The sequence below is a fragment of the Triturus cristatus genome, chromosome 7, assembly GCF_964204655.1.
Source record: "Triturus cristatus chromosome 7, aTriCri1.1, whole genome shotgun sequence".
Taxonomy (NCBI): Eukaryota; Metazoa; Chordata; class Amphibia; order Caudata; family Salamandridae; genus Triturus; species Triturus cristatus.
The window spans coordinates 1,705,166,100-1,705,238,188 of record NC_140590.1 but is presented as its reverse complement, the minus strand read 5'-3'; the positions used below and the strand labels follow the sequence as shown (position 1 = coordinate 1,705,238,188).

The 72,089-nt window shown below is 45.0% G+C and overlaps 1 pseudogene across 2 annotated transcripts; it reads left to right on the top strand.

Annotated features, from left to right (window-relative positions):
- Window positions 1–23,422: 23,422 nt before the first annotated feature.
- Window positions 23,423–49,457, top strand: LOC146812818 (epidermal differentiation-specific protein pseudogene; annotated as a pseudogene). Of its 2 annotated transcripts, none has more exons than XR_014966898.1 (4): window positions 23,423–23,477; window positions 30,882–30,982; window positions 42,333–42,406; window positions 46,939–49,457. The product of XR_014966898.1 is annotated as an epidermal differentiation-specific protein pseudogene, transcript variant X1 (transcript). The 2 variants fall into 2 exon arrangements; XR_014966899.1 differs by lacking the exon at window positions 23,423–23,477 and adding an exon at window positions 25,678–25,700.
- The last annotated feature ends 22,632 nt before the right edge of the window (window positions 49,458–72,089 follow it).

The following is a 72,089-nucleotide window of genomic DNA, read 5'->3' as shown; positions in this document are numbered from 1 at the left end:
AAATAGGCTCTATTAGCATAACGTACAATTAAACACAACACATGTTTTTAGATGTTAAAGTAGTGTTGAAGGGTTAATAGATTTTTTCTTGCGCTGCCTTGAAGTAATGCTCCTGGCTTAATTGATTCTTAATTAATTATTCATTGGTTATCAATTTGTATTAATTATTTTTATTACGCTATCCAACGCTTTCCCTATTGTTGCACTCTTTGGAGTGGGAATAGTAATTTTAACCTTTACGCTATCCAAGGCTTTCCCTACTGTTGCACTCTCTGGAGTGGGAATAGTAACTTTTTACCCCTACGTTATCCAACACTTTCCCTACTGTTGCACTCTTTGGATTGGGAATAGTAATTATTACCTCTACGCTATCCAACGCTTTCCCTACTGTTGCACTCTCTGGAGTGGGAATAGTAATTTTTACCCATTACGCTATCCAACACTTTCCTTAGTGTTGGTTTTTATGGACTAACTATATATATTATATTTTAAATATATATGTTTAATTCATTTTAACTTTAAATGTGTTAGTTATTATTTTTAAATACTTTTTAATAGTTTTAAATATGTTTGCTTTAATTATATTTATTGTTTACTATATTTTACATTCATTTTTTAACATTTAAAAATAATGATATTTTTTACAACAATATTTTTTACATCGATATTTTTTCCCCGATATTTTTGTACTTACAATGTTGTGGATAGGAAGTCGATACTTTTGATGTCGATATTCTGGCGTCGATATTTTGCTACCTCGATATTTTGACGGTTGATATTCTGTCAGTGACCCTTTTGCAATATTGTCAGAATAAAAAGTGTGTAACTTTAAAAGTGCCTTTTAAACTGCAGTTGCAGACTTTAAAGGTGGTTGCATATATTTTGCAGTTCGACCACTATGAGTTTTTATTTCCCAATTGTGAAAGTGGTATGGGGATCATTAAGACGTTCCTATCTCCTGGGAACAATTATAATACACTGTTTTGGTTCTTCTTTCACTTTCGGAGTTAATTGATGTTTTGAGGTTTTGCAACATTATTATTTTTGGGTTCTTCCCTACGTCCCTAAGAAGTGTACTAGGTTTCCTGTTTTCGGGTTGTTTGCATACATATGCTCATTATTCATGTTTCCACCACCTCATGTCTGGTTGGAAATAAAAATAAAAATAAAAATAAAAAAGAGGGGAGTACAACTAGATCCCCTAGCTTTTATCTATAAGCAACCTGTAACAGGGAAAATGTCATACCACAGGCCCTACTACAAGTTTCCCACACATTTGGATCAAAGATGGACTACTATTCTCTACTTTAGTTCAACAGCACTAATACAAATAATGAAGTGTTGGTCTGTTTGGATTTCTGAAACAGCAACAGAAAGCAATGTTGTTTCTTCTAGGTTTAGTATCCCAAAGCATTTCTAATTTACCATAAGAGCAAAGAGAGTGTTAAACCACATTCCTGAGTCATGGCATGCTGGGATATCCTAAGACAGTGTAACTCACCCACCTAACCACATGTCCCTTTCAACAATTGGGTATTAAGCTTTATTTTTTTCTGCTTGGTTGCTCTACTGGCTTTAGAGCTTAATCTCTGAATGAAGGCGCGGGATAAATAAAAAGGCTTTAGAATGCATTAACTGGTAATATATGTATAATTGAGTGTTAGTGAAGTTGCAACCATCCTTAAGCCAACGCCGTAGCACAGTTTTTTTTCGAGTATCTTCACCATGCCTAGATTTGGTAAATAACCTTTGCAGAAGTACCACATAAAGAAATCAGCCAGCTACACCTGGCTCTGACCCTAACTCTTTTTAATTTTATTTCCAAATAAGCTATAAAGACAAACAATCATTTCTTTAGAATATCCTTTCCACCACACCATTACTACATTTTCATAAAGTTCCACTGCACTTCCCCTTTTTTTGAAGCCTTTATGGACATCATTCGAAGGTACTCCTCAAATCACAATTCTAGTGCTCCACTATTCTCACCACTCTGTAGTCTCGAAGTCGCAACCACACTCGTAGGCGCAGTGCCTGCTTAGTGGCAGCCCTGCTGTGTTCTGGGTAGATGCACCCACGATCAAAGCATACTGACCTTGTTTTTAAACTAACGGCCCGGTTAGAGATTAGCAGTGCAATGCACCACAATAATACACAATACAATGTCCATCAAACCCTTGATCCTTCCAATCATTTACAAGCCAGGTAGACCATTAGGTTTCCAATGGTGCTTCCCTTGGTGGCTCTGCTGTTGGAAATCAACAACGATGGGCTGATGGTGTAGGGGCCATTGGTGTACGAACATTAGATCACCTGCCCTATTTAAAATACAGGGTCTGGTGTTCTTTTTGTTTCTTCTGGACTGTCAGGGAAACCCTGGCAGTCCCACACAGGAATGAATTAATTACACCTACACACTGTAAGAAAACTTAAATGGCTGCAAGAGATCCAGCACTGAAATCACAGGTTGTGAAAATGGGGAGGAGAGGTAGTGACATGGATTGCGGACCCCTCATTTCCCTCTTTGGAGCGGGCGGTCATCTCAAACCTAATGGAGAGGTATGTGATCATTCTGGGCATGTTGGAAGAGTTTGATACTTGGCTGGTAAACATCTACCAACCTAATATAGATGACAAATGTTCTTTCCCGAAGTAAAGAAGCTAACATGAGTGAGAGGATTTCATGGGAAGGAGACTTTGACTGTATCTTAGACTGGAAGGTGAACAAACGCCCCCTCCAAGACTGGGCTAAATTCCAAATATTAAGGCGATGCTGAGAACGATGATGAAGGACTTCCATCGTTGGAGGTCTGGTGACACCACACCTGAGAGATAACATATATTCCTATTACTTGTATGCACAGTCTGGTAGGTTTTGTGTTGGCCATGGAGAAGAAACATTCTGCGTACCTTAATTGCCTCGCCTTGAAGCACTCACCATTGCTTACCATAGTGATGCCTAGATGGGGTTGGCCTAGACTCTCCTGTGGAAACTGCAGATGGTAATGCTGACAGATGGAAATGCTATAAAGCACTTGAGGAGTCCACAGTTGACATTTCCTCATAGGCAGCTGTGCTGCCATATTCTGGGAGGTGCCTAGCCCTCTGCATGGATTGTGGCAAGACCGATTGCATTGCAAATGCTTGTTATTCTTTTTATGTGTTATCCTTTCTAGCAGGTCTCTTAACTTGCTTTTATTTACCAGTAGATTGTAGTTTTGGAGGGGAGCCTGCAACTAATTTCAGGGGTATTCTGGATCCTGGTTCCCATTGCTATTTTGCCCACTTGATTATCTGCCAGACATGCTGCCAAGTGCGCAAATCACAGCCCTGCCACGCCTCCCTTGCATGGCGGACTATTTCAACATTGCCAAAGCGCGTCCGTGCAGCTTTGAAGCACTTGAGGAGACCACAGTTTTCATTTTCTTGCGACCTGGGAGGAGATGCTTACCAAAATAATGGACCCCCCCAAATAATATTCCCCTCAATGCTTATTAATAGAGGCCTATGGGCTGAGCTAGCAGTGAGGAATTCATGGATATGGATAACTGGCATCGCCAATGAGAACTGCTCAATAATTACTGTGATCCAACATTATTGTACTAACTGATAATGCAGTTTTGGTTGCACATATACTATTAATTGATGTTTCGTTTTCTGTTTTTAAAAACATGGCAATAATTTCAATTTAAAAAAGATGAATCCTGGTATTTGCAAAAATATAAGACCAATGTGAGTGCCATGGAAATGATGAGTTTATTTAGTGGCAGCCAGCGACCGGCTGATATTGTAAGATAAGATATGGGGGATAATTCGTGCTCATTGAGGATAGGTATAATTTGCTGCATTTTGTTCCTGGTCGCACAGGCAGTGTCAGCCTCTTGTGGCTATCATTGTATGCCTCAACAGAATAAAGGATGCATTTTCTATCTCAAATTTGGGACTGTAAGCTCTGTAATTTTCTGTTCACCATACCTCCCTTTCCATACAGATTTTCATCTAGGAAGGCATAAAATGGGAAAATAAAAGTAAGCAAGAAAGTGGAAGGCAGCAGTGAAGTGCGTTATACATTTGAACACTGACACAAGACTGTTTGAAAATGTACATCCAGATTATATGAACTTCCTGTGAAATCCATAGCTATTTATCCTTTAATTTTTAGAAATATTTTACCAAAATATTCTAGGTAGAGGAACTCACCCTAAATACTCCGGGGGAGGGGGGGGGCAGCAGACTCTGCTCAATATGTGTAGTATTTCAAGTGGTTATTCCGAAATCAATTATATTTCAGGAGATCTGTTTTAAGATCAATGCTTTTCTACTCATTTTTGTGGCAATTGTGAGCTACTCTTTGGCATAATTTTTATTTAAAAAATCCTCTGTAATTTTGAAAACAGTTGAATTCTCTAAACCCCCCCGCATTCCCTTGAGTTTTATTTTGAGTTATCCAAGGACATTAGAGCGTTTTACATGAGCACTGGATTAAATTATTCGGGGTTTTTTTTCCATTAATGCACATGGAGACATAGTGATTTGTCCAGAATCACAAGACTTTGAGCCAATGACCAGTGTCGAACCAGGTCCCTTTGTACCACGGTCGGCAGTTCTGGAAGTTAAACATCTTTTATTTGTAACAACATGTTTGGTAACCGACCAGACGCCACTGTATTTCGCTATGACTACGTTCTGAAAAACACTGAGGTGACTTAAGAACAGTTTCAGTTAAATGTGTCTGCCAGTGGATATGCGGCTTCGCTAACACTATATTTTTGCTTACAATAGTAATGATTGTGAAACTGTGGCAAAAGTATTTTCCTGTTCTCAGAGTCTGAAAACAGCATGTGAATTACCTTTCAAGAAAAATAAGTAGCATTTACCCTGGAGGGGAATAAGCCACGACAGACACATCAGAACCTGACTACGTGCCTAACATTTAAATCTCGTTGATCAGAACACACAGCATCCTGCAGCTCGTGTTTGGCAAACACTCAGCAAATTCAGCTCCGAGAAAACCCAGGACACCGACACAGGTGAGCAGGAATGTGCCCCTGGCAGAAGGCGGCGCTCATCAAAATGGAATCACGGTTTGCTGCTATAACAAGCGGTTGCGTTTGTCCCGGAACCTTTAAAAGTGAAAGCGTGCCCAGCGCGCTGAAAGTAAACAAAAGCACGTCCTCGTGACTCAAGCAGGACAAACAATAAGGTGAGGAATCCACTGGCAGATGTATCCATCACAAAATAAAGAACATAGTGCTTACGGTGTAAAAACTGAAGTAAAGGGGCCAGTAGCCATGGGAGGATACAAATGACGACATGGCCATACTAAGGAGGGACTAACAAGGCTATTAAGGAATCAGACCCCAGCATTTACAAAGGACAAAGACAGGGAGACAGTGACAAATGTGGGCGGGGATTCTTCTCAATACATTACCTACAGCAGATCGCCAGAGCAGCGCTTGCGCACTGGCTCAGGCTTGACCTACAAATGTATGTGTCATAACTGGTGCTCAAGTAAAGCGCTCCAATACCTTTGGGTCGAGCTCGTGCTATACAAATCTGCCCCCAAAAATAGGACATTTTCCCAAAATGTACACACACTAGCTTTTGAAGGTGGTTGTCATGAAACAGCCAATGAGGGACCACAACTAGTAAACTCACATTTTCCACAATAACTACGAAATCCCTGGATTTTGTTAAAAAATATGTTTTTCTTAATTTTATAGGATGCCTAAAACTGAGATGGGGAATGCTAAGAAACGCTGTATTTTAAAGTTGCAAATACTTATGGAAAAAATAAATTTCTCTCTGATTCTGTTGACATTAAACTATTAACACAAATTAATGCAAGCGTTAAAAGATCAACGTTTATAGAGTTTTCTTTATTCCAATGCTGCTAATGTTTCATGCTTTTTTGCAATTTTCTCGGTTTGTGGAATGCAGAGAAGGGAGCAAAGGTAGAGTACAAAAAATAGGGCCTTGTGGGCGTGGCCGAGCAAGATGGCCGAGCGGACATAGCTTGTCTCTGCTCCCGGTCCGTGCCCGATTCCCGAGATCGTAGCTGCTGCCTAAAACCGCCGCTAAGGCCGCTAAACTGACCCAGAGATGGCCTGTCGCTCAGAGCATATGAAGGCACAGTGATTTGAGCTCCAGTTACGTGATTTCAGGCACATCCAAGCCATGTTGCCTTGGGGACCCGTCAGGCTGACTGCAGAGCTCTCCCAAAATGGCGCCCACCAGCATCGCGACTTGCGGAGGCTGCCGTCTGTGAGCGAAACGCTGGGAGGACTCACTGCTCGGTGGGGATCCCGTCGCTACTGATGAGCAGCGCTCCTGGTACTGCCTGCAGACATTAGACTCCGGAGGCCCTCAGCGTGAACCACGGAGCCACGACGCGGCTTCTCCGGACAGTGCACACCACAGCGACTGCGGAAATAGACGTCCTATACAACCCACGATTGCCACAGCATAGAGGGACAGCACCCCAGGTACGATGCACTTCGGGACTGCAGTTGTGTCGGTAATCCCGCAGGTTTGAGCGCCTGGGCCTCCGGGGAGCCCCGTGCCTGACTTCAAGATGGCGACCGCTGCAGGGACGATCCTGGCCACGGAGGGCCTGTCCTCCATGTTCTAAGCACTTCCCACAGCACCGGTTGCAGCACCCTGCCTGGGAATGAACCTGAAAGCTCTCTGCAAGCTACTGTTGGCTCATTAGCTGAGGGAACACCCGTGATGGGGACGTGCTCTGCTGCGCCTTGCCTGCCATGTGCAACCTGAAGGGACTCGCCTCTATGCCGCCGAAGATGGCGATATCGAAGGTCTCGAATAAGGTTTCCAACTTTTTTCCTCCCGCAGATAAACGGCAACCATCGGCACGTGAAGATCCTACAGACACCATGGCCCTCACGAAAGACAATTTCATGGCATCCCTAAGAGACTTCAGAACAGAACTTCGGGCAGAGCTTTGCCAGGACATTAAGGCTTCCATTGAACAGTTGAAATCGGACTTCTATATCCGTTTGGTCACACTTCAGCAGGACGTGGATTCAGTGGGCATGAGAGTGGTAGACTTGGAGACACAGACCCAAGAAGTAGCGAAGAAAGCTTCAGATGCGCGCAATCAAATACGCAACTTCCAAGACCAACTCTACCTAACCCAATTGAAAACCGAAGATTTTGAAAATAGGGCGAGAAGAGACAACATCAGACTCCGGGACTTAGAGGAGGGAGCGGAAGGACCAGACCTTGTAGCCTTCCTCGAGGGACTATTTGCGGAGATCTTAAGCCCAAAAATACTCAAGATTAAACTGGAGCAGGCACACTGTGTTGGAGGTCCACCCACTGGGGAACAGAAAAGGACACGGGATGTGCTTGCTAATTTCCACTCCTACAAGATGAAAGAAGCAATCCTACAAGCCGCCCAGAAAAAGGGCTCCATTTAATTCCAAGGTCACACATGCAGTGTCTACCAAGACCTGGCTCCTGCCACCTTGGCGAGGCATCAACAGTTCAGACCCATCACGTCGAAGCTCCGTGAGGATCATGTTCGATATTGCTGGACCTAACCATTTGGCCTAAGTTTTGAACATAATAATAAGCAACGCCATGTCACCGAGTTGGAAGAGGGCCTGAAACTGCTGGGCCTCCCTCCTGTCGAATCCGAGCCACCACGAGGCCCGCCTAGAGGGAGAGATCGGACCAGCACAGATACATCGCGGTGGACCACCAGTCCAAGGGGAGGCCACAAATGAGTCCTGGAAGCGGAAATGACGCATTATGGACCACACACCCATGGTGCCACACTCTCTACTGCAGCAAGACGGACAGCCTGGATAAAGAGCCACCAATGGACTGAGAGACACTACCCGATTCAGGGACTCGGTTAAATGGGGCCAGTTACGCTGGAAGGGATGGATTGCATCAGCGGTCAATGTTTTTCTGGACTCTCGGGATGGGCGTGGACGGGGACTTCGGTTGTGCCATTCCCCAGCACGTACAACTGGGTAACAAAACCCACTATCGGAGGACTGTCATCGATCCGACACATGTTGATGCTGGTAATGTTATGTTCCACTCTGTTTAATATTCTTTTATTGGGAGGGGGAGGATTTTGGGAATGGTGGCGGCACTGTTTAGGTATTTGCCAACAATGCGTTTTGTTCAGGATGCACTCCTCAGAGCAGGCATGACTAGGGAGGTCATTACTCATGGCTCCTGAAGCTGTTCACACGGGTTTGACACGCAGATGCGGGGGCTAGGGGGGGACAACACTTGAAAGATGGTACTCTCTATAAGCTCATGGAATGTCAAAGGACTCAACTTGCCTCATAACCATCAAAAAGTCTGGAAATACCTTACTGATCATCATTTTGACATAGTGGCCCTCCAGGAGACTCACCTCCCACAGGCAGAAGAATCATGACTTCGTCACAAACAATATCCCCTGATCTATAGGTCCTCCACCCACACTAAACACCGAGGGGTCGCACTTCTCTTTCACAGCTCCACAGAATTCCAGCCTGCCGATATTTGGGCAGACAAGGAGGGATGATTAATTATGGTCAAGGGCTCCCTGAAGGGTAAAACATGCACATTCATTCCAGTCTATGCACCAAATGTGGGACAAGCAGCCTTTTTAAATAAGCTCATAGATAAAATACAGGACTTTGCAGAGGGACCGACAATCCTACTGGGTGATTTCAACCTGACCTGGCAAGCCGACCTCGATAGTACCCACCCTCATAGGCCGCTCCTTCTCCACAGATGTTAAGCAACACATACAAGATCTGGGCCGTAGTGATGTCTGGCGTACCCTATATCCCCTGACATGGGACTACACTTTTTATTCTCACGTGCATCATACATATTCCAGACTCGATTACATCTTTATTAGCCAGAACCTAATGGGAACCCTCCGGGAGGCCAAGATTATTCCCCTCTCCATATCAGACCACTGCCCCGTCTTGATCTGTTTGACGTGGAGTGGGTTTGCAACAACAACACCCAAATGGTATTTCCCGACTTCACTCACAAGAGACAGGATGCTCCGTACTGCACTTAGAGAAGCGATTACTGACTTTTTTACTCTCAACGCTCCCAAAGATACATCGGTGTTTAATGATTGGGACGCTTTTAAAGCGGTTTTTCGGGTGAAATGTATTTCTCTTAATGACACCATGAATAAACAGAGAACTAAGGAGAGAGGGGGCCTAGTGGCAGAACTGGAATGGGCCGAAGCAAATCATAAAAACAACACCACTAGAGGTTCCTTACGCACCCTTACGGCACTACGGGGAAAGCTGAGGGCCATTTATAACAACCGGGCAGAACTCACACTTTTGAAACTACGGCAGCTCTCCTACTCTCAGAGAAACAAAATAGGCAAACAATTAGCCCGACAATTGAAAGAGAAGCGGGAACGGGAATACATAGGAGGCATACAAAACAGGGAGGGCGGGTTGGCTCACAAAGATACAGAAAAGGCCGATATTTTCGGCTCCTTCTAAAAGACACTGTACACTGGAGAACCATGAGATACAGCGATGCAACACAGCTATCTTCAGGCACTACAGTTTCCCCAGGTCTCACGGGACTAAAACGACAAACTCACATCTCCCATAACGCCAGACGAGGTGGGTACAGCCATTAATTCCCTAAAACTCCATAAAGCACCAGGCCCGGATGGACTGACGGCTCACTTCTATAAAACCTTTGCACCGGACCTTATACCCCATCTCACATGTCTCTTTAACAAAATGGCTGAGGAGGGGGAGGTGACTCACTCGATGGCTGAAGCAGTGGTCACGGTTATTCCCAAACCGGGAAAGAATACACAATTGTGCGCCTCATATCGCCCCATCGCCCTTTTAAATTTAGATGCAAAGCTCTATTCGGCCATCTTAGCTGCCAGGCTGAATACCCTTATGCCGGATCTAATCCACCCTGATCAATCGGGATTCATTAAAGGACGCCAGACTCATGACAACACCCGACGGACAGTGCACCTCATTGAGAAAGCTACCAAACGGAAGATCCCAGCGGTGCTTGTCGGGTTGGACGCCAAGAAGGACTTTGACAGGGTGGATTGGCCATTTCTCTTTACAACACTCACACATTTTGGCTTTGCAGATAGGTTTATCACTATGCTCAGGGCCAACTATGTACAACCGCGCTCTAGAGTGCAAGTGAACGGGATGCTGTCTGAGCCATTCTCCCTTACCAGAGGGACTCGACAAGGATGCCCGTTGTCACCCCTCCTGTTCGCCCTTAGCATTGAGCCATTAGCAATGTCCATTCGGGCGTCACCAGAGATCAAGGGAATTCCATTTGGTGGCGATACCCACAAAATATCACTTTTTGTCGATGATGTGCTCTTGTCTCTCACTGACCCGGCTCACTCCCTCCCGGCACTGCAATCTGAGTTGGCAAAATTCAAAGTTGTAGCGGGCTTCAAGGTCAATTTAGATAAATCATATATGCTTAATCTCACAGTCCCAGCGGAGGAAGTCAGTGTACTGCAGACACACACCTTACTCCAGTGGACTACACGTTCTCTTCAATACTTGGGGGTCCAGTTGATGCCACACATGGACGGACTTTTTAAGGCCAACTTTCCATCCTCTCTTAACCAGCTCCAAACTGATATGAAATGCTGGAAGCCTCTTTTTATATCTTGGCTCCGCCGAATACATGCGGTCAAAATGACAGTACTCCCCAAACTCCTGTATCTATTTCAGGCATTACCGATTGAACTAGACAAGGAATTCCTCCCTAAAGTTCGGTCCATGATAACACGGTTTATTTGGCAGGGTGGCAGGGCACGCTTCTCCTTTTCCATACTATGGTGACCAAGAATGGAGGGAGGAGTGGGACTTTCAGACTTTGGCTTATATTACAAAGCTGCCCAACTGAGGGTAGTGATAAAATGGGTAAAAGAGAGTCGGAGAAACACTGGCTACACATGGACCGAGCTATTGCGGGGAGGACAATCTGGGACCTCATATGGAGACCCAAGAGAGAGAGGCCCGAGAACGCATACATTAGTACTCCCACTCGCACCACCTTGAAAGTATGGGACTCCTTTTCTGGGAACGACCAATGGACTACATTTCCGACACCCTATTCACCCATCCATTTCAATCCAGCCTTTCCTCCGGCCCTACAGGAGGGCCCTTCAATTCCTGGAGGGAGGGGGGCTGTCGAGCACTGACACACTTATTTCACAATTATGATATTCTTACCTTTGATAATTGCAGAAGGGATTACGGCCTGGAGGCTGCTGAATACTTTCATTACCTTCAATTGAAGCACTGGGTCCTCACCTCCCACATCCATGAAGCAGCAACACGTGCACTAACGAAGTTTGAAACCTTTGTACAAAATGTTGGCTCTCTGAAAGGGGTGATTTTGTTCCTTTACACCTACTTGCTTAATTCTACACACTCTCCACGACCCCGGTACATGGCCATGTGGGAGGGAATAATACAACGTGATATACCTGATAAGGAGTGGACTGGGTTATGGTCAGATATCACAAAATGTAACCACTCCGTAGAACTCCGAGAAGCCCATCCCAAAAAAAAATGGACTGGTATTTCTATCCCACTAAACTTAAAAGAATTTTTCTGAACACATCCGACAAGTGCTGGAGAGGTTGTGGGGTACTGGGGGACTTCCAGCACATTTGTTGGGATTGCCCCACAATAAGACCATTCTGGGAGGAAATCCTTGCACAAATTAAACACATGCTGGGTTACCCTATTCCAACTACTATGGCAGAGACTTTACTAGACCTCCGTGACCCAGCTCTGGAGCATCAAACCAAAGCAGACAAGGCCATAATGTGGACATGCTTAGGGGCTGCGAAAGTAGCGATAGCAGCAGCCTGGAAGAGGAAGGCGGCTCCTACTGTCTCGCTGTGACACTCTAGGATTTGAGGTCCCTTGGTCACCTTCCTTACTCAGGGATTGCTTCTGACAGTATGTCCACCCTCAATCCGAGATATGCACCCCTTCCAATTTTAAACACCCGGTGCTAAACTAGACCAAGAGAAAATCTAACACTGAGTCACCGCCACCATTGTTTTTGTTGGTTGGGGGGGGGGGGGGTGGGAGTTTCTTTATTTACTTTCCCTGGGTTTTTGTTTCTTTCATTTTCGGTCCTATTCTTCTAGGGGACACCTTCCCATGTTGGAAGGTTTAGAGTTAAAACCTATCACGAAAGAAAGATGGGTTGAATGTATACTGTTTCAGATATATGTATTTTGTGCCTTCAAACTACCGGAAACTGTACTCTTACCACTGCTATACTCTGTAAGTTTGTCTTGATATTTCTCTGTCTTGCTGTATCGCAGTATATGCCAACATGTTAATAAATATATGTTTGACAAAAAAATAGGGCCTTATTCACAAAAGTAAACCTAGCCTTTTGGTCTACGTATACTATTTGCTATTCACCAACTCTGAGTGCCGTTTTACGTGTAGTACCTTCACAACTACAGAGAACTCAGCGCATAAAAAGATAGGACAGTCCCTGCAGTCATAAAGAAACTACACGTAAAAACCACACTCGAAGTAAGTAAATAGCAAAAAAGAAATAGTAAACTTGCACGAAAGAGTACATTACAACGACAAGACCCAGCCCTGCGGATGCAGCAGCCGGACCCCTGAAGACTGGGCAGACACAATTTACACCTCGGTTAGAGTTTCCGGAAGTCTCCACTGGAGCCACTAAGCGTCCGCTCCTGCTGTTGTTTTATAACATGCACATATCCTCTGGTTGGTGTACACCTCAAGGATCTTCACCCATCGCAGTGCAATATTTAGGCAAAGGTTGCCCTTCCCTGACCTGCCACCTCCATTCTCTAAAGACCCAGAGGTAGTTATTGATTGTTCTTAGAAGCCATCAATCTTTTTTGCCAATAGTTATTCAAATGTTTCCAATGACCCGGAACTTTTCTTTACTTATAATATTAAACTCTCTCTTTCTTAACAACAAAGTAATTCTTCCACAAGTTATCTTTCTCTGTACTTTCTCACTAGGGGCAGGCAGGCATTATCAACCCTGTTACTATTGTATTATGGGGCATTGTTTGCCTCCAGCTGCACTGAAGTAACCTCTCCTTCTAAGGTTCCTTGGAATGATTCCATAAAAGGGAACGTTTTGGTGCTCTACTGAGGGTCACATTGACTGTTAGGCAATATACGGAAGTCAAGCCTTACTTGTATAAACATGCTGCTGGTTTGGTTTTAAGAGTCGAGATCCCACGTCCAGACAGGCCGGTCTGTGAAGATAAGCATCTCCATGGTACCCACCCCTTGCCTGAGGCCTGTTGTTGCTCGAACACGGTGTGGTTGTGGAATGTTGGAATTTGCAGCTTCTTTCAGCCATCAACATCTCCCCAGGCCTGAAATGAGATGGTGTTTGCGCCCCGCCCACTCAGACCACTATTACTGACTGCTTTAGGCACACTTTAGCTTAGGTCTCAAGCTCAGGCGACGACCAAGGCTCGCATGATTTTTGTTCGAGTATATGCACAAAGGGAAGTAGTGATAAGACAATATTGAGCTCATTACAAAGTAAATAGTAAAAGTCTGGTAGTAAATATGATCTTCAAATTACTATTACTGTGCAGTAAAACTGCACAAGTATCTTGAAATTATGGGGCATATTTACAAGGGGATTGTGCCACCGGAATGTCACTTTTAAAGACATCTGATGGTGCAATGCCCTGCATCATATTTAGAAAGTGGCGTTAAGACACTTTTTGTGGCTTAACGCTTTGTAAATATGGTGCCCTTTCACGTAGGTGTCTGCATGAAAGGGGCATGCAGTGGGTGTTGCTGTTGCTGTTCCACCGCAACACTCATTTCTTTTTGATGCTGCCCTAGATTTACAAGTATCTGTATATCTGAAGCAGCGCCAACAACTAACTGCATGCAATAGCAGATGTTAGAATGGTGCAACAAGGAGAAATACTTCTATTTATCCTCATTTTTGCTTTTTACATGTGTGCTGCTTTCTGCACCACACATAGAAAGAGCAAAACGCCATTATTTCATGTTTATGTTGAGGAAAATGTCCTTTCCTGCACATAAACAATCATTAAATAATGTCAATTTGCTACTTTTATGTGTGTGCTCCAAAATGCAGCACACATAGAAGTAACGGATCACCTTTATTGATTGCTTATGTGCAGGAAGGGACTCCTTTCAGCACACAATAATTCCTTGCAACACAGGCACTCTTGCGCTATGGCACAAGAGTGTCTGTGCTGGTGCTAGGCAGCTATTTTTAGAGCCAGCACTAGAGAAACACTTTGGTGCACCATACTGTTGAAAATATGGCACATCCCTGCATCTTGGAAATCGCAGAACGAGGCACTGCGCTGCTCTCCGCCATTTCCTTGTCAATATGCCCCTATGAGTTAAACTCCATCAAATGGGATATTTCTATGTGTGGGATCAGATTTATCTCCCGTGTAACCACAGAATTCACAGTTTGTTGGGGTTTAATACATTGATTTACCACCTGCTGTATTCAGCTGATAGGTTATTAGTATGTCCTCTGTGCATATGTAGACAACAGAACCAAACTCCATCTTATGGCAATGGTGAGTTTGGGGTGGGGAGGTGTAACAGGCCTTAAGAAGGTAGTTGTGTCTCCTGCACTGCCAGTAGATTGGATACTGGGAAATTATCTTGAAGCATCTAACTGATATGGGATGGAGAGAATGGCCCATGCAAGGATGCTGGATCTCCCTGAGTAAGTATCTGCTGTGTCCAGTTCACAGACGGCACAAAAGGGAAATGTTGGACACTTGAACCCTTGAACAATGGGCCAGGCATCTAATGACAAGGAAAAGGGCACCAGATGTGGTGAACCAGACCAACGAACTCTTGAGATACAGGAGGAATCTGACTCTGAGGGAGAGGATCTGACCTCTGAGGTAGGAATTTCACCCCTGCAAGATCTGTCCAATTTGGCAAAATTGACTTCAGCCAGTGGCCTCTCCAGGGAGGAGTTGTGTAAGGACAAAGAGAGTGTCCCTCTCTTGAGAGCCTAAGGCAGAGCATCCCCAGGCAAGACAATGATGATGTCAGTGGATTCCACAAAGTCTATTGGATGAGAGAGTCCTATATACTGAAGCCAGAGATGTCAAGGAAGGAGCGTCCCCCAAAAGTTTAGAGAATTCCTCCCCACATTGAGCCACGACATCTCCTTGGCAGGTCATTTGGGCCAGAGTGAGAGATGGAGTAGGTTGGTTAACCACTTCCATTGGCCCAACATATCCTGAAAAATGAAGGAGTTGTGGAGCTTTTGTGCAACTTGTCAGGCTAGTGGGAAGACAGTGGGCAAGTCAAAGGCTCCCTTGATACCACTGCCTGAGGTTGGGACTTCCTTTGAGAGGGTGGGGTGGACATTGTTGTTCCCCTAGACCCACTGACTGCATCAGGGAACAGATATATTTTGGTGGTAGTGGACCATGAAACAAGATGTTCTAAAGCAATACCCCCAGGACAGTCAATGCTCCTTCGGTGGCAAGGGCTCTACTTGATGTGTTCACAGAATGGGTTTCCCAAAGGAGGTGGGTTCACATACAGGGACAAATTTCATATCTGGCTATCTGAAGGTGATGTGAAAGGAATGTGGTGTTACCTACAAGTTCACCACAAACTGACAAACTTAGGAGGAGATAGGATCTTCTCTTCCTATGGCTATGGTTTGCATACAGGGAAGTGTCTCAAAACCGGTTGGATTCAGCCCCTTTGAATTGTTGTTTGGTCACCCTGTAAAAGGGCCATTGTGTCTGCTGAGAGTCTCTTGGGAAACGCTTCTCAAGGAAACCGAGGACAATTTGCTGAACTATGTACTAAGCCTGAGATCTTGCATGACAGAGTACATATACAATGCAAGAAGGAACCTAGATGCCAGCCAAGGGATCACGAAGCTCTGGTAATAAAAGGCTACTATGCCTGAGTACACTTGGTGTGGGTGTTGGAGCCTGTGGCTCAAGGCCCTATACAATCTTAACAAAGTAGGGTGAGGTTGCGTACCAGGTAGACCTCAACACCACCAGGAATCCCCACAGGGTCCTGCGTGTTAACAGATGTAAACCCCACAAAGACAGGGCAGACATGACCATACTGATGGTCACAGATGAAAGAGAAAAAGAAACTGAGTCATTGCCAGATGTCCTCTCTACCAATGTGCAAGATGAGTCATTGGAGGGAGTAGTACTCTCTCCCTGATTGACAGGCCAGTGGCACAGAAACTGCAACCAGGTGTGGAGCAGTTTGCTGATCTAGTCTCTTTGACCGCAGGTATCACTGATTGGTGCATACATGATGTTGACACTGGTGACAGCCTACCTGTCAAAAATAAGTTGTACAGGTTGTCTGAATATGTCAGAGCCAGCATCAAGGCTGAGGTAAATAAGATGCTGAAATTGGGGGTACGTGAGCCCTCTAATACTCCATGGACCAGCCCAGTGGTGCTAGTTCCCAAACATAATCCCTAAGGGGGAAGGAAGGACTCAAGGTTCAGTGTGGACTATAGAGGATTGAATGCAGTCACTAAAGCTGATGCTCACCCTCTATCTAGAGCTGATCAGCTCATTGATAGGTTAGGGTCTGCAAAGTACCAAAGTATATTTGATTTGACCTCAGGCAACTGACAGCTTGCCATAATGAAGTATCAAAGGAGAGGTCAGCTTTTTCCACACCAAAGGTTTGCCTTAAAGAATGCACCTGCCACCTTCTAAAGGTTACTGAACATGATCCTGTCTGGGTTAGAGAAGTACACTGCATCTTATCTGAATGATATAGCTGTGTACAGTTCCACCTGGTATGATCATCTGGATCACCTGAATCGTTTTTTTTGCATTTGTCACCCTGAGTGGGACGGGTATGCCCAGAAGTGGGTCCCATGCTCTCCATGCCACTGGAGTCAAGCTATCCTGGTTGATGAGGGGTGAGACCCTGAAACCAGTCCTAAAATGCTTGTTTCCAGTCCAGGGAGTACCTGGCCTGGCATTTCGGGCTGGACTATTCCCATTGGGCACAGGGTCAAGACTGATTTGCCTATGGCTGGGTTCAAACTGAAATAGCTTGGGGAGCAAATAAACGATGGATTTAGGCCCAGATCTCTGTACTGGGGTGAATGTATGACATTCTTCTGCATTCTATCCATCAATTGTTCTTTTTGCATTTTTCACCCCGAGTGGGACGGGTATGCCCAGACTTGGGTCCCATGATCTCCATGCAACTGGAGTCAAGCTATCCTGGGTGATGAGGGGTGAAACCCCGAAACCGGTCCAAGGATGCTTGTTTCCAGTCCAGAGAGGACCAGGCCTGGCAGTTCGGTTTGAACTGGTATCATTGGGCACAGGGTCAAGACTGATTTGCATATGGCTGGGTTCACACTGGAATGGCATGAGGAGCAAAAAACTATGGATTTAGGGCCAGATGTCTGCACTGGGGTGAATGTATGACATTGTTCTGCATTCTGTCTATCAATTGTTATTTTTACATTTTTCACCACGAGTGGGACAGGTATGCCCAGATGTGGGTCCGTGCTCTCCATGCCACTGAAGTCAAGCTATATTGGCTGATGAGTGGTGAAACCCCAAAACCGGTCCTAGGATGCCTGTTTCCAGTCCAGGGAGGATATGGCCTGGCAGTTCGGGCTGGACTGTTCCTATTGGGCACAGGATCAAGACTGATTTGCATATGGCCGGGTTCAAACTGGAAGGGCATGGGAAGTAAAGAAAATTATAGATTTAGGCCCAGATCGCTGTACTGGGGTGAATGTATGACATTGTTCTGCATTCTGTCCATCAGTTGTGCTTTTTGCATTTGTCACCCTGAATGGGACAGGTATGCCCAGATATTGGTCCCGAGCTCTCCATGCCACTGGAGTCAAGCTATCCTGGCTGATGAGGGGTGAACTGGCATCTCTTCTGGACTGGGAGTCCGTAGAGGTCCTTTAGGTGTTGAGTGATGTGGACTTTGTGGAATTAAAGGTACTTTCAAAGTCTTAAGCTACCTTATTTTTGCATATAGGTCACCCCTTCGGTCTCCCCTAGGTGCCCCAGGGGTAGAGAGCCTTGTAACTATAAGCAGGGAGATAATAAAAGATGTCATGGTGAGGTAAAAACTGCCGAGGATCTCCCATAGTTATTAGATGTACACACTGGCCCAGGGCTTTAAGTGGGAAAAAACACAGGGGGTGCTCTAAATGGGGTGCGGCAAATTTCTTAAAGGGGTGTGGCCTATCCGAGTAGGGGCATGTCTAAATCAAGATAATTAGCATTGTGTCCTTAAGAAAATCATGAAGTTGCATCCAGCAAAGGATAATAAAATAGGCAAAAAGGTATATTTATTAAGTACCAACTACAAAAAAATGATTGTATCCTCATGTAACGCAACTGGTGCTATTATGTACAGCGCTCTGATACCTGATTTGGGTCAAGTTTGCGCTATATAAAACTCCGTTCCCCAAAAAAAATATCATTGTACTTAGGAGAGGATATTTCCCAACAGTTGGTTGGAGAAAATGCTAATTCAAGACTGGAGCAAACTTAACCATCACCAGAGAGAAATTCCACAGTAATCATTGCAAATTTGCCCAACGTTTGTTGAGCTGGCTTTAAGTGAGAACTTGCGGTCCATTCCTTCCCATTTTTCTTTAATTATTCTCTTATTACACACTTAAGGGAAACTGTCTAATTTCAAGTAAGTGTTATTTGGTATCCCAGTAGTAACTAAGCAATTTTGCTGAGACTGCATAGTTAACACCAACAAAAATCAGGACGTCTGGTCACCCTACCTTTGACCTTTGAGGCCCGAAAATAGAGCCCCCTAGAGACCCCTTTTGAGGCCCCCCCAAAAAACTGGGGGTGCTCAGACCCCCACAGACCCCCCCCCCACTTAAAGCCCTGTACTGGCCACAGCTTAGAGTGTTTACCTAGGGCCATGTGCCCTCACTTCCATTTCACAACACTCCTGGAGGGGGAAGGGGGCGTTCTCCCGTTCCTGCCCGGGTTGCTGATCATTTCCCACTGTACCAGCTGTGGCCGTGGGGAACAAGCAGAAGCCGCACTCGGTACAACCTGGTCCCAGCTCTTTTCCCATAGTACCCGGGCAGAGCACCGAGGCTGGTGGGGTAAGAACTCTGCCCCAAGACCCCGCTGGGCTCACTGCTAGGAGCATTGCGAGTCTGACTCAGTCGGGGACTTAGAGAGACATGCAGCTGTCACCCAACACACTAGCCATCATAAACCCTCTCCTCCACTAAGCAACACGCCCTTCGCGACCTGCCCCATCTCAGGCAACGCAACCCACAACCGTACATATTGCTGCTGCAAAACCGGAATTCCACAGGCATTGCAGTGGGTTTCCCCATGCAACACCCATGGATTTTGACTACCCCAAATTTACGAGAGCATGTAACCCTAGGGAAGTGCCCCAGCCGTACGCCTCTAGAGGTAAAGCGTGACGAGAGGAAATACCTTTATTTCTCCTTGTTTTTATCTCTTCCCATGTGTGCCCCTTCCTGCACCAAAACAATGCTGCTTACAACACAAGCAACCTTGTACCATGTTACAAGGGGGCCTTCGTTGGCACTAGGCTACAGAAATGGTAGCAGTGCAAGGGCAAAGGACAGAAATTCGGTGCATTCCTGCCCCTTCACTCTGGCAGAGGGCAGCACCGCAAGCTGACTTGCTGCACTGCCCTACATCAAATGCCCATAAATGAGGGCCTTATTTTGGTCAAAATGACCTCAAGGATCTTATCATTTTTTCCCCAGAGTTTTGTGGATGTAGGACATCAACTTAAACCTGGAGAATGTCACGCCATCCCTATGAAGATTGTATACCTCTTCAAGAATTCCCACTAGGGTGGCAGGGACATCTGTGGCATTGTGGCAGATATCTCACTTCTACCAAAATTGTATTCTTCCTCTACGTGCTTTCCAAACTTTAACCTTCAAACTATCATCGATTTAAACCCGCCTATGAATCCCCACTGGTGCTGCCCCCCTTGTACACTGCTGATGGCCCTCTAGATTCTTGCTTAGAAATAACAAAACATGCATGCATACATACATACAGGCATACATACATACATACATGCATGCAAGTTTTAGAATAATAGGAGGGCATATTACTGTCCAAAGGCACACCAGTGTAGTGAGCAGGCTTCTCATATACATGAAACACCCCACGACAGTGGGCAACATCCAGAGGCCCATTGTCTGCACCTGGGCCATGGGGGAGTTTGGAAAACGTTTCATTGTAAGACTTCCTCAATGAACGCACATTTTGCTCGGGGTGTAGTAAACAACTGTCAATCTGAAAAAAGGTAATGTTTTCCTGCTCTACTGAGGGTAACATTGACCTTTTTAGGAATATATAACAGCAGGCACACGGAAGTCAAGCCTTATTTGTACAAAACATGCTGCTGGTTTTACGATTCTAGATCCCACGTCCGGACAGACCGGTCTGTGAAGATGAGCGCCTTCATGTAACCCATCCATTGCCTGAGGCCTGATGTTGCTCGCACAAGGTGTGGCTGTGGAATGTTGGAACTTTTAAGCTTCTTTCAGTCATCAACATCTCAGGCCGGAAATGTGATGGCGTCTGCGCCACGCCCACTCAGCCCACTATTGCTGACTGCTTTATGCGCAGTGCCTCATATTGTGATTGTGGCCTTATGACTTGTGATAGAAACCTACTTACCCCCACAAATGAACCACATACCAACAACAGTGCCCTCCGTCGCAGCGAAAAACAAGCCACCAGTAACAAAACCAGACCCCGGGAGCAAAAACAGCCCCCACCCTTTCAGCCTCCTGGAGAGCCTCTTGGTGCCCAGTACAGCCAGTCTGGACTTGGGAGCACTCTAGGCTCCCCTGCCAGAAGAAGATGAGGGAAAGAGCCTGCTGCTGCAGGCAAAGTCTCAAGCCATTTTTCCAGGTGGAATTACTGCCAGGTAGAATTCTGTTCATACCAGGAGGGTAACACAGGTCCCCGCTGCCACCGCGGGGCAGGGGGGCCCCAAGCTCCAGGGGGACCCCTCAGCACAGTTCTCGGACCAGAGAGCTCCTGATTGAGGCCGGAGGGGGCCCCTCCACGTACATTGCAGGGGGCCCCCCTCAAGTTTCGCTAAGCCACCGGTTCATACAGTACTTTTGCTCTCCCGGACTCCTAAAATCTGAGCAGTGACTGTGAGTGAGCCTTCGCTTTCATTGGATGTTGGGGGTCTGGGGAGTGGGGGTCATCTATAAGAGGAAGCAGAGGTCCAACTACAGCTCTTATCAGAAAACTGTCCACAATTGAGAAGCAGCTTAGGTGGCCTCAGCTGCGTCTAACAGAGATCACTTACACTATTTGGACTCTGAACTGAAAACTTGTGAGCTCCTTGCACCACTGGATCGTTACTTTTTGTGACGCTCTGGCGGCACAAATCACAAAATCAAGTTGATAAACCTGAAAAATTACATAAAAATCAATTAATGAAGCCGATAAGGTGGCTTAGATATTAACGTGAAAGCACATTGTAAAATGACAGGTAGTCAAAAAGTGCAAAATGTGTTCGGCAGTCATAGTCACTGGGAGGCCGCAGTTAAAGTTCTCTGTGACAAATAGAAGCTTTAGAAATTTCTGAATTCTGCACGAATGCATTTGATTGCTTGAGCTTAATGTGACTTGCTTAGAGTAGGGAGTAATTCCTTTATGGAACACATTTGTTATTTTACTTTGTTATTGACTAATCATATTTTCTCTGTAAATTTCTGTAAACTGATTTATTTGACTCACTAATTGAATAAAGAGAAAAAGAATATTACTAATCTCTTTATGAGAATAAAGGTTTTGGAAAGCAAAGCCCCTTCCTGCACACAAACAATCCTGCTGACAACACAGGCATACTTGCACCATGGTGCAAGTGTGCTTGTGTTGGCGCTAGGCTGCCGAGACGGCACCAGCGCAGGGGGAAAGGACAGAAATGCACGGTATTGCATAAATACGGTGGGGCAGATTTATGTTCCCTGGCGCATCCCTGCAAATCAGCAGGGATGCGCCAGGGAAGATGCGTCACGCAAGTTTACCCTTGCGCCACAATAGATGCACCGCATTTACAATGCAGCGCATCGTGGCGCAAGGATAAACAGATGCGTGACGCATCTGATGGCGGAAGGGCGGCGCATTGCTGGAGTTGCGTCACAAGCGCGACACAGCTCCAGCAGTGCTCGGGGATGCCCTATCGGTACAAAGCTGCGTCAATCCTTACGCCTGCTTCAAGCAGGCGCAGGGATTTGACGCAGCATGGCCGGAAAAGTGACTGAGTGAAATCTTGTAGATTTCACTCAGCCACTTTTCAGAGGCGTGCCTGCGCCGGAACGCCCCACCCCGTGAAGGTACGCCCACATGTGGCGCAAGCTTTACAACGTGACGCATCTCCCTAGATGCGTCACGTTGTAAATCTGCCGCAGCATGGCGCTGGCTTTGCGCCACCGCTGCGTCACAAAAGTGACGCAACGGCGGCGCAAAAGTGACGCACAGGGCTTATAAATCTGCCCCGGTGTATTCCTACCCCTTCACTTTGGCGTAGGGTGGGCAGTCAGGTGCGGCTCATGCAAGTAAGAGCGATGACACGGGGGACGGGGGCTCGACGACAGACGATGACGAGGTAAACTTAACTAAAAAATAAGGAAAGGAAGTGATTTTTTTATTTTTTTTATTTAAGTTTACCTCGCCCTCGCAAGCTGATTTGCTGGGCTGCCCCATGCCAAATCCAAAAATTAAGGGCTTTATTTTGTGCAAAATTACCTCAAGGATCTTATGAGATTTTTTTCAGAGTTTTGTGGATGTAGGACATCCACCTAAAACCGGAGAATGCCACGCCCCCCTCTTTAGACTGTACACCTCTTTAGGAATTCCCACTAGCGTGGCAGGGACATCTGTGGCATTGTGGCAGATATCTCGCTTCTACCAAAATTGGACTCTTCCTCTGCCTGTTTTCCAAACTTTGACCTTCAAACTATCATGGATTTCAAACTCCCCCAAGAATCCCCACTGGTGCTTTCACCCTGCAGACCGCTCTGTTCTTAGCCCTTGAGATACTTGCTTAGAAATAACAAACCATGCAACATTTGAGTGTGTGCAGTGACAGGTGAGACGGATGTCACCCAACACCACTTCCTGCCGACCACTCCTACCTGCACCCTTCTAGCCGCGGGCTCCGAACAGAGGTCGACTGTCTGCACCTGGGCCCTGGGGGAGGGGGGCACGGAGAAGCTTCTTTCTCACTGAAGGTACATTTTGTTCGAGATGTGCTGAACAAGTGTCAATCTTTCAAGGGGTGGGCTGAGAGGGGGAGTATTGCCCTGGGGCCTGGGAGAGGCTGAAGCTGGGAGTTATATAAACAGGGTCCCGGGCAGGTGAGTGTTAGATGCGACGGACGAGGGGCCATCTCCTGGTGAGTACTGCATGGGCGATGCCACTCTGGGCTACTAACCAAGGTAATCTGTGAGAGAGAGAGATTTTACACCTGGATTTGGACTGTAATTGGATTCTTAGGTGGCGCGCATGCTCTGTGTATGCATTGGCACTCTTATTCATACACACACACATCATATCCATACACATCACACACATACACCTGAAACAGGTTACCACCCACACACCGAAACACCCACAGACACCTAACACGCAGACACACAAACACGCAGACACACACCATAAAGCCATACTTGTACTCACACACAAACACTCACAGACATCAAACTATATGTATACATACACACTAACACGTATACACACACCCTGCACCTGCTAGCAGAGACCCTTGGAATGGCGTCATTTATGCAGTTAGGGTACAAGTCAATAAGAACGTTGGGGAAATCAGACAGTGTGAGCCATGAAAACAACAAGCATAAAGGACATGACATGCATGTAGCTCGGAGGGTGTGGAATATGAATGGTTTGTGGTTTGTGTGTGTACACCTCCAGAAAACAAGAGCCAGGGCTTAGGTGCAATCCATTAGCAGTTGTGCAGGGGTACCCCAGGAACTGAGCACCAAAGACTGCCAATAATGTGGAATAACCTCCAGATGCAGAGTATTAATCTAACCAGGTGACAGCCACCACCAGTGTCTTGTGCCAGTGAAAGCCCTTTGAGCTAAATGGGCGTTGCGCGCCTGCCTCCACCCCCCCCCCCTTCCCCGTTCCACCCATTTTATCCTCACTTGGGATTTTCCTAGACCGGGGCGCTCTTACTACTGGCCTGCTGTGTTCTCAGCACTATCAAGCATACACACACAATCATCTTTTCATCTTTCGGGCTCAACACTTGACAAACGCTGTTTGCGAGGTCTTGCGGGTGAACACCCCACCCTGTGGGTGAAGGCGCGCGACAGATCGGACGGGAAGCAGATTAAAGAACAGGGCGTTGCTGACCCGTGATTGGCACTATTTCCAATGACAACGCATATTGCCATCAACATCTGGGAGTGTCCTCGTGTTCAGTGGGCTCTCTCGTGTATGGCCTCAGGCCCTGGGGAGTGTAGCTGCTGTCCTTCCTCTATTTCTTCCTGTTGCACATGAGACCAATACGGAGCATCTTGCAGCCTCAGCAGGATATATTCTGCTGGTGGATTCATGGGGGATTGGGTGTCCAAAACCATTGCCTTCTTGTTTAATAGTTTTCCAAAAGGACCTATCACCTGCTTTTCGGAGCTTTTTTAGGTCTGGCCTAGGGAGAGTTTTAGCTGTCTCACCAGCATCCTGTTTTCCAAACAAATAACAATAGAATCATCTAAATACATCCATCCTACAGGGGTTGCCTGGCAGCCAGCAGGGCCGGACTGGGAACCAAAACCGGCCCTGGTAAAGTGCTTTGATGCATTCCACGATCTACCACTCATGGTAAATCTAGGAATGCACCAAAATCCATGGGTGGATAAGTGGGAACATTGCACTCCACCCATGGACCACCTCCCTGCGGCAGAGTAATGGAATCAGCGACTTTTGCCTCTTGCGTTACTCCAGATTTACCAAGCACCACAGGGCTATGCGAGGAGGCTTTGCATGGCTTGGCAAATCTCATCTAGGTTTTACATTGCCCTTGCGTTACCTTCCGTGGCGCAAGGACCAGGGGCATAGCACAGGCCCCTGCAGCCCCCGCAGTGTGGGGGGGCCCCCAAGCTCCAGGGGGCCCCTTCAGCACAGCCCTCCTTTATATGGGACAAAAGTGCGGCAACCCCGAACCATCATGCCTTACTCCACACCTAACTGTTATGATATTACAGCTTTAACATGAAAGAAACGACCTTACTGATCGTTAGTTTGCATAGAAAGGTTGTAATATCAACCTTCACCAGAAGAGGGCTCCCCGGGCCTGTATTGCACAAGTGTCAGGCATGGGAAGTTCCAGCCCATCCTTTCACAGATGCAATACATATCCGGCGACATGCTGTACTAGCCTCAGGCAGTGCAGCATGTCAGAAAATGGTGAATTGGGGCCTGTCCCTCACGCGGCCTTATGATCCATCAGAAGCCACGATAATGGAAAAGGACAGCCTTCCGTCCTATCTGGGCTTCTGATTGGGCATAAGGGTGTAAGCCTCGCTCTGGCGCACTTTACTGAATCGGGGCTGTTGGGAATGGTGATTTGTGAAGTGCATGTCAAGGACTGCCTCGGGTAAGTTTCACCTTAAAAGTATGTCTGAGAGCATGTTCATATTGTTAGTGTGTGTCTACATCCTGCACCAGTGTATGTGTATTTTAATGTGTGTATGCGTGAGATTGTACAAAATTGTATCAGCATACCATTAAAAAATGTCTTTCGCGGCAATGCTATCTGCGTCGCTTCCCCTCGTCCCTTCACCCTGGCAGTGTAGTCTAGGTCCAAATAATAACTTCTCAGAAAGCTACAAAAAACATTACAAATATCCCTCCCCCAAAAATAATATTCTGCCAATGCATGCACCACAGAGGACAGTCAGTACCAATGATAAGGGTCCTACATATCCCGTTTGTATGGAATGCTGCTATAGACAGATATGAGACTCTGATACCATTAAATGTCTTATGTGTAAAATTGCAGTTTCACAATGTTTGTTATTTTCTGATCTACGGCTCAGCTCCACATTAACAAGCAGCATTTGGAACAATTAAATCTGGCTGTAGTCCCGAGCGGAATCGGGGGGCTCATCGAAATGTAATGCCAGGTGACGTAGCAATCCGGCTCAACATAAAAACTCCATTTGCAGCCCCAACTTTATTTCGAGGTGTCCGATGGGAATGGCCTTTGAGTTTAACAATCATTGACTGAGGTGCTGCACATGGTTATAAAATAGAATGTTATCGCAGAGTTGTTTGTGTCTATAGGTTAGGATAATAAAGGGCATTACAAGCCAGGGAAGCGTGGACTAGACATTGGCCCGGACAGAAGGGCTGACAAAAACAGCAGATCCACGATGTGAAAATAGATACTGCGAAGGAGTGTAGTTACTTATTCTGGGTCATACATGTACATTAAAATGTATTGATGTGTGTGGGGGGGGTAAGGGGGGGGTGGGCATCCGGAGGGAATTATGTTCATGGAGCACAAAATATATATTAAAAAAAGCTGAAAAGCAGTTGGAGAGGCTAGTCTTGCAATCAGCTTCTTCCTTCCCTTTGTTTCTCCCTCTCCTCTTACTCCTTTTCTCCGCTTTATGTTGTTTTGCCCTTTTTCCGTTCTCTCCTCTTTCATGTTTCTTGTTGTGCCATTGTCCTCCCTTTTTTCTTGCTCTTTTCTTTCCCTTCACTTTCTTGCTTTCAATCTCCTCCACTTTTTTCTTTCTTCTTCTCTTCATTTCTTGTCCTCTTACCTCTCACATTCCCATAACTCATCACATCTCTAGTTCCCTCTTTTACTTTTTCTCTCCTCTCCTCATCTTTTCCTCTGTCTTTCTCTCCCCTCATGTTTTCACACCCTCTCCTTTTTTTTGCGTGTTCTCTTCCCCATCTGCTTTGCTCATTACTTTCTTCCCTTCTGTATTCCCCTTATATTATTTTATTCTCACATTATTTATTCTTATCTCCTTCTTGCTGTCTTACCAATTTCCATTACCACTCTTCACAAATTGATAACCTCCACTATTAACTCTCTTCCTTTTTCTCGCCTTTCCTTTTGTTTGCTCTCCTCTTTCTTCACTTTCTTTACATGATCCTCATCTTTTCATTCCATCAATTTTTCTCCCACCTCTTTCATTCTGCTGTTCACCTTTCTATACGTCTTTCTCCTCTCCCCTTCCCTTTTCATATTTTCTGTCTATTTTTCCTCTCCTAATTTCTCCCTCATTTTCTTTTATTTGTTTTCTCGAATTTTGCTAATCTTTCCTCTTTTCCCTAAATTTACTCCTAATGCACTTCCCATCTCTTTAACACAGAGCCTCACAGCACATCGAGTTCCACACACCTAAATCCCTCGCACACCTGAAAATAATTGGTCCGCCAGTCTAATATTCTTGAAAATGTGGATATGTCGCAGCATCACAGACAGCTCCCGCCCATCATCTGAAACACTCTCTATTACACCACACTCATGTCACCCTATCCATTACTTTACTTCCTCATGCTGGCTCCTCTCATCCCCTCTCACATTTAACTACAACGTCCCCTTCCTCTCTTCTCTTCACTCTTTTCAACTTTCCCTCCAGTTCTAAACCTCTTGTTCCCCTGTCTCCCTCCCCCACACTCCCCAATTCCCCCACCACCAACTACTATACATGGCTCCTGGCCTTCTCCCACATCAGAAGTCGACATCACAACTTCCCACACAACAATACACCCAACACTATACCATTTCCTATAATCTCACCTCACATAACCATACAATACTTCTGCATTTGGCTAATATACTCTCTACTGTGGATTCCTCTCTTTCTCATGCTCTCTCTCCTGCTTCTCCCTCTCCTGCTTCCCCCTCTCCTGCTCACTGTCCACACCTGTTCTAGACCATCACTTAGTCAACAACACGCCACCACTAAAACTCAGTCTCCAAATAAAATTCACACTGGTCCCTACTTTGCCTTCTCTTCTTACAGTACCACCATATTCCATGGCATACAACCCAGGTTACAGCATATCATACAAAGCCCACATCTAGAACACCACCTACCTGCACACTAAGGCACATGACCCAACACTGCAGAGACATGGTCAACAGCATCACTTAACACATCTCACCATACACCACCAGGTCACTCTTGCCTTAACTCACTTCAGCATACCACTAGCTCACAAAACATAGATCATCTTGTCATTTGTGGCTAACACATTTCAGTACACCAATCTGTCACACCCCTCTCAGTGGCCATTTTACTGATTACAGACCAATCCATAAAAGTTCAATGCGAAAGCAGTTTTACAGAGAGCGAACCTTGCTGAAGGACATAAGTGCGCTTCACCAAAGACACAGGCCATGCTCAATTTTTTGGCACACAGAGATTTTCTGAGATTCAAAATTGCTTCCTAGTGTTGCACGAATAGCAGCTATAGCCACTAGGCGACATCGCCATCAACATTCACCCTCCCCATCAGACGTCGATGCGACTAGTGAACTTAAAGGGAAGTCTGTTGTAATGCCCGCCCAATATGTGGCCTAGCAATTTATCTCATTCTCTTTACTGTCTTGCTTAGTCAAAATCAAAAAGTTCTTTACGCCGCACCACTTTCTAAATCCACCAGCCGCCACTGCCTACTTGAGTCCGGAGGGGACCCCCCCCCCCATGTTCCTTGCAGGGGGGGCCCATCAAGTTTCGTTACGGCACTGGCAAGGACAGCACAACACTTAGATAAATATGACCCTATATTTCTCTTTTGACTGGCCCGGCCCCTCACCTGTTTCCAAACATAAGTATGGTCTATAGCTGCCTTGACAGACTATTTTTTCTTAAAAATTAATTTTATGATTTTCTGTAAAGACACCATTGGTCAAATGGTATCTCATTTACTTTTGGTTCAGCCCAAAAGACAGCTGACAAAATAGTTCGAGTCTGCGCCAGCTTTCTTCAGCCACATTTTTTGTTTCAGCCCAAAGGCAACCATTCAGTGTTTGGCTTCTCAGGCAGTGTGAGTGAGGTTGTTTTGCTTACATGTGACCATACGCTCTGCCTCTGCAGCAGGAAGTGACAGCCGGTGACCGGCAAAGAATTGTGCATCAGTCATCATAACTTTCTGCTGTGTTCCCCCTTGTTGTAAGAGCTTCACTGCAGTTCACACCAGTAAAGACCACCAGAGGGCAGCATCATTCAACTTAGGACTCTCTGCAAGGCAAGTTTCCACATTTATGATCCCACTCTAGTCTAATCACATTTTTAGTAATAAACATTTTTCAAAAACAAAATTGAGAAACATTAACAAACTGGCATTTACCTGCATCATGTTAAACGTAGGGGGGTCATAACCATAGGCATATCTGTCAGGCCCTTCAAGAAAGAAAATAAATTACTGCTTTAACATCATCCAAGTAAACATTCCTAAAGTGACACACGATACACACAATCTTAACTCCTAAAGTCAGCGCATAGTTAGAACGTTGTTAGCGCCTCTTGTCTGGTGAGAGGGGTTTGTCCAGGACTTGTTTCCTTTGCATGCTGGGTCTTGTAGTCAAGCATGTGGATAGGTTACTTGTCTGCCAAGGGTCTCCTCTTGGTATTGGCAGGGGTTATTGAAATCTAAATCTGGCTTCCCCTGGACCAGACTAGCCAGACCCACATTGCTGAACGGTTCAACGCAAGGCGAGCTGGACAGGTACAGCTACCCTGGCTCACCTTGTCTCTAATGACCCCGTTTGAAGCAAATCACGGATAAGGAAGGTCCCAGAAAAAAAGCTTTGCATTGCCGTGTTAGCAGTGCACTCTTGAAATGATAACATGCGTTCATCTTGCGCAGTTAGTTTAGCTGGCGAGCAGCAGCCATTTTTCTATTAAAAATGTACAACAATCTGGCCAATGCACAACCACTGCAACCATGAATGGAGGCATCCAGAGGGAACCCTAGAACTCTCACATGGGTGCCATGCCCGGGCCCTGGCCAAACCCTGCTCAAATTAAGCACTGGCTTGGAGCATGTGTAAGGATGACCCTCATTCCTCTGTCTGTATTTGTTTCACGTGGAGTGTGAAGTGGAAGAGGGTGCCTTGTGTGTTTTTCATGCTTGAGGTAAGTTTGGATTGCGTTTGTAACTTCCTTCCCTGGTTAAATCCAGCAGCGGGTTCTCTTTGCTGCTCCATCTGGTTCATAGGTGGCTTTGAGGTCATTATTCAGTCCTTGCTGCAGGAGGCAGCAGTGGCGGGTGAGGCTCGTTCACTGAATGGGGTACAGGGCATGGTGTGGCGTGCAGCATGGTTCTCGCCGTGTTTATATTGATCATATATAGCCCATCTGTAGGTATTGATGAGGTTCTTGTATGTTTGCTTCTCTTGTGGGATTCATCAGTTTTAGTTTGTTGGTGTGCGTGCACTCAGGGACTGAGCACACCAGGCCATCTTACCAGAGGTGACAGGCTCAGTCGGTTACTGGCTCTGAGCTGGAGTTTGAGTAGGCCATACCCATTTATTTGCCTATGCATCGTGCTTGTATAGCCTCATTTATGGCAAAATGTGTGCAGAATTAATGCTTCATATCGCTTTCTCATGCACATAGGGTAGTTACACAGTCTCATCTCTATACATGGTTTACTCGTCCCCATTTAAAGTTTCCACAACTGGCAGCAGGTCCTGGTGCCTACTGCCGAAAGGCTGAGCATTTTGATGAATCCACTTCAATACTTTACATAATGTTGTGTTGTCTACAACTAATACAGGTGCGCTGTGTTTCATTTCTCCTTGTAGATCCAGTGATAATTGTTAGCTGTCTCCTGCAAGAGTTGTCAGCGGCAAGAAAGAGTCCTTCAGAAGTCACTTAAGTCGCTGGGAAAACATTTTGTGACGAGGTAAGTGTAAGAAATGTACACCAAAGGTTTCTTATTAGGAAGCAAACACTCAGAGAGGAGCGGGGATAAAAGGACCAAGACTTCCATGTTGATTGACAGAGGGCCTCATTAGGATGGCAGTCAGACTGCCATGGACAGGCCGTCAGTGGCGGTCTGACCAACATTCAGCAGAGTGGTCCGACCGCTGCATTATGATGCGGTCGGTTGGACTGCATCGGTTCGAGGGACCAACTGATGCTTCCAATGGGCCCAAGGAGCTAGTTGGTCGGACTGTACTCCCTACAATAGGGGGGGTGTCAGTGCAGGCATCGCCATAGGGATTACGATGTTCCTTTCCAAGAGCCTTACCATAGGGGTCTTATCGCCATGGAAAGGCTGTCGGAAAGGGACATTCGGGGCCCCTAGCAGGGTCTCCGTCACCCGTGGCCCTCTGCTATGAGGCCTGGGGGGCACCTGTGGTACCCCTCCAAACATCCATACCCCATGTGCTATGCACCATATAGTGCCTGGCATACAGTGCATGGATGTTTAAACACATCCTTTGTAACATTGAAGCGTGTTCTGCAGCCCTTTTCGGGCCACAGCACAAGCTGCAATGGAAAAAGCCATGATTCCGGCGTCCTACACGGTGGTTGCATCCTAATTTGGTGGGTGGGACCCCAACTACTTGTCAGTTGCTCTCAATCCCGCTGTGTTCGTAATCGGGCCCCAAGTCTCACAATGTACTGCATCAACCCCACATTTGCACAGGGTGGTTTCATTTGTTTTTGTGTGCCTGAGGCATGGTTTGCTGCTTCGTGTTGCATGTGTGCGCAGTCTAGTGCTACTGTACCCACATGGCACCTGATGAGCTGTTTCTGACTTCACCCCATGTTCTAGCCTCTGTCCCAGGACTTTGTCTAATGCGATGCAACTCAATGAAGAGCTGTGTACGTTGAAGGCTATGTGTCTGCAGTGTCAGCTCCCAGGTGTTTCAGTGCCACCATATCCATCACCGGACCAGCTCCACTGATCATCACTTCTTGTTCACATTTGTCTTTCAGTGGCTTTTTACTGCTGCCAGACTTACTTTTCATACGCAGCCATTCTGTCATTTAACTTTTAAAACTATCTGTCGACTGAAGAATCAGTCCAATCAAAAATGCAAGCACCTCAAACAAGCCCTGATGCTCTTATAATGTCTCTAAATAGCTTGACACATAAATATTGCAACACACAAATATCATTGACAAGAAAATCGTTTTATAAAGAAAATAACAGTGTTTTAAATAATATTGATGTTTTTAATATAGTTTTCAATAATATAGTGGTGAAAAATATAGTTGTAAAATTATTTGGATGTGTTTAATTAATATACTAATTTTATGTGCTGATATTGTTGATATGAATGTTATTATTTTTTCAAAATATAGCGTGGAATGTTAAGTTTATTAGAATGTTTTATTTATTTATGTTTTATTTAGTTTTCAATAGTGATTTATAGTGTTTTAGCGGGTTGTTGGTTTTGTAGGCTGACAGGGTGGGAACTGAATTAGGAAATAATTACGAATTATGCAATGCATTTTATTTTATTATATGATAACTATTTATTATGTAAAGTATGTAATATTGATTTATTTTGCTATATTTTATTTGCAGGCATTTAAGTAAAAACGAATTAACAATTGATCATTAATTGTTAATTAATTATTTAATTGATTTTTAATTTATGGAAGACTTATTTTACTTATAATTTAGTTGTAGGATGCTAGGTTTGTAAGGGATTAGGATGGAAAGTTAATTAAGTAATAATTAATTAACAATTTAGTAATAATTGTTAATAACATATTTAAAACATTTTTAATTATGTAAAATATGGAATACTGGTTAATTTTACTTAAAATTTTGCTGTGGGATGCTAAGTTTGTAGGGGTAGAGGTTGGGAGGTTTAGTAAGCAATAATTAATTGATTAGTATTTTTAAAATTATTTTTGAGTTTTAAATATGTAAATTATGGAATAATTCTTTATTTGAATAATGTTTTGGTTGTGGGCTTCAAGGCTTTAGGGGTTTAGGCTGTGAAGTTATTTAAAGGCCTGATTACTAGTTTGACGGTCCATGGGACCGCTAAATCTGTGGTGGTGGTCAGCATACCACTGTGGTGGTGGTACAACTTCCATTTATTTATTTGAAAAGTTTTATACAGCGCGAACATGACCCAAAAAGGGTATCAGAGCACTGTACAAAGGAGGGTACATGGCAAGAGGTTAAAACATGGGTACAGTGTAAAATAGAACACAAGAAGTACCTACAAAAAGTTACAGCAAGCAGTACATCAAAAAGGACCTGTAAAGAGAAACATAACACATTTTGAGCGAAAGATAAAAAGACTGTCAAGCTTCTGATGGAAGCAGATTAAAGATGGCATAGGGGCTATTGATGTAGATGGTCTTTCAGTAGTAGCCACTTGACATGTTTTTTGAATGAGGTAGTCGACGGGCTGGATCTGATCTCGGGAGGAAGAGCGTTCCAAATTCTTGGAGCAAGACAGAGAAAGCACCGTTGTATGTTTTCTTATTGAATTTGGGTGGTTTCAAAAGTAGATTATTTGAGCTTCTTAAGTTCCAACTCTAGCTCGATAGCTCAAGTTTTTTTGCTAGGGAGACGGGGGTGTTGTAGTGAATAGCTTTGTGCGTCCGCAAGCTATTTTGAAAAAAAACCTTGCTTCAATGGATAGCCAGTTAAGCTGAATTAAGTCCAGAGTGATATGGTCATGTTTTCTGGAGCCAGTGATGAGTCTGGCGGAAGCGTTAAGAGTGGCTCAAAGTGGAGCCAATCTAGCTGTAGGAAGGCCAGCTAGAGTCACCAAACCATATTCCAAGCGTGAGATAACTAGGGATTAGACTGATGATTGGATGTCCTCAGGAGGTAAGAATGGCTTGATTTTCCTTAGGGTGTTGAGTTGATGATTGGCACCCCTAATAGTGGCACTAATGTGAGCTTGCATAGTTAGGTATTTTTCCAGGGTGATGCCTATTGATCTAGCAGAGTCAACAACATGAGGGGTGCAGTTGAGTGTAGAGAGTTGTTTGATCCAGTCTTGGGTAGGAGCAGAATGGTTGAGCAGGGGGGGGCAGAAGGAATTCTGTTTTGAGGGTATTTAAAATCAGATGATTATGTGTTAGCCACTGTTGTGTTTTCTAAAGTGCATCATTTAGAGTTTTTATGTCATCAGGAGGGGAGATCTTCAAATACAGTTGCGTGTCATCAGCATATATATGGTATTGAATGTTTGAGCCGTTCAGAATATTGGAAAGAGGTTCCATGAAAAGGTTAAAGAGCGTGGGCAACAGTGCAGAACCTTGAGGTACTCCAATCGTGACCGGGGTACTGGCAGCAAGTGATTGGTTAACTTTGATTCTTTGGGTACGGTTATGCAAGAAAGAAGCAAACCAATTTAAGACAGGGCCCGATAACCCCATCCTATGTTGAAGAATAGCAATCAAGTTTTCTTGTTTAATAGTGTGAAATGCTGAGGACAACTCAAGAAGGATCAGAAGACAAGGGACATTATGATCAAGAGATCTCAAGGCGTCATCAACGATGTGAGTTAGTGTGGTTTCAGTACTGTGCCCTGCTCTGAAACCTGACTGGTAAAGGTCAAGGAGCTGACATTTCTCAGTGTGGTTGCAGAGCTGTGTGTGGACGCATTTCTCGAGTAATTTCGCTAAAGTCATGATGTTGGTGATCAGACTGAAATTATTGGGATCTGCTAAGTTGGCATTCGGCTTCTTGAGGATGAGCTTGACTTGCCACAGTCTTGAGACAGTCAGGAATCATCCCTTGTAAGAGAGATTCTTGAATGATCCGGGCCCAGAGTGGAAGAATGGCTGAATTGAGATCTTTGAGAAGCTTAGCGGGAAGAGAATCCCTGAAGTGGCTAGAGGGTTTTAGAGACGCCAGGGAAAGTGCCACATTCGCATCATCCGGGAGCAGAAAAGAATTTCAAAATGAGTTGTTTTTAGGAGAGCAGACTATGGGGTGGGAAAATGCAATCTCTGCCTTAGGTACACCAAATGCAGGGGAGCTCAAGGACCGCCGGTTTGCAGCGGCACATTGCAGTTCAAGTTCAATTTTCCTTGCCTTCTCTGAGAAGTCCGACTCACTGGGGCAGGAGGTCATAAGTGCCGATATATGGTTTGTAGTATGAGTAGCTTGTTGTTTGATGATTTCAAACAGTTTCTTGGGTCTGTTTTTAGCGCTGTCAAGTTGGGCCCTGAAGTGATCTGATTTCACACTGCGAATCTGTTTGTTGTTTGCGCTTCTCATCCTCCTTAACTGATTGAGGCTTGTCGTGGAGGGAGAGTTTCTCCATAGTCTTTCAGAAAGCCTAAGTTTGCGACGTTCCTCATTTAGGGATTCATTAAACCTGGGTTTGGATTGTTTGATCGGAATCCTTTTGAGTTGCTTGGGAGCTATAGATTCAAATATACTTGACATGAAATTGATGTAGTGATCCGTAAGGTCGTCCAAGTTAGACATGTTCAGGGGAGGCTGAAGCAGATTCTTGCTAATGGTAGTTAGATTATTGATGTTGATGTCTCTCAGATTGCAAACCAGCTCTTTGGTTTCAAGCGGTTAACCTTGTCTGAGCAGGACCTTTTCTAGAATGTGAAAGGAGATTTGGTAATGATCTGACCAATCACAGGGTATAATGTCATCAAGAAGTATAATGTTGTCTCTAGCTATGATAAGGTCCAGGGTGGCGCCTTTAATGTGGGTGGGTCCATTGCAGGCCTGGATGAGGTTGAGGTCGGAGAGGAAAGCCATAAAAGAGCATACTCGGGGATCCTTTGTGTCATTCCAGTGAACGTTAAGATCCCCGAGGAAGATATGGCTAGTGTGAAGGTCCGCGCATGAGGAAATGGACTCCATAATTTGCTCTATGAAGAGCAGATTGTCACCGGGTGGATGATATATCGTTTGGAGAACACAGACAATCTTGCCATTGTTCCAGATTTCTGTGACTAGGTGCTCACAGGAGGACATCAGCGCCTTTGGAGCCTGTTTCACTGTGAGGCTGGAGCAATGGATGCCGGCAATGCCCCTTCCCGTTTTAGCCAGTCTATCACATCTGATAATGTCATAATCAGGCGGGATTAAGATGCCGAGCACTGGGGAGGAGGAGTCATTGAGTCAAGTTTCGGTAAGGATCAAGAGGTCTAACTGTTGAGAGATGATGAGTTCAGAGAAATCAGCAGCGTGTTTCACAGCTGATCTGCAGTTGAGAAGCATTGATTTGATATGAGAAAAGGTAGTGACCTCTTCTGGGCGAGACGTGGTGATCTGAAGAAAGTTATCACTATTCACAAATCTGAGGTTAACACTAGGTTCTCTACCAGGGAAATAGTTGGTATTTGACTGGTGAGCCAGAGAAGCCTCCCCATGAGCCATTGTATGAAAGAAGAAGAAGAGTGCACGTGTCATCATCCAACAACTGAGGTAAGAACCTAAGGGACCTGAAGGGGTGGTTAGGGAGAGGCCGAGTAATCCAGTGAGGGATAGAGAGAAAGGGGTTGGGGTAGAGAGTTAGGGGTTAGGATAGAGAGTTAGGGCTCTTCTCCACTGGGCTCTTCTGGATGTGTAGAACATAAGGTCTGTAACCACTAAACCCTTTGACGAGCAGAATACGTATCAGAGATAAGCGTTTCAGGACAACGTTTGAGTAGATTATGTTTAAAGGGCTTGCCTGCTTTTTTCGGGAGGTTGGGGGAATAGGCAATCTTAAATGCATTAAGGCCTACCAAAGTCAGGTGGTCCAATGCGCTCGTAGTAGGTAGAGCCATGGTGAGGAAAGAGAGCAAGGGCAGCATGGGAGAGGAAAAATCATGGCCAATATGGTTAAGGTCACCAAAATCGATTTGCAGTCAACCAAATTTTAAGTGTGCAATATTCCATTCAAGGGTTCCGAATTCGACAGGGCGAAGCAAGAGGATACACTATTCATTGAACAGATGACAGCGGTGGTTAGTGAATTGTAACACTCCTAGGTAAAAGCTGAGCATGGTTACTTGTTGCAGCGGAAAATTTCAAGATGGCCACTCCCCAAGTAGAACAGAGAGGAACTCCTACTGTTCTTTCTTTACTCCTGCACATTGGAGAACATAATACCTTGTCACAGCCAGACTATTCCAAGATGGCCACACCATGAGTAGAGCAGGAAAGTCCTATCTTAGTTTCTCTAGCCCCAAGCCCACAGAAAGGAATCCTACCTTTCTTTCTCTGCTGCTGCTGATTGTAGCACATTGTAGCTTTTCACAGCCAGACTATTCCAAGATGGCCACCCCGTAAGTAGAACAGACAAGACCTATCTTTGTTTCTCTGGCCCCAAGCAATTTGGGCTTGAAACGAAGGTCCTTAGTCTAGTGGTGGGAAAGCAAATGAAAGTTAGTGATCCTGAAAGAGCCCACAAATCACAAAGGAAATGCAAGTAACACAAAGAATCAGCCAGGAAGCCAAATGCAAAATGCAAAGGGAAAAGTCACCCAGCATGAACAGAAGGGCTCCTCCCTGCGCGCCGGGCTGCAGCCAAACAGCAATGGTCTGGGGTCTTCCCAGAAGTTGCACTGGTGCTCGCAAAGTAAAGGAGACCAAGTACAACATGTAGGGAGAGGAACGCTTGCACCCTCCAGCTCATCCTCACTGCAGCCACATGGAGGGGGGCGGACCGAATCAGGCACGTCAAACGCATCGCCCCCCCCCCTTAATCAATAAGCCCCCGTCGTGCCCCAGGACATCAGGTTTCCTATAGCCACCCAGAGCTGGCAGCATGTTCAAGTGAGGGCAGAGTGTCCGATAGGCAGCGCTCCGTTCACGTCGCAAGTCCCGGCCCCCAGGCCATATTCTGAGTGTGGTGGTGGACCAACACAGGACCACCTCAGCCGCCAGGGATCATGGATTCTGTGGTGATGGCACAGTTGTGTGACACCGCAATATGCTGCAATATGTGCATAATACGATTTGCTCACTGCGACCCTATCCATGGCGGTGAGCCCGCCATGGAAACGATGGTGGGGAGGCAACTCAGGGGACCCAAACAGGGCCCACTTCTGCCTGTGTGCAGTGGGGTGCATGCAGGGGGGCACATGATGTTGGCACCCCCAGTTCCTGCACATGAAGTAATGCATGACAAGGTTCATTTCTCCCTGTGCAGGAACATGCTGCGGCTCTCCCATGGTGCTGCCTTTCTACAGCTCTTCTTTGAGCCTTAGAAAGGACTGGCCGTGGGACCGCCTCAGCAGGACGGCCCGCACCGGATCCGACAGGTAATCTGGCAGGTGGTCAGACTACAGTCTCGCAGCGGGTCGTCGGATTGGCTGCCCGCTGTGAGAGTGTCAAAATCTTAATCAGGCCCTAAGTAATGATTATTTAACAGTTAGTAATTAATTGTTAATTATTTGATTGAGTTTAAATATGTAAATTATGTGCTATTTATTTTTTTAGTTACATTTTAGTTGCAGGCTGCTAGGAATGTAGGGTAATATGGTGGTAAGTTAATACAAAATTGAATAGCAATTATTTACTAATTGACAATTATTTTATTGAATAGTAATTATGTAGATTCATTAATTGTTTTTTGTTTTGTATTACAGATATATATTTTCATATTAATTGGTAATTGTTATATTGATTTTAATATATTTCTACATTGATAGTGTTATTATATATGTAATGTGTTTGAAGTGAAGTACTCTCCCTACTTTTGTTTATACTGCAGTAGGAATAGTGAAATTAACCTCTTAGCAGTGTTTTTTGGAGTTTTACATTTTTAATATTTTATTTACTGTCTACATTAATTATTCTATTTTTTCCTATTGAATTGTTTATATCTCTTATGTTTGTATTGTTTATAAATGTTATATTTTCATTTTACATTACACTTGTTTTTAACATTTTACATTTATTTATTCATTTTCACGGTAATAAAAAATTAGTATAACGTAAAATAAATATTTGTATTAATTATAAATATATATAAATAATATATTGGTTCACCCACCTCAGCTCCTTCCTGCAAAGTTTCAGGTGATCTGTGTAGCAGGGGCTAGAAAAAAGGGGTGTCTGAAAAGTTAAAAGCCCCATGCATTTCCTATAGGCTTCTTTAGACAAAGGGTACAGCAAAAACTGCTGAATAGAATTACACAAAATTTGTCAAGAATCTAGAGTGTACTTTTAATAATATGGTGTAAACCCATTCTGTAACTTTTGCGAAATGTAGGACAGTTGGGTCCGTGAGAGGCTCTGGAGTCTCTTGCTGGAGCACCAGTGTGAAAATAAGTGTTCTAATTGGACCAGGGAGGTTTTTTTTCTCCCTTGGGCCATCTCGTTCTGCTGGAATCAGACTCTCACGGAAGTGAGCCCTCTGATTGGCTGCCAGCAACATGAACATTTTTTGCTGAAAACCATTACAGGACTTAGTCCTCTGTCCTGAAGTAAATAAAAAATAGTATAAAGGGGCAAGATAGGAAGACCCTGACCCTGTATGTCCCATGGGGGAGGGGAGAAAGAGGGCCCCCTCCTGGGATAAAAAAAAAGAAAATTGGCAAAAAATGCTGCTATCTGGCAAGGCTCTTGCAGGATCGGGAAAAAAATGGGACAGAGCCGCATTTGTTAACTTTGGCCCCGGGAGCCCATCCCTGAGATGTTTCCCTAAAGGGAACGGGTTACGTGGCCCTTCACCCTGAGCCTCCAGAGGCCTGGGGAAGCCCACCCTGGAGGGTAAAAACATTTCTTATAGGGAGGGAGTAGGCCCAAACCCTCCTGAGCCATCAGAGGCCCCCCAGGAGCCTACCCCCAGGGACAAACATATTATGTATGGTGAGGGGGAGGCACGGCCCCCCTCTCCAAGATGCCCTAGGAAGTCCACCCTTGGGGCTAAAACTACTTTGCATGAGGGGCAGGACCACACAGCCTCTCTTCCAGAGCCATGACCATGCCCAAGAACCCACATCTGGGCCCAACATTTTGTAAAATGGGCAGAGGGAGATACCCATTAAGTGTAGTGTATAGGGTTAGTGTTGCACAGAACACATGCTTCCTTTACCTATGGCAATTGTAGTATGATGGCAGTAAGGATGCTTTATGTCATTCTGAGCTATTTTGCACTTACTTTCATAGCTCTAATGCTATACCGGTTTATAGAACAATGTGTACAAAAGAAGTTTGGAAGATTTCATCAATGATGTCAATTGAGATGTCAGCAATAATGTCATAAATGATGTCATAGAACATGTCATGAGTGATGTTTACCATAATTGGTGAATTTTTGTGTTTGTTTTAGTTCAAAACATTAATGTTGTCACTGACAAATTCACCTAACTATAACGCTTAGGATTTCTAATGAATATATATATATATATACACAAAGGATATAAACACTGACAAATATAGAGGTGTCTGTGTATTTATATAAGTATATGCTGATATATAGTATTAAATATCAGAGGATTTTTTTATTTACATTGTATCAAATTTCTATATTAGAATATTTAACATTTACTACTTTAAACCCTATATTAAAAAAAATCAATATGTTCGTATATTTTGAGACAATAGTTGTGTCAACAGTAATTTTCTAAAATATTTTTGTACTCACCATCATTAAGTATCGGGAGCACAATATTGTGATAAACAATACTTTTGACACAATTTTACTGTCAAGTTTGTTGTTTACCAAAATATTGTGTCAGTGATCCTGTTTTTTTCATGCTTGACCTGAGTTTTAAACAAGCTTGTAATTTTTTTCTCTGGTGTAACGAAGCAGCAGGGTTCCCTTAACTGTTCCAGATGTTTTTTGTAGGTGGCTATTAGATAATTATTCACACCTTCCCGAAGGAAACATCAGTGACGGGTGAGGATAGTTCATTGAATCAGAGGGAACCAGGTGGCGTACAGAGTGGTTCTCACCATCTTTATGTCAATCTGTGGTCTCTTCATTTATGAAGCTCCTGTTTGTTTTCTTCTCTTGTGGGATTGTGATCTCATCCAAGGCCTGACTGGCCATACCGGGCATCATGCATTTCCCCAGGAGACTGAAAGGTTAGGGAACTGGTTTTGTTAGTAGTGGCTGGTTTTGCAGCAGTGCAGAAGTTTTAAAAGCACTGAAAAGTTCCTTCTATAACCAGCAGTTGTCAGGCAACAATAGAAACTGTCAAGATGACTCTGGGGATTAACATACCTGCTAGAGAGAGATGGGAGTTTTGTCAAGTGGCAATTTTGACTCATCTAAGGTAGCGCAGATGGTTAATATGCCTGCTGCAAAGAACATGTACCATGCATATTAAGGAAGAGCATTTTATGTGCATAGCCCAATGGTTGTATGCTTTTGTTACAGAGATTCTTTTGTTACTGTGCAGTTCATAAATTGCAATTGTAAACTAGCACATTGAGCTATGAACTGCCATCAGAGAGCTGCACGCAAATTGCATGGTACAGGCTAGAAAGTTATGTTTTTCCCAGTCTTTCATTATTTTAATGTTGCTAAAAAAGGTTTTATTTGGGTGGAAATAAATTCTTATTATTAAAATCATCTTAACCTCTGTGTGATGTTATGAATCCTGAGTTTGTTCTTCCCCAGACCAACCACTTTTAAAAAGTGCTTATCTGTATGTAAAGCATGTGAATCCTACACCTTTTTGTCTCCTTTGCTTTATGTAACATTTTCTATGCACTGATTTGCACACATATGTTTCGTTGCCTCTCATAACCATGCCCTAAGTGCAACAAGTATGCCTAAATGTATGTCCCAATCTCACTGTGGAAGCAAGCTGTACCTCACTGAAGAGATCCAACTTGGGTGAAACCGTTCTTGAATTGCTTTTGTTTTGGTTTTGAGAGGACCTGGCTTGGCAGTTCAGGTTGAACTGTTCTTAATAGAGTGGGGTTAAGGCCAATTTGCATGTGGGTTGGTCTAGACTGAGGTAGCATATTGTACATAAAATGGTGGAATGCATATGGCCAGAATCATTACAAGTGGCTAAGATTATTTCAAGCATTCCACCATCACTTTGTTGTTCACTTCTTATCTTGACATAAGACATGAGCGCTCTCTGTACAACAAGACAAATTTCCAATATCTCCTTTTTTGGAAATGTTTGGCCAAATTAATGTGACATAGTTACTTCTATTGCATTTAATGCCGTTTACACTATTCTCAATGCAGTAAAAAACGTTCTGTTTCCCTCATGAACATCCTAAAACTGGCAGCAGGACCTGGGGCCTTCTGCCACGGGACTGTTGATTTAACATATACAACGTCCATAAACTATCTTAACATTTTCAATAATTTACATTGTTTTTCTTCTTATTATAGATCCAGCCATCATTGTCAGCTGCAGGAGTCCTCTGGAAGCCACTTCAGTCATTAGGAAACCATTTTGTGGAGAGGTAAGTGTGATAGCTTTAGGTCCTCATGTCATAGGTTCCCTATTAGGAAGCAAATACTCAGGGAGGGGTGAGGACTAAAAGGGCCATGGCTTCCATGCTGACTGCCTAAGTCTCACTAGAGGACCAGCTCTGGTGAGACTTGAGAGAAAGTGTTGTTGAATCTTCCAGTTCTCACCTGAGATAATGTTGTTGTACTGCAATAATTCTTTTCTTTTATGAATTGATTGCCAAAGGATGGTTATTTTGTTTGTTTTCCAGTTGCATGATTTGTTGCTTATTGTTTCATGTGTGGGCAGCCCTTCAGGTGCAAAACTTTGCTTCACATTGTTAATGAACTCACCATTAGAAATGGATTACACTCTAACACTGCACTGCTGATGCCATTGATGTACATTAGGCTGGATGCCTAGCACTACTGTAGCCAGATGACCCAGGGTGAGATGGTTCCTGACTTAGCCCATGCTCTAGGTTTGTCTGATGGCCTGGTTTATTGAGATGTAACTGGCAGAACTGCTGTGTGTGTTGAAGGCTACGAATCAGTGTCGTCAGTTCCCAGGATCTGCCCTCACAACCATATATTTTCTAGTGTATTAAATACTGCAGCACCCACTAGACAACCTTAGAATCTTACATTGAAAGCACCTCATAGTGCAGGTAGTGCAGGTCAGACACCATAGGTCAGTTACCATGCTAACATGCATCGGTAGGAATGCTATCCATGTTCCAGGGTCCAAAGCTTTTACAAGGACTGCTTTCATTTGTGTCTACTCTTCTATTTTAAACAATGTAGATTCCTGAGATAGCGCATGCTTGATATTGCTGGATTTTTAAGAAGATCTGTTACTTGCATGTCAATCTCAGAATGTCAGATAGACTGGTGAGGATTGCTGGGTGTCAGTAGTAGTGTAGCTAAATTGGTTGATGTCTTTCCTCCCTGAAAGTAAGGTTGTAGTTGGAGTGGAACAGGAATCAACTAAACGTGTAAAGGTCCAATACTGGTGCTTCCAGGATCATGTCTGTGCCCAACCTTCTTTAATAACCACTTTCAGACTCTCCACCAGCTACTGTTTAACCTAAGAACCAGTTTCAAAAACTATGCTGGTGACATCCAAATGTTGAGTTAAATGTCAGATTATAAATGAAAACATACATCTCTTGAAATAAATATCAATGTCTAAATATTGTTAACAAAAATATTGGGCAATTGATTGTAAATTTTTTACAACCAATGAATTCTTGTCTGAGACGAGAAGTACATTTTAATTGGAAGAATGAAGGTCAATGGGGAAAAACACTGAGACATGAAGAAGATGCTTCTGGCCACATGTGCTTATGTGGAGCTCTTATGACTGGAGATTTGTGATTGCTCATGTGTTGATGATGATGTACCTTTTGGTGAGGTATGAAGGAATGCTGTCTAGGATGATATCATAAATGTGGAGGTCAGACACTGCATGAAGGAGGGTGGATGGTATACCATGTGAAATACCGAAGAGAAGCCAGCAGAAGAATCAGAAGCACTCCATTCGTGTTTACAATGATGTTCCCTGATGGATTATAAGATAGGTTCAAAGGGGACAGCAGAAGCTTTGATGAGCTTACCAAGAAAGATACACTGGAGATTGGTCAGAAACTAGTCAGTTGAATGTAGTGGGCCATAAGATCACTGAAGATCCTTCCAGATGAGTTTCTTGATAAAGACACTTACAGGGAAGGCAGAAGAGGCCGGGAGGAGGATTTTCTTCAGGTGAACCAGGCTTACCAAAGTTCATCAAATTCATTGGCTCTGACTGAAGTGAGGTGAGGTTCAGCCAATCATTGTTTGTGTGAAGCGATAGGCATAGAACAAAGTTTGCATTTAAATTGAAGGCTGTAGTTGTCACTTAAGGTGATAGGACGATTTGCTATGATGGTGATGTGTCCCAGTGGAGCAAAGATTTTGGCAGGGATGTGTACAGCTTTATGTGTGTAACATTAAAGATCAGGTGAATGACATCCAAGGTAAGTTCATAACCATCATCTGATGTGAGTCCAGTATCGTTTGTCAAACCAGATATTTTAGTCTTCCGGATGTAAAAGTGGTGACATCTGCAGTGGTGCCAAGGAAGGCTGGATTGTTCAGAGGCAGTGTGTAACTCAACAGAAATCAAAAAGCACAGGTTGGAGAAGGTAAACAATTGATTAGCAAAGGTTTGCATTCTTTGGATGAACACTCTAAGCAGCTGGAGGTGGATAAGGACTTCTTAAGGATGACCACAACTTTTCTGCTTGGCTTCATAGAAGGTCAATTGCACATGAGGACTGTATAGACTGAAGAATCAGCCTCATGAAAGGCAGGAAAAATTTAAATCGGCTAAATATTTTTCACTGATGAAGAGAAAATCTGCACTTGAGGTGTGAAGTGGAGAACAATTTGCCTCTTTTGGGAGTGGTTTCTAGACTGGTGCAGGGCTGAGGGAGGAGTAAGGCGAGTTGCAAGAAGGTGTGTCAAGAGTGTGGGAGAAAACATTTTGTGAGAGGAGGCAAGTGCATTAGAAGAATGATCCTGAGTTGATCAAGGGGAGAAAAGGACTGGGCATTTGAGAAGAGAGGAGAGCATAAGAGGAGTGGAGAGATCCAGGGAGTAGGAATGAGGGAAGAGGGTTACTTGTAAGGTAAGGAGGGTTGGGGTAGAGGAGAGTTAAGCTGTTGCCGGAGAGGGATAGTGCAAAGCATGACGTGAAGATGAAGAATAGAATGAGAGGAGTGAACATTAGAAGAAGAAGCATGATTATAAGGAAATTACCTCTATGAAAAGTGAGATCCCATGCAGGAACATTTTGAACATTTGAGATGTTTTCCTGCAGAGTGACAATGCAGATTAGAAGGTCCAGGTTCCCCAAAACACTGGCTATTCATAGCTGATGAGGTGATCCAGTAGCGGTGCAGGTGCAACGCTCAAAAGAAGCAATTTTCCCATACTGCTAGCTAACAATAGTCTATACGGAACGGGAGAATTAAGGCCTAATTATGAGTCTGGCAGTCCGAGGACTGAAATATTCGCTGGGGCGAGGTGGTGGGTTTCAGCCACCACCACCGTATTACAACTTTGGCAGTCGGACAAAGATCTCCAAATCCACTAGTTATTAAGTGTTGATGGATACCAGCCAGCTGCAGTTTCAGTGAAACCCATTGAAAGGTGCAGCTCCTCCAAGCCACCAATTAGTTAGCATCTGTGAGAGCCACCCAGTTGTAGTGTATGTGCAACAGAGTGAAAGGTCACGCTTCCTGCATTCAAGAAGAGCATAAGTGTAATCCATTAATGGTAAAAAGCGATTGTTAAGGTCAATGTGTTTATAGCTGTGCAACAACATTAACTACAATCAGCCCACAACAAAAATGGCAATAGTATGGGAGCATGGGAGATATTGTTCCAGGTGTGTGTGCTCCCAAGGTCATCCTTCAAATAAAGTTACAGACAAAAAAAATCTGAATCCCAATGACGTATTTGGTTGCCATTGGCTACAGTTCTATGATGGCCTGGCAGAGGGAATGGTATTCTCTCTGTGTGTAAGATAACCACTTAGGGTGAAACTTCACACATACAGAGTCAAGTACTCTGCATAGGAACTCAACATTAAAATCATTTGTGCAAATGACAGAAAAGCAGGTAACAAGACTCCTGAGGAGAAAAACATATTAGGAGACAGTCAGACGTGATTAAATTAGGAGAAGGATGGGACAGTGATACAGCAAGAGTGACATCTGATCCTACATATCCTACAGGAAATTAGTGTGCCAATGAGGTCTGAAATCTCTCCAGTTTTTAATACACAATTTTACTTTGACTGAACATCAGGTAAAATTTGGCTAAAATGCCTGAATCAGGTTTTGCCTTCGCTTTGGCTAGATTCTACTCTGCATGTGCCTTGGGTCTGCTGACTATTGCCCTTACATTTGTTCTTAAATATTCTTTGCAAACCCAAGATTGATTTACAAGTTTCTCAAAATGAAAAATGTGTCCTCTTTCCATCGCACACACTTTTCTTGAATAGTGAACAATTCCCTACGTTTTTTCTCCAAAGTTAGTTCACAGTTAATGCTGTGTTAGGTGAGGAAAAAGAGAAACATAGAGAATTTATATTTAAAATTATTTTCTTTTGTGTAACTTGTATAAGTAGATTTACTGCAGAGGAAATTGATATTGACCTCTACTGTGTTTCTATCATGAGTAAGTGTCAACATCTTTGCTGTTAAAGTGGAACAGGACAAGGTTTTTGGTTCATCAGGTGATTTACTCACACCATTATGTATGGGCTATCTACAAGATTAATAAACCCTAGAAATGTGCCAGAGCAAACTGCTTTATCTGTGGTACCTCTAAATTATTGGTAAACAAGGCTCTTAGTTTGGAAAGCCATTTTCAAAACACAGGCTCATTTAACATGTTTGGTGATAAAATCTTTTCTGTGAGTGGAGAAGAATCAGTGCTGTGAATTTGCCCAAAACCCTACTTGATGTTTCTCCGCTGTTTCTTTTGTTTTACGTTACAGGGTGAAAGAAGAGCACACATTTGAAACTCTGAAGCTTACGACCATGAACACAATAACTGTCTATGAACATGCTAACTTCAAAGGAATGTATAAGACATTTACTGCAGATGTTCCAAATCTGGTGAATGAAAACTTCAATGACTGCATCTCGTCTGTGAAGGTCGTCGGGCAGCCTTGGGTTCTTTATGAGCATCTGCACTATCAGGGGCAATGCGAAGTTCTAGAGGAGGGAGAATATGCACAGACTAGGATGAATGATGGGGCAACTTCCCTTAGGCTGATCACTGATGACCTGAGCAGTCCCCAGATCACAGTCTATGAGCATATCAATGGAGGGGGTAAGGCGTTAGTGCTGACTTCGGAGTCCAATCTAGCGTTTGGAGGCATGCATGATAATATATCCTCCCACAGAGTCCAGAGTGGAGCTTGGGCTCTGTATGAGCATATAAACAGAGGTGGAAGGTGCATTGTAGCCAGGGCTGGTGAATATTTGGCGAATTACTGTACTATTGGTTTCAATGATCAAGTCTCCCATGTGTATCCTCTGCGCGCTGGAACGTGCTCTGTGACATCCACAATTCTGTGGGACAAGAAAAGGGTAGAGAGTGAAAGGAGCGTTCAGATAGATCAGTATCATTACAAAAATCAATCAAGCGTTGAGCAGCAGTTCACTGCTACTTCTTCCAAAGAGTTTGAAAAATTTGTCTCCCATAGCTTTGAATTCAGCAATGAGACAACAATCAAGGTGGGTACCTCATTTACCTTGAAAGGAGTGGTTGATATTAATACAGAGCTGTCCAACACCTTCACAGTGAAGAAAGGGCAGACTGAGTCATCCACCATGAGGAAAAAGACAGAGTTGAGCATGCCGGTGAAGGCTCCTCCACGGTCAAATGTGACTGTCAGTTTCATGTGCAAGGAGGTCACAATCTCAGTGCCAGTGGAGCTGAAAATCGTCCAGGGCGGTAAAACTCGGATCGAAACCGGAACATACCGATGTCAATCTGGTACAGAAACCACTATTGATGTGCAGTGCCTTCCCGTAGGTTGATCTCAGTGGGAACAACACTATCTTCTCCTTAGTGCACATGAGTCGACATTTGTTTGCTCTTTCTTGGATGACTGTATTTTACTTTAAACTGAGATGCCAGAGAGGGATCCTTTCATTTATAGTTGCCATGTCCCCAGACATTGCTTCAAAAATCAACCTTAGGCAGGAGGCATTTGTCATGTACCTAGCCCTTGTTCTTAGCCATCAAGGGCGTTCCTCCTTTAGTGGGATGACCATAAATGTAACCACACCAGAATCACAACTAATGCCATATTTGGAATTGATACTCACTGTCATTGCTGCTTAGTGCTCATCATGTTTCCTCAAAGCAGAGAGCTAGTGCCATAATCTGACAGACCCCCAGATGTCACCAAGGAGGGAGTGTACCCTGCATAACTGCAGTCAAAGCTGTACTGTGATTGTCAATGTGTACGACTGCTGCTCCTTTCACATCTGTAGGAAATGTCCTACTGAGACAGGTCACTTCCTGCCAAGGGTTTAATAGTGTCTGTCTGCAGACAATAATGCTTCCACCACTGCTGCACCAAGCCTGGCCTTGAGGTTGATTGCTTCACTAGCTCCTGTGTTTTGTTGTGTTTGCTTCTTGCAAATGACAAACTCTTATCTTTCCATTGGGTCTCAAGCTGCAGCAATATCTGTTTTCTCCAGAACACAGGAGATTACCACATTGAGAATAGCAAGTTAGGTGTCTCTCATCCAAATATCTCTGTCTGAACATCTGTAGAAATCAAACTATTTCATTCACCGACTAGCCTCTGGTTATCACTGCTGCACCTGCAGATATTTGTAGGGCTCAGCCCTCTTTCATGACCAGTATTGACCCACTGCATTGTGCCACCCTTTCAGAACTAATGGGACAGTGCAGATGTCTGACAATGATTTATACCTTGAAGAATTGGCAGTGGCTAACTCCCCAGAGCAGTCACTGTTTGGTTCTAAGGCACTGCATTCACTTATTTCAAATGTTTATGGTTGTAATGATTATTAGCACATATACTGAATGAAGCTGAACATATAATCCCAAAAGACACGCCTGTGTTCAAGGTTCCAATGAGTGAATTGAGGGTGCAGGCTTCATTTACATCATTATTGTGCTGCGGTATACAATAAATCAGATATATTTATGTGCAGGTCCACTGCCAGAAATGAATTTGAAGTTCCTTTTTCTGATTTTCTTTGTAATATTTATTTCCATCATACTGCAGCTTAAAGTGGTGCATGAAGTGTTTCTATCATATTTTAAACCTAGTCAATTAACACAACTCACCGATTTCTAAACATCCTACAACTATGGCGAAGATAGCGAAGATACCTAATGTAATAATTAAGTATTCATTTTTATTTTTGCCTTATTACAATAAGCAATGCAAGTCGACGATCAGGGTTTGGTTTCCTGTATGATTAGATTTGTTATGCCTTATGACTAAATAAACCTCAGTTATGAGCAGTTCTAGTGTGCATGTGTCTCTTCTTTTCTTTTGCATTGGAGGCCTTCTCTGCCCACAACATTTACAAAGACATGTCTTAGAGAGAATAGTTTGAGGAGCACAGTTTCAATTGTTGAAGCTTCGTAGAGACACTGACAGTTTAAGAGAAGGAAAATGGTGGCTGTCTCCAAGAATACGTACCCAACATAATCTGTTATTATTTTATGCATTCGTCTCACTTTATTATTCACCCACTACCCACAACAGTCTGGACAAAGATCCTTGTATGCTTGCACATACATACTCATGCACATGGATATACTTGCTGGAACAATAAACAAAACTCACAAAACTAAACAAAGAAATGCACACTTATATACATTTCCAATCAAAAACGCATACACACTGACACATGTAACCAGAAACATACACACATAAGCTAAACTCTCTGTCAAACACAACACACACACACACACACACAGATATATTAACAGATATACACAAGCCTGCATACTACTATCCAAATACACACAAACACATAAAATACCAACATAGAAATATAGTCTAATATCTACAAACACACATACACACAAACGAGCAAAATAATACACATACACAAAAACACACACTCTGAGCACATTATGGTTTGAATGTTGTTAAGACTTCTCAGAAATCCTAGATCACGAGTCTGTGCCAACAACTCCTAATCTAGGACCTGATCAACTAAACTCTCTCGCCTTTACTGGATCCCACAATTGTTTGTGTAATGAACAATTGATCTGATTTACCATGACTTTTATTCAGGCTATAATCCTTCCTAGATTTAGACACCCTTATAACTCTGTTTTAATACTTACATAATCATAAGGCAAACGAGAACAGACGGCCTAATTTAAAACACATGTTACAGGCTTAAGAAGGTTCTAAATACGGAAAGTTGTCTCTGAAGAGCCTTGAGTCAGTGTTAATACAGCTCTAAGCCCTGAAAGGCATTCTTATGGCTGCCTGAAGCCAAGAAAACTACTTGTTATCAGGCCTGAGAGCCACACAACTGTCTTAAACCCTGTAACTATAGCTGTACCCTGGAAGTGAACAATCGTCGGTCAGGCACTAATTGTTTTACTCGTACCAACTGTGATTGAAAACATCAAATAGCACATAATTTGCAAAAACCCAAATGTTCTTCCAAAGTGGAACAGCTGAACAAACTGATTGAATGCACAACCATTGAAATCGTTAGCCATACTGCAAAGGCCTAAAAAGTACATTGGAACATATTTAAGGACTCTTTAAATATTTATTTACATGCTATTAATATCGGGGGTTGAGCAGAGAGAAAAAGATAAAACATGTTATTCTGCACTGTATTTCGCTTCAACTGTTATATTACCAAAAGCTTAATGTAAAGGAATACAACAATCAACAATTCAAACTTACAGTTAACTGTGAACAAAAAAAACGTTCACAAATACATTATACGATAAGTACAACAGATAACAAGTAAGGGGCCGACTACGATGCAACTCGGAAGGCTCCGTTCCGAGCCGCAACATAATGGGCGGGTCTGATTCCTTTCCTACCGCCTCATTAAAATGGAGGAGGTCGGAAAGGAAACCTGCCGGTCATTCAGTCTGGCTTCTTATGGGCTCGGAGAGCCTGTCCACCAGTCGGAATCTGGACAGGCCTTTCCCCCCTTGAGATTACGATAATGGTTTCCGACATGGTTTCTATGCCAGTCTGTCTGACATGTAAACCATGTCGGAAAGCACCTTTGGGGGCTCCCAGTTGGGCCCCCTTGGGTGCATTGGCTCCAGTTGGAGGCCGAGGGGGCACCTATAGTGCCCCCTGTTGATCCCTGCACCTTGAGGTGCCTGCCACCGGGTGCTGGGATGGACTGCACCTCCCATTTTACTACAGGAGCATGCATTACAGCCGGTTTACAGTCGTGATGCATGCTCCTATATTAAAATGTAGGAATGCGACCAAACAGAATTTGGTTGCATTCTAATGAGGCGATCGCTTCCATTACTGATGCGGTGTCGGGCAGAAGTGTGTAAGAACCATCACAATTAAAATTTGACACCTTAAAATTATCAACAATAGACTATTAGAATTCTTTATCTTTGCATATAATTTACATAATAATGGGGACTACTGCACCACCTTCAAAGTTATTTCTTATGACAACATAATTCAGTAACACTTTTCACATTGCTGACCTATGTCCAAACCTCCGATGTTTTACAGTCTAGCATATTTTCCTACTACTAGTAGAAATTCATGATTTCATTAAGTATAAAGAGGCTGATCTTATGCACATGTTTCTTTAATGGTATTTAACTCAGCAGCAATGATAGAAACATTACCTCATAAAGATTGCAATCTCCTAAAGGAAATGAATCAAAGATAAGTTACAGTATGTCCAGAAGCTTTATGTTTTGGTCTCGCCTATGGATAACTGTTGACTTTCTGTTGAATATTTAGGGCCTGATTTAGAGTTCGGCGGGTCGGTTACTCCATCACAAACATGACGGATATCCCATCTCACGTATTACAAGTGGCATTGTATATAATACACTTGTGACACATCAGCTAGCATATCCGTCACATGTGTAACAGAGTAACCCTCCTCTAAATCAGGCCCTAACTATGGACAGCACCAATAATTATAGTGTGCTTCGGATTGGCCGATCCTTATAATTCATTGCCTTTTATGGCAATCTTGGTTTCTTGTTTCCTATTCAATAGTGTTGGTGCTTTTAGCATTTAAATGGTTGATTGGACGGATTGGAGCCATATGTAAGTATCAAAGGATGAGAACCCTGGGCTCTCCTGAATACCCACCAAGTAAATTCATACAGGAAAATTAATCAAGGGCAAGATTCAAGCAAGGTGTATTTAAAATTAAAAATCATTACATAAGGCAAAATGCAAAAGGTTAGTCAAGCAAATAAATCACTGAGAGGATAACATAAAACTAAAAACCTCAAAATATTCTAAGTTTAAGATTAGTGAGCACTCTGACATAGAGTTTGATTCTAAGGAAAAAATGAAAATTATTGACACACATTCCCAAAACAACACTTTTTATAGCATTTTAACAGCAGAGGATTAAGCCCTTAGAATGGTATTCAGTGGATGTGCTAATAAAGTTGCAATAATAAAAACCAATCAGCATTCAGAATTTTCATTATGCAAAACAGACTCCCTCTAGAAACCCTCCCAAAATTATTATTCAAGTAGGACTTTTAACCTACATACAAGGTGAAGTGACATCGCATTACTAATCAACAGCTGCTTGAAAATATTAATGAGCAGAGTTCTAGTAGGAAGGACATCAACCATGAATACCAATATTATGTTTGTTCCTCCAGTAAGCAGGAAACTTTCTCTGTGAGCTCGTAATTTGTTACAGAAAAATTTACATTATCAGAGAACCGGTCTCATTTTATCTATTTAATGAAAAAAGGAAAAACACTACATATTCAAAAACATACACGTGTGCAATTTCTAAAAGCCACGTTGTCCATGAAACTAGGCTAAGGCCTGGTTAAACAGGTTTGTGGCCTACTTATGGTAACTAAAACACACACATAATTTGTTAAATCTAATTTCACTCCTACAGTCCCTTCCTCTGATGACATAAATCATCACTAACCACACTACACTATCCATAACCCTCTGGTTCTTTCTTTATGATTTCTTGCAAGGTCCTCAGGTCATAGAACAATGCTGACTTAATATCTTCCAGTTCAATCTCATCTCTCTTTCTTTTCTGTCATCTTCTTTTCCTGCTCCCACAATTTATCACATTTTAACCTCTTCAGTGCCCATGACGAGATGGTCTCGTCATGGGCCGCGGTTGCGCTGTGCCCATGACGAGACTATCTCGTCATGAACCCCGCCCGCTAATGCAACGGCCGGCACAGGGCGGGGAAAGGGCGTGGCACTGAAGGGGTTAAAGCATAATACTTCTTAGAACGTAAACGTAAGCATTAGACCAATTATACACACAAAATATTAATGGTCTACGCATCATTCCTCCACCCACATAAAAACCCTTCAGCAACCTTTAACTTCAATTTTGAATCTCACTGAACCATGACTCAATAGTTACCCATACACGAATGTCTATGAAAGGCCTTGTCTAACTCAAATGTATTAGTTATATTATTAATATATTGATTAATTAGCTTGTATTATCTCGCACATAGGTACCCTACATCTGAAACTTCAAAACACAACACACTCCACCTTGCTTTGAAAGCAAAATATCCAAAGCCATTCTATTTTGAACCAACATTGCACTAATAGCAATCACGTCTTGATTAAATTTGGTCAACGCACCTGTATTATTAGCAGCAAGAAGACCTGCATACTCGACACCCTTTTAATTTTCATGCCATTTAAAGAAACACAAATAGGAGAACTCAACACACAAAAATAATCCATTGGCACTAGTCCAAAACCCTGCTTCACTCTTGTAAGATCTGTTTCACTCATTTCATTCGCATGATCCATGACTCCAGGGAAAACTAGAGGTAAATAGTAGTTACCCAATTGCTTGGCAAATAATATTAGCTGTCTTTCGACAATCATTATAAATTCCTCTCTGTATAGGCTTTTCACCCTTAATATATTCATCATCAAACATAAAACTAATAACTACATTCATCTCCAGTCATTTCAAAAGTGTCAGTATTTTCTGATTTCTCTCATGCCTCATAAAAAACAACGCTTTTGTTTTTCTATTCAATTATGAGTTTTCAATGTATCTCCGAATTTCAAAATCTATGTTAAGCTTCTTATTACAAATGAATCTCTTTTGCTTTATTCAAATTTCTACTAATGGTCCCTTTTCTTTCATTAAAATCTCTAATAAAATTTTCTTTTCATTTCAACTTTTTATCTTAATGCTTCCTATTGGTATTTTGCCTAACAATAGCGAAATAGAACAATAGAGAGGGAGAGTGTGTTTGTGTGTGAGAGTGTAATAGTGTACCTCGAACTCACTTGAAAATGATGGTGGATGGGTGTGAATCCTTCTCTGCAGGACGGCTCAAGTTCTAGTGGCAAGGTGCACCCCTTCAGTCAGGAGAAGCACTCTGAAACAAGAAGACAATGATTTCAGACAATCATACAGAAATGTTTTACCTCAGCCCTAGGTGGGAGCCCCTAATGAAACATACCAAACAAGAATTACCATAAGAAATTCGAGTTCACGTGAAGGAGCCTTAAGCAATGACCCCTGCACTGAGTCGTGAGTACATATTCTTTAGACTCTGCTCAGATAATTCTGCTATCATTATCAGTCCTTAACGTTGTGATTCTTCACACAACTAGTCGTTTTCCTTTAATCAAGGCTTTTCTATTCAAACTTTCAAGGGTGTCCAAAATTAGAAGGACCCAGTTAGTGCATTGACCAGAGGTCCATGTAAAGGTGATGGGGGCACAGCAGCCAGGTCTTAGGGTCCAATTTTGTTGGAAGTTGCCTGAAAAGGACGAGGTTCCAGGAGGGATTGTTGGCCCCCGACTTCCAAGGTGAAGATATCCAGGTTATTCTTGTGATGGGTGGTAAGGCTCGGAATGCAAGGATGGCCTTTATGGGAAACACAACTCTCTCAAGATGAATTGACGAAGCTAAGCAAGGAAAGAAGTTTGAAAGCAGTATTTATAGCCTGTCATGCAAGTGTTAATCTGGAGCCTTCTGGAAGATTGCTAAGTGTTTCCTGTCAGTAGAAGGCAGTCTCAGGAAGGAGACTTGGCAGGAAATAAAAGCTTGAGTAAACAAATGCATTAGACACTGCAGCCTTTCTGAAGATTACAGGAGATAGGCATGCAATAAATGCCTTTAGGGAAATGGCAGGGCAGTTGAACAAATAAACCGAAAGCAAATATATCAGGCAGCTTTGACGTCACAGGAAACAGAGGCTATTAAATAATCTGGAGCAGGAAATGGAGACCTCCACATTGATGGCAGGGCTGCTGACCAAAATAAACAACTGGTAAGCATATCAGGCAACCTAAAGGATAGCAGGAAACAGAGGCATTTATCTAAGCTGAACATTATGTTGGTTCAAACAGATTTCCAAGCATTTGCACTTAGTTAAACAGATCCCAAAACAATCCAACTAGAAAACAGCGATAAGAGAAGAGCAGAGTTCATGGCACCTGCCCAACTAGAAAACAGAGACAACAATGGGGATCAAACAGCACAGGCTGACCACGGTATGACAGTTTCCCCCTCAAGGGCTGACTAACTCAAAACAGCTTATCTAAATGACAAGCATGAAAATTGCAAACCAGACAGGGGACATGGACATTTGATGCTGGTTCCCAGGACATGTATTTGGAGCAGTAACCTTTATAGTCGATTAGATAATAACATTTTGTTTCATCCCTTTTTGAGTCTAAAATTCTGCAAACCATAACAGGAGGGAAAGGTGGTTTGGTATGAATACCAAATCGTTAGGGTTTAAGAAGAGATGCATAAAAGACCGTATGGATTTGGTCATTGTTGGGCAAATAGAGTTTCATGGATACCAGATTGATGATTTGCGAAATTAAGTATGATCCTGCCTAACACGGGTGATAGGTAAAGGATAAGAACCAAGGAATAGACCACCAGGAGGGATAGAATGACACGTGCCATGAGGACCTGGAGACGAAGGCCTAGAACTAGGGAGACCTAGCCCACAAGGAGTAGGGCAACCAAGGCCAAAGAGGACCAGAAACAAATGGATGAGGAGAATCATAACTAGTTTTTAATGGGACTAGTGTTGGAAGGATTAGGATAACTAGTAGTAATAGAAAGGACCTGGAAGGACATTAGACCTTGGGGAAACGAGAGCCAGGATAATCAGGACAGGAAAGCAGTTGGGACCAGGATCAAAGGCTGCAGGAGAAACAGAGATAGGAGTACTAAGTACATCAAAAACATCAAGACCAGAAAGACTGTACACAAATCCAGGAGGGCTGTAAAAGTCAGGGCCTAGGGAACCATTGCATTAAGTACCAAGTGGGGCAGATAAATCAGAATCTGGGGTACCAGGACCAGGGTGAGGAGGATCACGGGCATCAAGGCAAACCAGAGCCAGGGTGGCATAAGGGGATTGTTCAAGGGTGTGCAGGAGGACCAGGACCTAAAGAACCAGACTCCAGGGGTCCTGAACAAGCAGGGCTGGCCTGGGAACAGAAACCGGCCCTGGCAAACTGCTCGCCCCCCCCTGCTGTTTGCGAGGGCCGGTGTCGGCCGATTTTGTTACAGGGGGCCGATATTGCTGACCCCCGGTAACAAAAACGGCCCCCAGGGGCTCATAACCGGCACCACCCTGCCAGCCCACCGGGGAAACACCCAGTGCCCGCAAAGACCAGTCCGGCCCTGTTAACAAAGAAAACACATTCAGAGGGCCAGGACCAGTCGGTGCAGGATCAGGAAGGTCAAGCGGAAAAAGGACCAGAATAACCCTAATTAGGAGGACAATTATGAGGAGAACCAGGTCTTAGGAGAACAGGACGCAAGAGACCAGATGGGCCAAGAGGGCCAGCAGGATCAGGACCTGCAGTACCATGACCAGAAAGTACAGGGTGAGCAGGACTAGGTACGTCACCAGAGCCAAGAGAGCCAGAAAAGAATGAAGTCCAGATCCAGTAGCATCAGAATTAAAAGGTCCAAGATGGTCAAACTCAGGATGACCCTATACTAGGATTGCAAGGATTATGTAGGCTGCACTCTGACAACTAAGAGGGCAGAGGAAACAAATATAAGGAACCTAGACCCAGTAGGACCACTATTAGGAGGACCAGGGCAGTGGTCACCAGAAGCAGGAGCCCAGATCTAGGATGGCCAAATGAGTACCACGACAAAAATGATCAAGGATACCAGGAGCAGAAGAACTAGGAACCAGTAGACCAGGAGGAAGTTTGGGAACCGAGGAAGCAGTTTGAATTCAGTAGGGAGGTAGTATCTAGTGCAGATTTTTGAAGGGTTGATAGGAAACTGGGGGGGCAGATTTACAAAAAACTGATGCATCTCTGCGTTATAGCAGAGATGCGTCAGTTTGCTTGCACTTTGCCAAAAAACCCGTACGTCACAATGGATGCATTGCATTTACAATGAGGTGCACCATGGCGCAAGGATTGACAGATGCATCGTGCATCTATTGGCACAAAGGTCACGCATTGCTGGTGTCATGTCGCAAGCATGACGCAACACCAGCAATGCTCTGGGAGGCCTATACTTATTGTGCTGCATCACTCCTTACCCCTGCTTCAAGCAGGCATAAGATTTTGACGCAGTGGCGTCCTAGAAGTGGTGCAGTGAAATTTTGTAGATTTCACGGCGTCACTTTTACTAGGCTTTCCTGTGTCGAAACGCCTACCCTGCATACATTATACCTGACGCTGATATAATGTGGCGCAGAGCTTTACAACATGACGCATTTCCCTAGATGCGTCACGTTGTAAATGTGCCGCAATGTGGTGCATTGTTTATGCCGCCGCTGTGTCACAAAAGTGACGCAAAGGCAAAGCAAAAGTGTCGCAAGGGGCTTGTAAATCTGCCCCTGGGTGTCTTCTTGAAAAGTTAGGCTTAAATAAGTGAGGATCTTATGAATGGGCAATGGAGAGGGGAAATTATTGGATGGGACTATGGAGTCTTGGGATTCTGGAAGAAAAGCGTGAAGCCTGAGGGGAATCTGAAGTGGTTGTGGGCTTCGAGCCAGTTTGGACTCTGAGACAATTAAAAAAAACACAAAATGTGATGCGAGGAATGCTTGCAATTTTTCGGACCACTTGCAATCTCTTGTAGTAGCATCCCAACCCATTGTTCTTCTGCTCACCATGTCACCTCAGTTTGGACCCAGCCGTATACAAATCAGCCTTGACCCTGCTCCTCATGGCAAAAGTTCAGCCCGAATGGCCAGGCCAGGTCCTAACCAAACAGACACACATACAGCCTAGGATCAGTGTTGCCCTTAAAGGAGCTCATCACCCTGGTTTAGCTTGGTTCAAGTGCCACAGTGAGCATGGGACCCACAGCTGGGCATTCCCTATCCACTTAGGGTGGTACATCAAACACACAAAAGGTGATGCAAGGAATACTTGCAATTTGTCTAGCCACTAGCAATCACTCCGGGTAGCATCCTAATCCATCGTTCTTTTGTTCTAACTCATTATGTATTGCTCTTGCAGGCATCCTCTAATCTGTCATGGCAATACTTACACATGATCTGATGCGTTGACAAATTGAATCATTCCTCCACAAATAAATACACAGCAACTTCTAGCCACATTTCTCTGTTTTCCTGCTCACTTTTTGAGAGCACATCAAAATTCATGTTTGGACTCTGTAGTGATTGCGCCGACAACATATATAAAAATAGTCATCCTTAAAAAGTGAAACAACAATCTGTGTGTTATCAGCATAAGATGCTAATGACAGGCCAAAGATTTTATAATTGTAGTACAGTTTAAACATCGTTGGCCTCAACAATGAACCCTGTGGCATTCCACAGGGGAGAGAGTAAGATCTTGATGTGAACTTTCCTACAGTCACTGCTTGTTTTCTACCAGAAAGGAAGGGCTGTAGCAGAGCCAGGGAAGGGCCGTTAATCCCAAGGCTGTGCATAAGGTCAACCAATAGCACATGGTTCAAAGAAAAAGCTTTAACAGCGGACTAAAGGTTCTGCAACTTACACCAGTTCCCCAATTTCAAAGGTCCTGTGCACTAAAACCCCAGCACCAGCGGTTTTGTGATGCCACTGTGTCCCAGATCCCAAAAATGCAGCTACAAGTGGGTGTGCGCCAAGCAAAGAAGTCCAAGATATCCTTGTAGTTTGTAAAGTCTTTATATTCAATTAGTATTTTCCAAAGGTTAATGACACATTAGGCTCAGCCAACGTGTTTCGTTCTCTCACCGAGAACTTCATCATGGACTGTCCAACTTGAACGTTATTGCTGATCTTCGCTTTCGGGCATTACCTAGCCCTGGAAATTCCCCTGTGTATACACCGTATTATACTGGAGCACTCACACTGGACCACATCGACTTCTTGTTATTGTACTTTTGCCTCACTTGACTTAAGCCCTGATGAAGTTCTTGTTGAGAAAACAAAAAGTGTTGGATGAGCCTAATGTGGCATTAACTTTTGGAAAATACTAATTGAAAATAAAGACTTTACAAACTACAAGGATATCTTGGACTGCTTTGCCTGGCATACACCCACTTGTAGCTGCAACTGCACATGGTTGACCATATTGAAGGTCACTGACAAATCTAACAAAACCAGAGCTGCATGTCCTCCAAGGTCTAATGTTGCCCTGGTGTCCTTCCTGGCCACAGCCAGCGCTGATTCAGTGCTGTGGCCTTGTCAAAATTCAAGCTGGGTATCATCCAAAAGATGATTGGAGTCCATAAATGAGGCCACATGGTCGTTCATCGCTCTCTCCACTAGCTTCGCAGGATAGGGAAGCCTAGAGATCAGGTGATAGTTATTCAATCCACCCTTTAGCTTTTTTTGTAGGAGAATAACTGAGACTTACTTCCAGTGGGAGGAAAAACCCTGACCTCAAACTTGGTCAAGAAACTTCTGGTTGGAAACTTTGCCACTGTTTCCAGATCTGCATGTACTATTTTGGGAGGACAGGGATCCTGAGGGGAGCCGGATTTAATTTTGGGGATAATCTTGACAAACTGCTCTACTATGGGAGCCTCAGAAAGCCTGAAGGCTGTGTTTCCAGAGCATACTTTTAGAGCATGTTTGTTATCCAAGCTAATTCCGCTTTTAGCAGTACATTTATTGTAAATGGTTGCAACCTTATCCTGGAAAAAATTTGCTAAGGTGTCAAAAACTCTTGGCTAGTCATAATTAGACTGCTGTCAGTGGGTATGGTCAATCTCACTGAGCAAATGCCCTGCACAGTGGACTGGACCATGTACTCTTTGGGATAATCCAAAACTGTCTATTAATCGTATTGAGTCAGGATCATGAGGGTTCTCTAAATGAAAGTTAAAGTCACCCAAAATTGTGAAAGTTAAGTTCAGAATAGCTGACTCCACAAGAGAGCTAATCTGGTCCCTTAAACTAGCGTTGGGCCCTGGGGACAATAAACCAACATTTTGTTGAACAATTCTAGATTGAACAGTAGATACTCTCTTGAATATGTTACAAGCCATTGTTGGACTGAGATTAAATGACCATGGGAATGGGCCCTGGACATGGTCCAGGTGTGGACGGGTGTAGACAGGCTTGCCTTTGGCACACCAGCTGCGCGGACGCTCTATAATGTTCCTTATGAATCCCGTCATGAAAGGGCATGCCATCCATATATTTCACTGAACAATCTGCTGTTAAAGCATTGCATTTATAATTTGCTTTATAAAAATAACTGAATTACAACCCAAACACTCCCTAATGAGCAATATTTCCATATCCATTCTGCTTGTCACATTTACAATCTACTCTTTTTTGTTCCCTTCCCCCCAGCACGTTTGGCTCCATTTCTATAGTAACCATTTTTGGGAAACAAACTGTTAGATTTAGGTCAAAAGTTCACAACCATTTGTGTGAGCACCACACTACCTTCAATTGACTGTAGCAGGTGTAGTTGACTGTTTGGAATATTAAGAGACTGTTGGAAACCGGGCAACCGGGTTAGCAGTCACCAGGTTCCCAGCACAATGGTAGCTTGGCTCGAGCGGTTGGGGGTCAGGCACCGTGTTAAGCGTACGTCATACCCACACAATAACCATGCGTTCATCCGTTCCAAAAACGACACTACACCGTAAAAGAATAATGCAAGTCAAATTGAAAATATATATATGTCTTTATCTTATTTTCTCTTAGTTGCAGGTTTCATAACATAAATACAAGACAATAGGATTTTCCTTAAAAGAGCAGGTCAAATAAATAATACTACATTGGAATTTCAATAAATAGGTTCAGGTCATAAATAAGCGAGGAATAAATAGGGTGCAATAAATACCGATGGCAAATAAATACAGTCAGACAATAAATATAGTGCAGGAATAAATTAGTGGATGACAATAAATAAAGCACTTCCAATAAATAAGGTTAAAACAATCAATGACAGTGACAATTCCAATCATTTACATGAGGTCACTTGGTCTTACTTTGCCCATACACAACTTAAGGACACTTGGATGGCATGGGGGTGTCCCACCTAGATTGGTCAAGGCTGGGGCCTACCCTGAGGCAGAACAAGAGTAAACTAAAGGTCTGGCCCTCCAAACTACACAGCTCTTTATGTAGGTCACTGTACCAGTCTCAGTTCACCCCTGGCACTCCCAGGCTGGTTCTAACACCCCTTTAGCCCCTAGAATGGTCTTTTAGGGCTCCACAGGGCCTTAGACGCCCCCTCTACCACTTACTGCCCTTTTCACGATGATCGGCTCCGCTTGGCACCGTGTTGACGCCGTGAGGCGGCTCCGGATCGATGTCGATGGGCGGTCTCGACTCGATGTCGCTGGGCGGTCTCGACTCGATGTCGCTGGGCGGTCTCGGCTCGATGTCGCTGGGCGGTCTCGACTCGATGTCGCTGGGCGGCCTCGTCTCGATGTCGCCGGGCGGCCTCGGCTCGATGTCGCTGGGCGGCCTCGTCTCGATGTCGCCTTCCGGCGTCGCAGGGACTCGGACTCCCCACTTCCTGGTGTCTCCGGAGTGCGATCTCCACTCCCGACCTCCGGCGCGCTTCACCTCAGTTTCCGGCGACTCCGGTGGGCGGACTTCACTCCCCCGTCGACGCCTCACCTCGTCCTCAGGTGACTCCCGACTCGACCTCCGGCGCCTCTCCTTGACCTTCGTCGGCGCCCTCACTCGACCTCGGGTTACTCCTTACTCGACCTCCGGTGCCTCTCCACGACCTCCGTCGGCGCCCACACTCGACCTCTGGCGGCTCCGGGTACGACGTCTGCCTTCTGTCAGCGCCGCTTCTCCACCTCAGGCCCCAGGTCTCTAGGCTTCTCGACGTCAGGACTCCAGGAGGACACTGCTGAACAGGTCAGGAACTTGCTGTTCTTCTTCTTTAAGGCCTTTTCCAAATATTCAGTTCTTTAAGATGGTTCTTCTGGTCTTGATCCCACACAGGGCTCTAGGCTGGGCTTGGTCAGTAGAGACTAGCATCAAGGGTGGGTTTCTGGACCCCACTCCAAGCACTGGTTTCCACCTCTGCTGCCTTACTCCGACCTCCTTCTAACTCTGTCCTCTCTCTTCCCCAGTCAGTTGCCAACTGCCACTCTGAGATGGCCTCCCAACATTCTAAACTGCCTCCCACTGTCACAGGGTTCTAGAATGTTACAGAAGGTTCTAGAAACCTCCAGTGGGTTCTGGTGATGTCACAGGTGACAATGGGTGGCCACCATTTTGTGGCTCAGGCCCTCAGACAGAAGTTCCAGGGGTAGGGAAAATGGCTCCCTGACCCTGCATCAACACTAAAAAGTCTGGTGGTTCCCAAAAAGGAAAAATTATAATAGGGTTTGAGGCAGAAGTGGGACAAAATAAATAATGATGAGGAGGGACCACCCAAAGGGCTGACAGGTCTAACACGCGTCCCCCCCAGCTGAAAGTGGGGAGAGCTACCCAACCCCTTGGGAGGTCTCATCACTAAGGCGGAAATACCTTGAGAGACCGTCTGCATTGGCGTGGTCCACTCCAGGCCGATGTTCCACCTGAAAGTCCATTCCCTGTAGGGAGATAGACCACCTTAGCAACTTGGGATTCTCCCCCTTCATCTGCATCAGCCACCGAAGGGGTCTGTGGTCGGTCTGAACTAGGAAGTGCGAGCCAAACAGGTATGGCCGCAACTTCTTCAGAGCCCATACCACGGCAAAGGCTTCACGCTCTATTGCACTCCACTTCTGTTCCCTGGGAAGTAGTCTCCGGGATAGGAAGACTACGGGTTGATCCAGACCCTCTTCATTGAGTTGCGATAACACTGCCCCAATGCCATGTTCCGATGCATCCGCCTGGACAATGAACTCCTTGGAAAAGTCTGGGGCCCTTAAGACCGGGGCCTCGCACATGGCTTGCTTCAGTTTCACAAAGGCCTGCTGACAAGCCTCCGTCCAGACTACCCGTCGAGGTTGCTTCTTGGACGTAAGCTCCGTGAGGGGGGCCACAATGGTCCCGTACCCCTTCATGAAGCGGCGGTAATATCCTGTGAGGCCCAGAAAAGCTCGGACCTCAGTCTGAGTCTTGGGGGGTTCCCAGGCCATAATAGCCTCGATTTTCGCCTGGAGGGGTTGCACCGCTCCCCTACCCACCAAGTGTCCAAGGTACACTACCGACCCCTGCCCGATCTGGCATTTACTGGCCTTGATCGTTAAACCAGCGTGTTTCAGGGCCTGGAGAACAGTTTGCAGGTGACGCAAGTGATCCTCCCAGCTGTTACTGAAGACGGCAATGTCATCCAGATAAGCAGCAGAGAAACTCTCCATTCCGGCGAGGATCTGGTTCACCAGACGCTGAAACGTGGCAGGGGCGTTCTTGAGCCCAAAGGGCATCACGCAGAACTGGTAGTGGCCCTTGGGTGTGGAATAGGCTGACCTTTCCTTAGCTCCATCAGTCAGAGAGATCTGCCAGTACCCGGATGTAAGGTCAAAGGTACTCAAATATTGGGCAGCTCCCAGCCGGTCAATCAGTTCATCCGCCCTCGGGATCGGATGAGCATCAGTCTTGGTTACTGAGTTCAGTCCCCGGTAGTCCACACAGAACCTCAGTTCCGGTTGGGCACCCGGTGGTGCAGCTTTTGGTACTAGTACCACCGGACTGGACCAGGGGCTGCTGGAAGGTTCAATCACTCCTAGCTCCAGCATCTTAGTGACTTCACTGTGAATGCTGGCCTTCACCTTGTCTGTCATCCGGTAGATCTTTGTCTTCACAGGTGGGCTGTCTCCTGTGTCCACGTCATGGACACACAGGTGAGTCCTACCCGGAACAAGGGAGAACAGCGAAGAGTACTGCCCCAGGACCTGGCGGCAGTCCTCCTGCTGTTCAGGAGTTAGGGACGGGGAGAGAATCACTCCCTCCACCAACCCATCCTTCTCTTGAGACGCAAATAAGTCGGGGAGAGGCTCGCTTTCCACGTCCTCTGCTCCGTCAGTCACCATTAACAATATGACTTCGGGCCTCTCATGGTGGGGTTTGAGGCGGTTGGCATGCAGCACCCGTAGGGGCTGGCGAGGGGTCTTCAGATCCACCAAGTAGGTAGCCTTACCCTTCTTCTCCAACACCTCAAAGGGTCCTGACCAGCGATCCCGGAGGGCGCTAAGCTCTCCTGGTTCGATCACCCACACCTTCTGGCCAGGCTCCAACTCCACCGGGTGAGCATTGTGGTCATACCACGCCTTCATCACTGCTTGGCTGGCTTCCAAGTTGTCAGAAGCTTGCTTCCACAACTTAGCCATTTGGCTCCGGAAGGCCAGCATGTAGCTCACCACGTCCTGGGGAAGCTTTCTGGGAGTTCTTTCCCATCCGTCTCTCACCAGGCTGAGAGGTCCACGCACAGGGTGCCCATACAAAAGCTCGAAGGGGCTGAAGCCCACTCCCTTCTGTGGCACTTCCCTGTAAGAAAACAATAGACAGGGTAGGAGGACGTCCCATTTCCTCCGCAGGCTTTCAGGCAGACTTCTGATCATGCCTTTCAAGGTTTTATTGAACCTCGCCACCAGACCATTGGTCTGGGGGTGGTAAGGAGTGGTGAACCGGTAGGTCACTCCACACTCCTTCCACATCGCCCGCATATATGCTGACATGAAGTTGGTCCCCCTGTCGGACACAACTTCCTTGGGAAAACCCACTCGGGTAAAGATTCCCATCAGGGCCCTAGCCACAACAGGTGCCGTAATGGTCCTCAGAGGTATAGCCTCTGGGTACCGTGTGGCATGATCCACCAAAACCAGGATAAACCTGTGACCAGCTGTAGTAGGCGGATCTAACGGACCCACAATGTCGATGCCCACCCTTTCAAAGGGGGTGCTAACGACAGGAAGTGGTTCCAGGGGAGCTTTCAGCTTCACCCCTGTTTTCCCACTGGCTTGACAAGACACACACGTCCGGCAGTAGGTGTCGGACGACACTTTCATTTGAGGCCAATAAAAGTGCGGGACAAGCCGGGCAAAGGTCTTGTCTTGCCCCAGGTGTCCTGCCAAGGGGATCTCATGAGCCAATTCCAGGAGAAAGGCTCGGTAACGTTGAGGGACATCCAAGGCTCGTGACGATCTGTGCATGGGTGCCTTGGGTTCACTGTAGAGGAGGCCATCCTCCCAGTAAATGTGGTAGTTCCCCTCAACGTTCCCTGCTGCCTGGGCTTCGGCCTGTCGCCTCAGTCCCTCAAGGGTAGGACACTCCTTCTGGCCCTTGCAGAAGTCCTCCCTGGTCGGCCCTCCCTCCACGTGCCACTCGGCCGGGATGGGTAGGTTCTCCAGTTCGGTAACATCCCCCTCCGCGGACTCCTGGTCCACCACCTCCAGTGGCCTATCCGTCACACGGGGCGCGGATGCCGAGGCAGGCTCCTCCTACCCTCGGTTCTTCCCTTGGTCGGCAGCCGGCGGTGCCTTTATTCCAGGCTCCCGCCTAAACGAACTCCCCCTTCGGGTAGTCGCAGACCCTGTGCTGACACAGGCCCAGTCAGGTGTACCCAGCATCTCAGCATGAGTCCGGTATTCCACCTCCTTCCAAGCATTATGCTCCATGTCATTCCCCAGCAGACAATCGACTGGCACGGCAGGGCTTACGGCAACTCGAAGCAACCCTGCAACCCCTTCCCATTCAAATGGAACCTCGGCCACCGGATAGTGGCCCATTCTGCCGTCAGCCATCGCGGCAGGGTGGAGTACATCGGGAATCACCTGCTCTGGAGACACCAGTTGGCTACGTACCATAGTCATACTGGCTCCTGTGTCTCTCAGAGCCTCCCCTCTTTGGCCGTTGATGGTGACCCACTGCCCATACTTTGTGGTATTTGCGGGCACCTGGATCTTAGGAACCATCTCCCGTTCTCCCAGGGACACTAAAGTGACACCCGCCCACTCCCTTCCCTTACCTAAGGGCATCTCCCTTATAGTGTCCGACACCACCGCACTCGAAGCAATGGACAACCCTTGGCTGCTGACTCTGGCCAGGATTAGGGTTTCTGGGTGGGTTAGCCCTAGGGGTGAATCCTGTTCCCTTCCCTTGGAAACTATTTTGGGGGCCTTTAGAGAACTCCGTTTTCTTTTCCCCTCCCTCTTTCTTCTGGGGGGCGCCCTGTCCGGTCTTTTGAGAGTCCCCTCCAGTCCCCCTTGTGGACACCCGGGTACTAGCCCAATTGTCCGCCTCCTCAGCAAGCTTCCGGGGATTGGTCAGCTTGCTATCCACCAGGTGTTGACGCAGTTCAGGGAAACATTTTTCGAGCAGGTGTTCCTTCAACATCAAATCAAACAACCCCTCGTAGTCCCTCACCTCGCTGCCCTGTATCCAACCCTCCAATGCCTTCTTTGCATAGTCCAGGAAATCCACCCAATTCTGTGTGCCCAGTTTGTGGCTACCCCGGAACTTCTGTCTGTACTTCTCGGGTGTTAGTCCAAACTTCCTCACGAGCGCCACTTTCATGGTGGGGTAGTGGGTCTGCTCATCCTGCTCCAGGGCCAATAATGTATCCCTACCAGCTGGAGGCATGTATCTATACAATCCCCCTCCCCAATATTTCTCTGGAACCCCATGGACTCTTAAAGAGACCTCATAGGCTGCTAACCACCTGGCGATATCATCACCCACACTATAGCTAGCTACTATGTCTTTTGGCAAATAGGGTTTGGATTCCCTGGTGATTTCTCTTTCTTCGCTGCCACCACTAAGAACAGGGTGTGCCCCGACCCGTAGGATCTGGAGATCTATCTCCCTGAGCCTCAACTCGTGAGCCATCCTCCGTTCCTCCTTTTCTTTCTCCAGCTTCGCCAAATCCCATGTGAGCTGTCTTTTCTCCCTCCGGTCAGTGAATTCTGCTTCTAATAAGCCGTTGCTAGAGACACTGCTGCCCTTCCTTGAAAGTGTTCTGGGCCCTGCTACTAGGTTCCCCACCTCAGGTTAGTACAAACCAGCCTCCTCGCTGTCAGGCTCTCCATCCCTGTCCTCCTTCTCAACCTTACTTTCTCGTTGTGCCTCCCCCCAAGCCCTTAAGCTGGTCTGGAGCTCACCCTTCTTTGCACCTTGGGGACAAAACACCCCCTCTCGCTCACAAAACTCTCTGAGTTGGGCCACAGTGTAAGTTTCCACATCCTCCAACACAAACTCCATTTTGCCCACTCAGGATAGAAGACAGTTGCTTACAGAAGCTATGCAGGGGGGTACTTTTTGTAATACCTCCTCCCACCACCAGAAGTAAATTTGGAAAAAAACAAAACTCAAAATTAGGAAGTCCGCTTGGAGAAAACTCCCGGTGTAGGCCTATGGACTACCCAAAGTTATTGTCGAGTAGACGCAAGCACAGCTCTATCCCACCGCTGAACACCAATTTTATGTTGGAAACCGGGCAACCGGGTTAGCAGTCACCAGGTTCCCAGCACAATGGTAGCTTGGCTCGAGCGGTTGGAGGTCAGGCACCGTGTTAAGCGTACGTCATACCCACACAATAACCATGCGTTCATCCGTTCCAAAAACGACACTACACCGTAAAAAAATAATGCAAGTCAAATTGAAAATATATATATGTCTTTATCTTATTTTCTCTTAGTTGCAGGTTTCATAACATACATACAAGACAATAGGATTTTCCTTAAAAGAGCAGGTCAAATAAATAATACTACATTGGAATTTCAATAAATAGGTTCAGGTCATAAATAAGCGAGGAATAAATAGGGTGCAATAAATACCGATGGCAAATAAATACAGTCAGACAATAAATATAGTGCAGGAATAAATTAGTGGATGACAATAAATAAAGCACTTCCAATAAATAAGGTAAAACAATCAATGACAGTGACAATTCCAATCATTTACATGAGGTCACTTAGTCTTACTTTGCCCATACACAACTTAAGGACACTTGGATGGCATGGGGGTGTCCCACCTAGATTGGTCAAGGCTGGGGCCTACCCTGAGGCAGAACAAGAGTAAACTAAAGGTCTGGCCCTCCAAACTACACAGCTCTTTATGTAGGTCACTGTACCAGTCTCAGTTCACCCCTGGCACTCCCAGGCTGGTTCTAACACCCCTTTAGCCCCTAGAATGGTCTTTTAGGGCTCCACAGGGCCTTAGACGCCCCCTCTACCACTTACTGCCCTTTTCACGATGATCGGCTCCGCTCGGCACCGTGTTGACGGCGTGAGGCGGCTCCGGATCGATGTCGCTGGGCGGTCTCGACTCGATGTCGCTGGGCGGTCTCGACTCGATGTCGCTGGGCGGTCTCGGCTCGATGTCGCTGGGCGGTCTCGACTCGATGTCACTGGGCGGCCTCGTCTCGATGTCGCCGGGCGGCCTCGGCTCGATGTCGCTGGGCGGCCTCGTCTCGATGTCGCCTTCCGGCGTCGCAGGGACTCGGACTACCCACTTCCTGGTGTCTCCGGAGTGCGATCTCCACTCCCGACCTCCGGCGCGCTTCACCTCAGTTTCCGGCGACTCCGGTGGGCGGACTTCACTCCCCCGTCGACGCCTCACCTCGTCCTCAGGTGACTCCCGACTCGACCTCCGGCGCCTCTCCACGACCTTCGTCGGCGCCCTCACTCGACCTCGGGTTACTCCTTACTCGACCTCCGGTGCCTCTCCACGACCTCCGTCGGCGCCCACACTCGACCTCTGGCGGCTCCGGGTACGACGTCTGCCTTCTGTCAGCGCCGCTTCTCCACCTCAGGCCCCAGGTCTCTAGGCTTCTCGACGTCAGGACTCCAGGAGGACACTGCTGAACAGGTCAGGAACTTGCTGTTCTTCTTCTTTAAGGCCTGTTCCAAATATTCAGTTCTTTAAGATGGTTCTTCTGGTCTTGATCCCACACAGGGCTCTAGGCTGGGCTTGGTCAGTAGAGACTAGCATCAAGGATGGGTTTCTGGACCCCACTCCAAGCACTGGTTTCCACCTCTGCTGCCTTACTCCGACCTCCTTCTAACTCTGTCCTCTCTCTTCCCCAGTCAGTTGCCAACTGCCACTCTGAGATGGCCTCCCAACATTCTAAACTGCCTCCCACTGTCACAGGGTTCTAGAATGTTACAGAAGGTTCTAGAAACCTCCAGTGGGTTCTGGTGATGTCACAGGTGACAATGGGTGGCCACCATTTTGTGGTTCAGGCCCTCAGACAGAAGTTCCAGGGGTAGGGAGAATGGCTCCCTGACCCTGCATCAACACTAAAAAGTCTGGTGGTTCCCAAAAAGGAAAAATTATAATAGGGTTTGAGGCAGAAGTGGGACAAAATAAATAATGATGAGGAGGGACCACCCAAAGGGCTGACAGGTCTAACAGAGACAATCACAGAAGTAATTATCTTTTTTTCAAAATCACCACCTACTTTTAGCTACCCACATATTAACAGCACCCAATCAAACACATTCTTTAATTTAGGTGTTGTCTTCCAATTTAACTACCGTTCATTTTGAAAACTGTCTCATTCAGCTACAGCCTTCTCCTGTATGATACTCCAGTTTGCCTCCAAAATGGTTAAAGTGTGGATTGCGGGCCACAGTTTTGTGTTTTGGGCCAGAGAGAGTGCTAGAAAGAGTGGCATTGACATTGACTTGGGCTTACCCAATGTAGACATTACTTGGCTTGGCCAGAGAGGATTAAAGTGGCATCAATTGCTACCTTTGGTTGAAAGCATTGTGGATTGCCAACATCTAGACCTCATGGTTGTAAACTGTGGTGGAAATGACTTAGGCACAATTACTGTGGTTAGGTTGTAAATCCTAATGAAGGATACTTTTGGTAAATTTATTAAACTTTTCCCACATACTGCCTTGGTGTTCGACAACATTTGCCAAAGACAGAGGAGGAAGGGATCCAACAAATTCTGTCCACAGATAGACAAATCGAGGAATCATCTCAAACTGTTTCTGCATTCCTCAGCGACCACAACATGGACTCTTTGAACAACAGCAATTTAAGCTTTCATATGGACGATATATATAAAAATGATGGAGTTGATTTCACAGAGAAAGGCAACCGAGTGTTCCTCAACAACTTGAAAGACTGCATCCTCTTTACGTGTAGTTATCTGCACAAAATAAACAAAAAGGCTCTCTTTGGAGTCGTCCATTTTCCCAAACACTGGTTCATCTCATTTTTAAATCCTTTTTTGTAATGTTTCACTCGACTCTGCGAACCCAACGCAGATCCACAAACCAAAACTCATTCAATACAAAGCAGCACATTTATGATTAGCTTGTATGGTATTGTGTGTGGATGTATGACTGTGTGTGTGGATGTGTGAGTGGGTGTGTGACTGCCTGTGTGGGTCTGTGAGTGGGTGTGTGAGCATCTCTGTGGATCTGTGTGTGGGTGTGTAGGTCTGTGAGTGGGTCTGTGATTTCCTGAATAGGAGAGTGAGTAGTTGTGCAAGTGCCTGTGAAAGTTTGTAAGTGGGTGTGTAAGTAGATACACGGGTCTCTGAGTGGGTAAATGAGTGTCTGCATAGGTTTGTCAGTGGGTGTGTGACTGCCTGTGTGGGAATCTGAGTGGTTGTGTTAGTGACAGCATTGAACTGAGAGTGGGTGTGTGAGTGTCTACGTGGGTCTGTGAGTGTGAGTGGGTCTGTGAGTGGGTGTGCAAGCATCTGTGTGGGCCTGAGAGCTGGAGAGAGATGAACTAGCGGTAGCTACATGGGGTAAATAGAGAAGTCAGTTAGAGAGAATAGGTGGAGAATTAAGTGGTCTATGGGGCAGAGGTGAGATGCAACACCATAGAGAGGTAGAGACAGAGGTAAAGCAGAGAACGGTAAGACACAGGGGGATGTATAGAGGAAGGAAAGGTAGGCAGATATAGGTAACAGTAAGAGGGAGGTAGACAGACATAGAAAGAGGTAACACCTGATGACAAAGGGAAAGAGAGAGTTCATAAAGTGAGATATAGATGAGTTCGAGAAAGAAATGTAGGTTTAAGCATATCAAAGTAGAAATAATTTCACTTTGAAAATAAAAGCCAGGCCTATTTGCTTTGATAAAGCATTTAATTTATAGTTCCAAACAGGGATGCTCACTGCATGTTCAGGAAGCCTGGATCCATTCCAGATTTACAAGATAACCAATAGATATATAAATGTTTTTCATTTAAATTCATTGCATGCATATTTATGTTTTATGGATGTGCTGGAAATCTGGGAAGGATTTGATCTTTTTAGACCTCGAGTAGACACCCTTATTCTAAAGTGTTATTTTTACAGAAATGCACGCACCTCAATTATTCTTTTTATGAACATATCTGATCCTTTGAAGCGGCATGGCCCAGAAAATCAGAAACTTGCACCATGCATTGAGTGATATTGTGCAGCTGATAGAAAAAAATCATAGGCTCTGGGAGAGGCGGTGTTAAGTGAAATTGGGATGTTTATGACAAGCAGTGCCTCTCAGTGACCTTTAGGGACGGGTACATGCTTACGGCAAAGTGTGCTTAATAAATAGTCAGTAACATAGAGTGATATCCCTTGGTTCTCCATATCCTCACATAATTGTGGGT